The sequence below is a fragment of the Rhipicephalus microplus genome, chromosome X (genome assembly GCF_043290135.1).
Source record: "Rhipicephalus microplus isolate Deutch F79 chromosome X, USDA_Rmic, whole genome shotgun sequence".
NCBI classification, from domain to species: Eukaryota; Metazoa; Arthropoda; class Arachnida; order Ixodida; family Ixodidae; genus Rhipicephalus; species Rhipicephalus microplus.
In genome coordinates, this window is record NC_134710.1 from 108,642,729 (window position 1) to 108,714,817 (window position 72,089).

Genomic DNA, 72,089 nt, shown 5'->3' on the forward strand with positions numbered 1-72,089 from the left:
ACCATTGATAATGGCGAGAGAAACAGTGTCGTCAATGCGGGCCTTTTCGAAGTGAATGGTAGACGCTGCTTGATGCGTCAGTTTTGGTTTCATATGCAAAATTAGCCAAATTTTACCGCCCTGCGGTGATTACCAGTGGTCGCCATTCAGAGAGAAAAAGAGAGAGACGGTGTGAAAGAAAAACTCCCAAGCATTTCCCCGAGGGTGAACATGGTTAAGTGCGGATACACAGTGTGATGCTATGAGGGGTATTTATTAATTCGCACTATTATATTTATTAATCACACTACGGTGCCTTTATGGTGTAATGGTTCCTGGGAATCGCAATTTGATCACACGGGGGAGTTTACGTTAACTCACTGGCGAATGCCAACGGATTTTAACTTTACTCCCCCTCACGACCCGCTCTCGACGGGAGACTGAGAGAGAAGGCGGGCGCGCGAGAGAGAGGGGTGCGCGCGCAGCTGCAGCGAGCGAGGAGAGCGGAGGAGCGAGCGAAGAGGGAGGGGGACGCGCGCAGCGGCGTTAAAGATATAAGGCGTGTTACTGACACCGATATCAGCGTCGCGTCCGTGGCTTATTCGGTAGAGCGTCGCGCAGCGGCCCGCCAAGTCCTCTTTCTTTTAAAGATAGAAAGAAGAGTGCGGACACCGCCGACGGCAGTGGATGGTTTGGGGTCGCTTATAAAGTGTATTCACACTTAAAAAAGCAGGGCAGTTAATCTGCACTGGGGAAGGGGTAAGGAGACGCAGAAGAATCTCACGACTTTTAAACTGGCTAGAGACTGTTCGTCGCAAGGATTTGAATTCACCCATGGGGCTCGACCACGTATTTCCACTGATAAAAATAGTTGTGTTAATGTGTTTAATTACTGCCGTAATTATTGTGTTTACAGATCTGAAGATGCATTCTGCCACTGTAATAGGAACATCACAGGTAGAACAGAGATAACTTCTTTTTGTAGTTTTTCAATACCAGTGGGCACATTTCTTGAACCACCCTGTATAACAGCTGCAGGTTACCTATCCAATAGAAATCTGGAGGCTTACAAAGAGGGTTCTACTTATTTGACGACAACACTGCGAGCAATGGAAAGGAAAAGGATACGTGTAACCTCGAGATAGAAGAAGAAAGCAGAGGGGGCCAGGGAACAATGCAGTGTTGAGGACATCTTAGTCGTAATCAAAAAGCGGTCACGAGCAGGGCTTGTAGCGTGTAGGCAAAATAGTCATGAAGAGTAACTGACTGAATTATGATAGAAGGCTAACACGCGAGGAGAAGACAGAAAATTAGGTGTGCAGATGAGATTAAGATGTTTGCGGGTATAACGTGGCTGTAGTAAGCACGCGGCCGAATTGATCGGCGTAACATAGGAGACCTTTGCGCTGCAGTGGGCAAGATAAGGCTGATGATGATTATGATGATGACAACGATGATGATGACGAAGTTTAGTCTGCCGAGCAAGCGAAGCCTTGGTCAACGTGGGTGGCTGTCTCATTTCACAAGCCCAGCATACTTTATGTTATTTCATGCGTGTGTTTGTGCGTGTGCGTTTACGCATAGGCACATTGAAATTAATTTCAGGGAGGGCGTTAAATACCCATACCAGCCTGGCTACACAAATGGAAGACAGCAACATTAACAAGAAAAAATTCGGCAGATCTCACGTACCTTGGGAATCGACGTTATGCGAAGCTTGGGGAGGGAAGGTAACCGTGTTGTAATTTTTTTATTGATTGACACGTCATAAAAATGACGCTAAATATATGTGCAAATGTAGCACGCATAGTTACAGGTTGAACAGTTGCAAATGATTACATAACCAGTTGTTTACACTTGCGCAACAATGCCAACAGGAACATGAGTATTAGCAACACCAGAAGTGATAAGTGATATGTAGCGCTTGTGCTCGTGAAGGTGGCAGCCCTGAACACTGCTATACATAAATAAACTTAAGCGAATGTCACACAACTACAAGGAACGTTAGCCCGATGCGGTGGCTGTATGATAGTAGTATGTATGTAATATTTATAAAATTCAATAGCGAACACTAGAACCACAATTGACGTTTCACAAATAAAAAAACATTACGGTCTATTTGACAAGTTCTGAGACCAGGCGTAGCTACGGGGTAGAATATTTCGATGCCAAGCAAAATACTTGGTTCGATTCCTGCTGAGACCATAATACTTATTGTATGCGTTCATTGGGTCAACACTGTCGATATTAGCTTTTTCTTAAAACACTTATTCGTTAAAATTACCCTTGTATGTTCTCGCCATTCATGAGTAGTTCAACCACATGTGGCACACACCCGCCCGCGGGTATGTGCCGCTGTTTAATGGAAAGTGTTTAACGACATACATGACGGCAATGTGAAATTATTAATGTCATGACCAGCACTTCATATTCGTCAAATCATCTCACCTTCCCATGCCAATTTTAGTTGGCATCAAGTCAGGGGGTGATCACTAGAGCACCCAGTCGAAAGTGGCCTGATAGATAGATAGACAGTTACGCCGATAGGCGCCAAAAGAGCTTGCAGTACGCAAAGAAATGCTTCGCATTTAAAAAGCAGAAGTAGCACCAAACACAACGGAGCTATAAGCAAGTGGGCCGCTGATGACGCATATATACTTACTAACGACCGAACAGATTTTTTTTAAAACATAAATCATTCTGATAATTTGGGAGGGGGGGGGGCTTATTTCAGTCATCTGAAATAAGCCCCCTGTTTCAGCCATCTAACTTGATTGATCAGAGCTTGCTAGTCAGCCAGGTCAGACGTCGACAGCAATGGTTCCTCCTGACCCAGTGTTCAGGGGCGTAACCAGGTGGTGGCACACCAAACACGTGCTCCCCTTTCCGCCCCCTTCCCGAATTTTTTTTTGCCATGGCATAGACAGTGAAAGATCGCCATTTTAAGGGGGTGCCCCCCCCCCCCCCACATCTCGCATAAAAATTCCAAGTACGCACCTGCCAGTGTGTGTGTTGGTGCCATCTCTGTATTTCCCAGTTCCGGGGCTGCTTCGAACAGCGCCACGTAATAACTCCAGAATGGTTTCTGCAGAGCGCCTTGAATGAGACTGTTCAAAAGGTTATTGTAGTGCACTTTGTTTTACCTCAGACGGAGAGTAATGTTAGCAGCAACTGGATCTCCTCCGGGCTCTAAGAACACACGTTCTTATTTACTCCAGCGAGCGGACGTAGGGAAACAACCATAACGGCAATCGAGTGGTGGGTTGAAGACTTAGTGCATCCCCCCTTTTTTTTCTTGCGGCCCCCTTCTATATTTTGCCACACTTCCGGAATATCAGACAAAACAAAAATATTGGCATCTCTTTGTCCCGCCGGACATTCTTGTACTATTGCACAATTAGCAAACTACTGAAACCGCTTCAGTAGAATTGGTGGTTATAGATCTACAGAAGTATCAAGGAAGCCTAGTCACACTACCAACAGGCTCACGAAATTCTTAAAAACGTGTTGTATATCATTTCCGTCAAATTTAGCTTACGTAGTCATCAATGAAATTTCAACGCCTATTTTATAACAGACATATACACGACTAAAACAAAAGTATAAGAAATGAAATATATGGAACAACTGCCAACACATCAACTGTGACGTTATGGGACGGTAAAAATGAAGACAAGCATGCGAATGCCATCTTATTATTTGTAGTTCTCCCTTTTCAAAACGCTAACGCATGTAAACAATGGACACCATATTTTATGGTTACTTCCACTAAAGAAGACAAAGCCCTGAAAATGCATTTTACGGACAACTACAGCGCACTGCTGCTCATGAAGTCCTGCATTCATTATTAAATAAACTGTTTATTGCATGCTAAATTGAGCCATGACATAAAAAATAGGTATGAGTACCTGTTTAATAGGCTTTCAAGTAGGAAATGTAAATGTTGGAAGTGTACTATTACGCATATCTGTCACTCGATATCTTCGCAGCTTTTACCGTCTCTTGAGCGACTTTATTTAACGCGTGCAAAATACGTCATGCACACAGGCGCGTGGTCGACCTTGTAGTCAGGCTCAAGAAACTCTACGTGTGGATGTAATTTAATGAAATCTGATCTCCAACGACAAGCGAGGTTACTAGAAAAGAACGAACCACTTCGCACCTCTTGTGATTCGGGTCGATTTTCTCTTCGGCTGAGTAGCAGACCTCGAATGTTCGCCCCCGCAGCAAGAGGGTCAACCTGAACCAGCATCGCCATGGGAGTAGAGTGTTTAGCAGAGAGAAGAAAAAGAGAGAGGCAGCGAGAGTGAGCGATCGGCACTCGAAAATGTACTCGAACTTGCATGGACGAGCAGAGCGGCCCGTAACGAGGCCGAAGTTGGTGGCGATCGTTTTAGCTCCATCGGAAAAAATGGATTGCGCCGCTTCAGCTTTATCGCAATAAGCAAGAAGAGAAATTTAATGCGCTTATGCTTCGCCGCCTTTTTCAATATGCAGACTTAACGACCTGCTCCAGCCCCACCCCCCCGCCGTGCCACGACTGCAAGGCTGCAGGTGCCAAAATTTCACAAAACGTGGGCAGCCCTGATGTCAGCCGCAGCCTCTCGTCACTACTTCTCTTGTACAAGACGAAGCGAGGGCTGGTAGGAGAACGCTGTTTGAGGGAGTTATTATGTTGCGACACGTCTTCCTTACCTTATTTTTGTATTCTTTTCTTTCCTTCCCTTTTTTATATTCTTCTTTGTATATTCTTTTTTTTTAATTTGGATTGCTAGGTGCAGTGATGCTTTTCTCGTACTCGTTGTCTACGTTGCCGGACGAAAGTCTTTCGCTTTTCGTTTACCTCGAATAAAATTGTCGTCAGACATTGCATATTACAGCGGCGTCATCAGCAAAGTTTCTTGAGGAGAAACCCTGTCTGTGAACAGGGTGCAAGCTTAAAGCGTTTCGTTGCTCGCGATAAAATTGCAGGAGCCGCGTGCACTTCAGTGCGACCCGAAATATTTGTTGTGAAACAGAAATGCTTGTTTCGGACGATTCGTTTCGGTCTACAACGTATACGTACGAATATTCTACTCTGCAATAACACTGCGTTAAATATTAATGACTTATTTTAGCTGAGTAGAACGTAGGCTACTCCTTGAAATAGTGGGAAGTAGCAAAAATTCACGTCAATCCCAACCCTATAAATTAACATGACAAAAAACAAGTAAAATAAAAAATGAACCCCCCCCCCAAATGTTCATAAAGTTGGATTATCATGAATAAATTAAGAAAAATTATTTGTGAGTTAAGTATTTAGTATTTATACTGAACTCGAAAACAAAAGTAATGCTTGTAATTAAAAATCATTTATCACTTCAATAGTTATATTGAACTGCAAAATAAGGGCAACCAATATATTATTATATGTGGGGTTTAACGTCCCAAAACCACCATATGATTATGAGAGACGCCATAGTGGAGGGCTCCGGAAATTTTGACCACCTGGGGTTCTTTAACGTGCACCCAAATCTGAGCACACGGGCCTACAACATTTCCGCCTCCATCGGAAATGCAGCCGCCACAGCCGGGATTCGAACCCGCGACCTGCGGGTCAGCAGCCGAGTACCTTAGCCACTAGACCACCGTGGCGGGGCAATAAAGGCAACCATATGAACACTTGACGCTTTGCAGTAACAAATTCGAACAGTTTGCGGGAGATATCGATTTTGACGGGGATGACACGACACTGGACACGACATTCGAGAGACAACAATAAATGTGAACTTCACAGAATTTTTCTACAATAATTCAGAGAACATTAATTCATTCAGCCGACAAATCATCGGCTACCTGCCTTTCTTCAATAATAGCTAATTGAAGCTAGTCCTAGAATAATAATAACTGAAACATTTTCAAATGAACTTGATTGTGAAGTAAAGTAATATAAACTTGTTTTTATCGGTCTTTGTGCTTAGCGAATGATTCCTCTTTGCTCACTTCAATGCAATTTGTCTTTAGCTTAGATACTTTGTGCAAAATATTTTGAGGGCGTGCCCAGTGGAGCAGTGCTTGTGAAGGTCTTCCGCCTGACAATTTTATACCGGACTCAGTCAGTTTTGGCTTGGCGTTATTGTGTCAATCATTCATTCTTGTAGCTACTCTGCCCACTTGGAGAGTTCTTTACTTCAGTTCAATACAATCGATCACATCATATAGCTGGAGGCAATGTAACGTGAGTTGCCGCAAAGTTGCGAATCTTTACCTCATGCACACCTACCAATGTGTAATGACTTCGGAAGTGGCATCGCTCTATACTTTGTCAGCTTCATAAATTTTAGTTCTTTGATTGGGCTCTTCGCTCCTCTTGTGCTGTCTTTGTCTTCATAATGTTGTCGCCAAAAAACTTTGTCAACTATTGAGAAAAAATTAACTTCGCACTGAGCTTACAGTTTGTAGAAAATACGCATTATATATATATATATATATATATATATATATATATATATATATATATATATATATATATATATATATATATATTGACACGTGTTTATATGAAAAAGAATGATGATAGGAATGTTTTGTAGATTCCAGCTAGTGGGTCAGGTGGTTTTTCGGGACGACAACGAAGCAGGCATCTTGCTGTAGAGCTGCTCCTGAATACGCTCTTTTCGCTGCCGTAAGCTGCTGTCATCTTTTGTTCGCGTTGCACTTCGGCACTGGTGGAGGTGCTGGGCCGTGACGCTGCCCGATGCTTCACAGTCCTAGTGGGAGCCGTTCATCCAGCCCGGACGTGCCTACTGCAATCCCTGTCCATCGATTCAGTCGTTGGCTACGAGGTATTCCTCCAGACTGCAACCCCTCGCAGAAAACCTCTACCAGACATCTAGAAATGGCTAACACCAGCCCCCAGCCTGTACTTCTCGGCACCAGTGCTCCCGCTCCATCCCAGGTAACGTTTTTTCAATCGCTGGAGCCTAAACGCTTTGGTGGGGGCGCACACGAAGATGTAGAAGACTGGTTAGACCACTATGACCGTGTTGCAAAGATCAACCACTGGTCTGCTCAGGAAAAGCTCGGCCGGGCCTACTTCTATCTCGATGACAGCGCTCGTACTTGGTACGAGAACAGAGAAGGCAACCTGTCCACATGGACCGACTTTCACCAGAAGATGGTTGAAACTTTTGCCAATGTCGACAGACGTGACCGCGCCCACCAACTACTAGAGCTAAGGGTCCAAAAACCCAACGAAACGGTCGCCATGTTCGCCGAAGACATGGCACGTTTATTTCGGAGGGCTGACCCGCAGATGACTGAAGATAGGAAGTTGCGCTACCTCATGCGCGGCGTGAAAGAGCAGCTGTTCGCCGGACTTCTGCGCAACCCGCCAAGCACTGTCGAGAACTTCATCAAAGAAACGTCGGCTATCGAGCGGGCCCTTCACCAACGCTGCCGACAATATGACCGCTTGTGCAGCAGCCCCCAAACTCAGGCCGCCGCTGTGACGTTTGACAGTCATGGCTCCTTACGTGACATAATTAGAGAGATTGTTCGTGAAGAATTGCAAAGGCTGCGGACTCCGGTAGTGGATACACCCATGGCATCCGTCGCTCAAGTCATCCGTGACGAAATCCGCCAAGCATTCTCGACAGCTGATCCTGCCCCCGAACAACGTCCCATGACGTACGCCGCCGCCCTTCGAAGCTCCCCACCCGCTCCGCCTTCATACTACCCGCCACCTGCAACTGTTCCTTGGTCACCACCACAAGGGGAGACATCGTGGCCCCCACCCATCCAGCCCCCATACGACCAGTCGTCTTCTGGCTTGCCATGGCCTTCGTCGCGTGAGGAGTCATCACGGCAACCACAGCTTCGCCGAACAGACACCTGGCGCACTGCCGACAGGCGTCCACTCTGTTTCAACTGCGGAGGTGTAGGCCACATAGACCGCTATTTCTGGCACCGCGCCAATCCGTCTCGCCCTCTCAGGCCACGGTTTGACATTCGACATGCCAACGAGTACGTATCCCGCCGTGGAGATGTCGGTTCTTAAGGACCTCCGGTACCTCGACACCCATTCGACGGCCACCGTAACAATGATGACGAGGCTACAACTGATTACGAGCCGGTCTTCCGACATCGACCACGCTCTCCTTCTCCTGCCCAGTCACCTTCGTTGCAGCGCCGCACTTTTGCCGACACCAGAGGAGCGAGGTCACCCAGCCCACACCGGGGAAACTGAAGGCGGCGACCTCAGGGGGTAAGGTTGCAGGCTGTCAAGACGAAGAAAAAAGCCCCCATTACTCCCACCTCAGGACGCTGTAAAGCCGACAAGACGTAATACCGACGAAACCATGACCCCGGGCCTTACCGTTCTTGTGGATGGACAGCAAGTCAAAGCTTTAGTCGACACCGGGGCTGATTTCTCTATTATCAGTGATGACCTTGCCGTACGCCTCAAGAAATTAAAGACAGCGTGGACGGGACCTCACTTAAGGACGGCAGGCGGCCAATTACTGATGCCTGTCGGAATGTGCACAGCAAGACTCGACATCGGTGGCTCTACTTTCGTGGCGACGTTCGTCGTTCTCGCTTCATGCTGTAAAGACCTGATTATCGGAATGGATTTCTTGAGAGAACATGGCGCCGTGATCAACATCCCTGACAGTGACATTACATTTCGCAACAACAGCCCTACTTTAGTCGATTGTTCAGAGCTGAGACATACGTCTTGTTCAGGGCCTTTGCGTCTGACGGATGACTATGTGGTCGTACCGCCACGATTGTGTACGCTTGTTTCGGTGGCAGGGGATGAGCCGTTTGACGGCGACGGCATTGCTGACCAAATAAGCTCACTGATATTTAGCCACGGTATTTCAGTTGCTCGAGGTCTTGTCACTGTCACTGCTGGACGCACAAACTTGCTGCTCACTAACTTCAGCACTGAGCGCTGACATCTCCCGAAGGGTACAGCCGTCGCTTACTTTGACACTACTGCAGAAATCTAAGGCAGTTTATCGGCCCTAGACGAAGCACCTCAAGAAGAATCACTACCTAATCTTGACGTTGGTACTACGTTGTCAAGGGACGAACGAACTAGACTTCTTGAGCTGCTAGCTGAATTCCAGGACTGCTTTTCATCGACATCACGGGTCGGTCGAACGCCGCTAACAAAGCATCGAATAATTACCCACGACGCAGCAAGGCCTATACACCAGAATCCTTATCGTGTGGCTCCAAAGGAACGGGAAGTGATACAGCAACAAGTCGCTAAAATGCTTGAAGATGATATGATTCAACCATCACAGAGCCCGTGGGCATCGCCTGTAGTATTAGTTAAGAAAAAGGACGGTACCCTGCGTTTTTGCGTGGATTACAGGAAGCTGAATCAAGTGACTAAGAAAGATGTGTATCCGCTTCCACGTATTGATGACTCCCTCGATAGGCTTCGGAACGCTCGCTACTTTTCTTCAATGGACCTCAGAAGTGGATATTGGCAGATCGAGGTAGACCCAAGAGATCGGGAAAAAAACCGCTTTTGTGACGCCGGATGGTTTATATGAATTTAAAGTTCTACCCTTCGGTCTGTGCTCAGCGCCCGCTACTTTTCAAAGGCTCATGGACACTGTACTTTCAGGGTTAAAATGGAAGACCTGTTTAGTTTATCTAGACGATGTCATAGCGTTTTCCCCAACTCTTGAAGGGCATCTCAAGAGGCTAGAAGTTGTTTTACGAGCCATACGCTCCGCAGACCTCACATTGAAACCAGAGAAATGCCACTTTTGTTTTGAAGAACTGCTGTTTCTTGGTCATGTCGTCAGCTGTACCGGCGTTCGGCCTGATCCCGAAAAACTTGCGGCTGTGGCACAGTTCCCAGTACCGTCCGATAAGAAAGCTGTCAGGCGCTTTCTGGGCCTATGCGCCTACTATCACCGGTTCATCGCCGACTTTGCACGGATTGCGTCGCCGTTAACTCGCCTCACTAGAGACGACGCCACCTTTGAGTGGAATCACGAACAGCAAGCAGCGTTTAATGACCTCCGCCAACGTCTTCAAACACCCCCAGTGCTTGCTCACTTCGACGAACAAGCGCCAACAATGCTTCACACTGACGCAAGCAATGTAGGCTTCGGAGCTGTGCTTGTGCAGTGGCAAGAAGACACGGAACGAGTGATCGCCTACGCAAGCAGGACGCTAACACGCGCTGAGGGCAATTATTCAACAACTGAGAAAGAATGCCTCGCCGTGGTCTGAGCAGTTATGAAATTTCGCCCGTACTTGTATGGCCGCCCTTTCAAAGTTATAAGTGACCATCATTCCCTCTGTTGGTTGACTAATTTAAGAGATCCAACCGGCCGATTAGCACGCTGGAGTCTGAAGTTACAAGAGTTTGATATGACGGTCATACACAAGTCTGGGAAGTGCCATACGGACGCCGACTGCCTGTCTCGATCACCAGTACAGTCAGCTTCTCTTTCTGACGACGACGATATGGCCTTCCTTGGTGTTCTCGACTCTTCCACGATTGCCCAACAACAACGAAGTGACCCTGAATTGCTTTATTTGATTATTTACGTGGACGGACGTTCTTCGAGGGCACCTAGAGTCTTTGCAAGGACATTATCGTCGTTTTGCTTACGCAATGGCGTCCTCTACAAGAGAAACTTTTCGTCCATCGGAGCTCCCTATTTGCTTGTTATTCCTGCACCTCTTCGAACTGAAGTGCTCCAAGCATGTCACAATGAGCCGACGTCTGGCCATTTAGGCTACACTCGCACATTGGCAAGAGTACAGCAGGGATACTACTGGCCACGACTCACAACAGCCGTCAAGCACCACGTTCACACTTGCATCGATTGCCAGCGCCGCAAGTCACCTCCAAAGAGACCCGCCGGTCAGCTGCAACCAGTACAGGTTCCACGTACACCGTTTGAACAGATAGGAATGGATATTTTGGGACCCCTTCCTACTTCTACTGCAGGTAATTGCTGGGTTATAGTCGCAACAGACTACCTAACCAGGTATGCCGAAACAAAAGCTATTCAAAAGAGCACCGCAGTGGAAGTGGCGAGATTTTTCATAGAAAATATTGTGCTACGCCACGGTGCTCCGACTATCGTGATCACGGACCGCGGAACAGCATTTACGGCAGCTATTTTAGACCACGTCCTGATGCTTAGTGGAACGACTCACCGTAAGACCACTGCGTACCACGCGCAAACAAATGGACTAACGGAGCGCCTCAATAAGACGATTGAAGACATGCTGTCGATGTACGTGGACGTCCAACATAAGAATTGGGACGAGATTTTACCCTATATCACGTTCGCATACAATACGGCTAAACAAGAGACGACTCGCATGACTCCGTTCATCTTGGTTCACGGACGGGAGGTACGGACTATGCTGGATGCGATGTTGCCACATTAATGGGACGCTACCGACACAGGCGCTGACGTGTTCGCTGAACGCACGGAAGAAGCTAGACAGCTCGCCCGCTTACGGATCCACCAGCGACAAGACTACGATGCAGGCCGCTACAATGCTCGCCATAGAACTGTAACGTACAAAATCGGTGACCGAGTGTGGGTCTGGACACCCGTACGAAAACGTGGACTGTCTGAGAAGCTGCTAAGGCGATATTTCAGGCCATACCGAGTATCGCGCCAGTTAAGTGACGTCACCTACGAGGTTGTCTCCAACAGTCCTCAATGCCCGAGGCGTCGCCAGCACCAGCCTGAACTTGTTCATGTAGCGCGTATGAAGCCGTACGTGAGTGACTGACTGCACGTTAAAAAAAATACTGTGCGTCTGCATCAGCATCGGGGCGATGCTCTTATTAAGAGGGGCAAGTGACACGTGTTTATATGAAAAAGAACGATGATAGGAATGTTTTGTAGATTCCAGCTAGTGGGTAAGGTGGTTTTTCGGGACGACAATGAAGCAGGCATCTTGCTGTAGAGCTGATCCTGAATACGCTCTTTTCGCTGCCGTAAGTTGCTGTCATCTTTTGTTCGCGTTGCACTGGGACAATGTGTATATATATATATATATATATATATATATATATATATATATATATATATATATATATATATATATATATATATATATATATATATATATATATATATATATATATATATATATATATATATATATATATATATATTGATTCCGGCTGTGGCGGCTGCATTTCCGATGAAGGCGGAAATGTTGTAGGCCTGTGTGCTCAGATTTGGGTGCACGTTAAAGAACCCCAGGTGGTCAAAATTTCCGGAGCCCTCCACTATGGCGTCTCTCATAATCATATGGTGGTTTTGGGACGTTAAACCCCACATATAATAATAATATATATTGAATGAACTTACAGATAGGGCACGGCCTTCGTCAGAGTAAGTAGGTATGATACAATATATATATATATATATATATATATAATCTCATAATCATATGGTGGTTTTGGGACGTTAAACCCCACATATAATAATAATATAAATTGAATGAACTTACAAATAGGGCACGGCCTTCGTAAGAGTAAGTAGGTATGATACAATATATATATATATATATATATATATATATATATATATATATATTGTGTAATAAAAATTAGGGGACCCTAAAGCTTCGCGTTTAGGAGTTGAACGCGATTGCAAGATCCTGTTTCCAGTGCATGAAACATTTTACCCACTACGTGACTTTAAAGGAATAGGTGCAGTAGTGTGTGTGCCTTTTGTTATGGTGTACCAGCTTTCAACCACGGAGCCATTATGATAATCACATATTCTGATATTCTGACACCCCTTGGCAATGGACGCCTGTACCAAGTATTATTACTGCAATATTTCATGTTGCATTGTGAAGCATGTATACAGGATGCGCGTGCTTATGTTGCATGAAAGCTATTTTTACTGCATTTCCAAGCATAGGAAGTTATTTTCACTGTTTCCACCAGCAGAGGGGTGGCCGTGTGGTAGAACATCCGCTTGCCACGCAGGCTACCCGGGTTCGATCTCCGCTTGGACCCAAATAACCGTGGTCTATCCCCATTCTGCTCCAGGATTTTGTACCAATATATTTTTTATTTGCATCGTTCTCGATGTTTTGGTCAGGCATAAGATGATAATTTTTGCTTACAACCAATGACGCCGACGCCGACACCGGAATTTCAGTGAACCAATCTCTTTAACGCTATCGGGTTAATACATAGCGGGGTTGGGGCATGTGTGTGCGCTCGGTTAGCATGTGGAAGAGAAAGACGAAGGTACATAACGAACAGCCGACCCACAGCTCAGATAATATCACGCCAAGATCACTTCCATCTAATCTAGCTGAGATAATATCAGGCCGATAGCACTTACATCTAATCTAGTAAAACTCGTCAAAAATTTTATATATTCATGTAGATCGCTGGACGTCGGAAAAAATGACACTGAGCCCATGTCAATAGGAATTCAGACGTGGTTTCTCCATTTGGTGTGCGCACGTTGATCTAGAAAGTAGAATTCAGCTTGCTCGATATCAGAAACCATATTCCGCTTTGGTAACTTTAGATATCACGAGAGCTTATGATAGAGTGGAACATGTGAGACTGCTTGATTCGCTGCAGAAATTAGGACTGCTTCATTACTTTGTGGCCTGAATCCATGCTTTCTTAAGCGATAAAGAATTTTACTGCTCGCAGTATGGTGTCAATTATTCTAAATATAGGCAAACGAAGAGTATACCGCAAGGGTCAGCATTATCACCCTTATTATTTTATTGTACTATTATGTACCATTCCTATACAGCAAGATGTACAGGTCTACGTGTATATCGATGACATCGCATACTTTGCTGCGTCAGCGGACAATAACACACTTTACCTAATTCAGCAGATATGAAATGTCTTGAAATATGGCTAGGGAATATTAACTTATCACTCAATATTAACAAATCACAATCGTAGATTTCACACAAAATGCCCCAGTACAAATTTCACTAATGTACCGACAAGATCTCATACCTCAGGTCGAGTCAGCTAGGTATTTAGAGGTAAGCTACACCGAAACTCTTAACTGGCAGCTAACATTGCTGCTAACATGGTTGCTAACTGGCTGCTAAAACACTTAACATGCCGTAGGGATGTTAAGTGTTAAGCACGTGCCGTAGGGATGCTGCGTACGCTGAGTAATTATTATGCTGGTTTGCGTAGAGACGTGTTCGTCGTGATTTATTGCATGTTGTTACGTTTGGCCCGGCAATTCATCTGGGCAGACACCATTGTGCGTAAGCCGGCCTGCTAGGATGCTTTCAACCACATCGGCGCCCAGTCTGCAAGACGCTGTCCTGTAGGTGTTCTAGGAAGCAGTCGGGTCTCAACGAAAGCTTCGCGAGACAAGCCTTTTGTTGAACGGGCTCGAACAGCGTTGGACGGCGCCACTGTGGCTGGTCTCATTAAGTCAACCTCTCGACTCTGCTTTTATCATCTACGCGAGGCCATCACAACACACCGACAGCCCGGAAGCGTGGGAACACGTCGAAGAAGCCGTTCTCAGGGATCGCGCGTTTGGGCTGCCATGTTTGAGAGGGTTCCGAAAGCCAGTAGCTGAAAGCAGCCATGAACCGCTGCTGACATTCGGGTGCGTCATTATGTGGTGCGCTTGTGCTACCATTGGACCTTCTCGCCCAGCCGAGTGGTGCAATATCTGCACCCTTTCTGGTGGGTGGACCACATAAACTTCGTCACCTGATTAGTGGCAAGACTGGTGACTGCCTCCTTCGGGCCTCCGTGTAAGGAGATGGCGGGCTATAAATGCTGGAGACATTTCGTAAATAAGAGCGGAATCATGAGCGGAATCATGAGCTGAATCATGAACTGAATCTCTGTTGTACATAATGCGGGATCTTCTGGATCCCTGTACAGTTCCTATCTTTCATATTTAATGTAAATAAATCTTCGTTTTACATCTCTTAACGTGTTCCCTCAATGGCGAAGATCGGCTATGCAAACGATGGCGGGGAGCCAGCTACCATAAAAAAACCCCGCCGTACCTGCGATGGACCTCGAGCCCTTAACAACTGGTGGCAGTGGTGGGATGCCATCATCGAAACTTCATACCCTTTACAATTTACATTCGACCAATGTAAAAATTCGGCTGTGTATTGCTTTCTGGCGCTCCTGATTATAAAGTTCAGTGACTGATTCTGTTTAAACCCTAACCGTTACGCTTAGGGCTGGGGCTACCGAAATATGTTGAGACAATATTCTATATGAAGAATCCCACCTGACTTCACTTATCAAAAGATTTAGTATTCTAACAGTACGAAGATTCCTAAAAATTGATGTATCACCTCAAAGGAGGTTGCAGTATGTGTTCATTAACCAGCAGGCCTGATTTTTCAACCCCAAATGGCCTAGATTGTGGTGCCCTCAAGTTATCTTTACAGAAACTTTTGGACCCCTTAAGAGTTGTTAACCTTCGGAAAGTGCTTGTACTCAAAAATGTAGATGCACTTAGGATTGAATTTGATGATATATATCCCAAGAAGGCAAAACATTACCATATCAGCATCTAAATGGCAGTTTGGAAGATCCCTTAGCTAGTCTGAAACATCCATTGTGATAGTGACTGATGCTTCCGTTTGTGAAGAAAAGGCAGGAGTAGGAATCGTATTATCTTCTCTAGATTTGGCTTTGTCAATTCGATTACCCGACTTTATTTCTATTTACAAATTCACTCTAAAAACCGAGAGGGTGCGGGTACTTTCTTGTCCCACATTTCGCTCTATTTTACAGAGTAAATCACCTCTTATTGAGGCAGAGTACAGTGATTACGCCGAACGGGTCAAAGCACTCCCATCAACAGAGTAGCATAACACTGCCCGAAGATGAGTAGCATGGCCCCACCAAAGAGAGTAACAGTACACCTCACGAAAAAAACAACAGAACTTGGGCCGAAATATGGCTTCTTAATGGATCTTCGCATGTGCAGACTGTAAGGATATCTAAATACGAACACTACGACGAAAAATGTGAAAGAAAATAAAACACAACTAAGTGTTATTTGAGCCTTTAACCTCTAGATGTACTTTAAATTGCTAACCCGCCACGCTAACAACTTGAGCCTCCAACCTCTGGACGTACTTTAAATTGCTAACACGGCACGCTAACCACTACATCACACTGACAGACGGCAACTGGGCGTTTATTTTTTCATTTCAAAAATGGTTTTTGTGACGTGTCTTAAATTTTTTATATAGGCGCGTAGATTTGAGTGTCCCTGCGCTTCTCAAAACCAGCCGGATGCAACTAACGTGTTTACTGGGTTTGTTTTGTGCTTCGTAAGATTACAACGCATATTGTACAGATTTTTTACAGTAAAAATAGCTCTGCTTTTTTTTTCTGCCCTGTTTTTTTCTTTTTTTGCGCCACGCCAGTGTAAACCCGAATAGCGCCAGAATCAGCAAATGTGCACGTTGCAATGAAATCTGCATAAAGATTTGTCAAGAGTCAGGGGCATGGGTGTCACGTATAGCTTTACTCAGCGTGGCAATACGGACTCTTAGCGACAGCGTTGAAAGTAATACAGTCGGGAGCGCGGCGAATTTGCAAGTGAATTGTCGACGAGGAAGTTGATTTGGCGAGTTTCGGCTATAGTAACACACTGAGCTAGAAATTCATGTGACTTGCTCATGCAATTTCTCTCTCGAGCTGTCATCACTATTTTTATTTCAGAGTCATATTTACTTCTTTTTTTCTTTTCGTATACTTTTTGAGAGCTGCTATATTGTAGAATTAAGTGGTTCCGTAATACACCCAGTGTCATCATGCATGCCACACGCATGCTTGAGCGCCACCTTCGCTTTGGCTGGATGAGACCCTACCCTTTGAGACTGCGTCAAACTTGGCTGTATACTTTTTATTATACGTATTTTCTAGACCTTGAATTCACATACGCAACTGAAAGCTTGACTTACAACACTTCACGCAAGGCATTTCCTACGGGCTTTTTTCTTCACTTATACTCGTGACGATGGTCGCGAGCACCATGGTCACCAGTACAGCACTGCCTTCCCATCTTCCCTACTCCACTGCAGTGGCGTAGCGAAGGAGGGTGGATCATTTGGGGCCTTGAGAGGGCTCTAACAACCTTAATATGGACGTTTTGTACGTGTGTAAGCACAAACGCATGAAACATGTGCAAACATAATTAACCCTCACCTCGAAAAATAAACGCCTAGTTCCAATGTTGTTTTTGTCAACATGACGCTATTCTGCGGAAGGCATCATGGTAAAAACTGCGCAAAAGGCGGCAACGGCAACACAAGAAGAAAGATGACACCGAACAAGACTCTCCTACATCCTTCTATTTCTCGTGTTGCCATCTTTTTGCATTGCTTTTACCACGAAGATGAACCTGCTTGCACAGTTGTTCACGCTACTGCGGTGGACATTACAACTTGGCGTTTCTTCCATCTTGGCACCCTGACAATGCGAAGGCCATTGGCTTCGTCCTGGCCTCACTGGTTCATCACAGCTGGCATTACAGTGGATGTGTAAAGCAAAGAATACAGAAAAAAGTACACCTACAGAACCAAAGCAGCTACAGGGGTTGGCTGGTGTTGGAAGGAAGGACCAGAACAGGAAGAGAGAAGGCAGGGAGGTTAACCAGGCACATGTACAGTTCGCTACTCTACGCTGGGGGAATGGGAACGGGGAGTAAAAAGATCACAGAGAGAGAGAGAGAAAGAGAAAGAGAGAGAGGGAGCAAAAAAAAACAAAAAGAGACAAGAAAATTCTCGGTGAATGGACTGACGCGTATGCAGTGGGGGCACTACACAAAGGTTAAAAGCATCATGAGTAAGCTATACTGAACAAACACACTTCGTTCTGTGTTATGGTTTGTTTAGCTCATCTGTGTTAAAAAGCCCGATAACCCAAGATTCACCTACAGAGTGTGACGTTATTCGATGTCACCTTATTAAGGCGTCCCTCGTCTGCCACCGTGGTTTGTGGTTACGGTGCTCTGCTGCTCATCCGAGGTTCATCAATTCGATACTGATAATGGGTCAAATCCCAGATTTCAACGGAGGCGACGTAGCAGAGGCTTGTGTACTGTGTGATTTCAGTCCACATTAGATGACACTACATGCATGGTCAAAATTTTCTGAAGCCATCCACTATGCCGTACAACATAATCATATCGTAGTTGTGACAGTATAAAACCCCAGATATTATTATTATTATTATTAGCATACCGCAGCACAAGAATCCCCTGGAAGCCTTGGCAGACAGAACGCCTACCTAAACGGCCCGCAGTGCATGGCACTCTGCAGTCGGCGGCGATTCAGCGACCAGACACTGACAATTCATACTTTACAGGCACTGTGTTTACCTTGTAAGCCTAACAAACGTTTGTTAGCCGCTGACTGCATAGTGTATATTGTTTAGTGTCGTTATGGAAATTTGTATTGCGTGCAACAAGTCACTTCTAGACGACGGTCGCTTTTTGAAGTGTGTGGAATCTGAGAACCCTTATCATTTGGGACAGCATTGATCAGGTGTGGCGCAAAATACTTTCGCGGCAAAGAGTCAAAGTAAACGTGATTCATGGATATGGAAAACTTGTCGTACGGCTAAACAACACGGGGGTGGGGCGTTCTCGCAGGTAGTGGGTACGACTACAACAGAAGATTCTTCAGAACCTGAAATGGCATCAGAGTTGGCTGGTATTAAAGATAACCTTGCTTCTTTGTTGACCCTACACGGCAAAGTTGACTCACTCCTTCTCCTAAAAGCTAAATTTACCAAAGTAACTATGTGAGTGATGGTTCTGGAAGAAACAGTTTCTTTCATGTCAAAGCAGTGCGATTTGGTCTTGCAGCAGCTATCAGCCAGCAAAGAAAGGGAAGCTGCACATGAGACCGAAATCGCAGATCTGGAAACTGAACTGAAAACGCAAGCAGAAGCGATTCAGCAACTTCAACAGGATCTAAATGGAAGCTAGCAATATAGCAGAAAGGCCAACATGGAAATAGAAGGGCTACCAGTCGTACACAACGAAAACCTGAAAGCAGTCTTGTCAGATATAGCCAGCAAACTCAAGCTTTCAGACTTTGTTAGCTCTGATATCGAGGCTGTTCATCGCTTGCCAAGCAAACACAAGTCAAACCCGACGGTGTCTGTGCGCTTTTCTTCTGTGACCACAAGAGAACGCTGGTTTGATGCTAGAGGGAGACTAAAACGTTTGCACCAAAACGACCAGTGTCCGAAGCTGTTTTTCAATGATAACCTGACAAGGCTCAACCGTAATCTGTTTTGGCGAGCGAGAACGGCAGCACGAGAAAAAAGCTAAAAATTTTCATTGGCGAAGGGAGGCAAGATTTTCATGAAGAAGGACGCAGATGCGCCTCTGATCCGAGGGAACAACTTGTTGGACATTGCTTAAATCTCATAAACTTCATGGCAATGAACTTTCATACCACATCAAATTTCCCTGAGTTTAAAGATATTTTTGGCGTCGACCGGGAGCATGACTTTACAGTGATTAGCGTAAATATTAGAATCCTTCGAAAATACTGGGATGAATGTAGAACGTTAGCTGAATCACTCAAAAATTGTGTGGACTTTTTTGCTTTAGTCGAATCAAATGTTCCAGTGGTTGGCACAAATACGTTTGTCTTGAATGGTTACAAAGCGTATTTTATGTCGAGGGCAAACCAACGAGGTGGTGGCATAGCGCTATTCGTTAGAACGAAATATTGTACCACATCAGTGAACATTACCTTTAGCCATACTGAATTCCTTCCAGTGAAAATCGCGCTAGCAAACACGGAACTACTTCTGCTAGCCATTTATCGCCCTCCTAAAATAATTTCTCACGATTCTTGAGTGAGCTAGATGAAGTCTTAGACGGCCAAACAGCGGCGGATCAACTTTGCGTTGTAGGAGATCTGAATATCAATATACTGAACTTTACCACAATCAATGTATCTTATTACCTTTCAGTTTTATCAAAATATGGCTTACAGTTGACCATAAAATTCCCAACACGCGAAGAATGCATACAGACCAGGCTTGTGTCTTCCTGTATAGACCACACTGTAATGCGAGCACCAAACTATTCATTAAGGTCTTGCGTGATTAGGCAAAAATTAGCTCACCATTATTTTGTGGCTTGTCGCCTATGTAGAGAATTGCCTGTGCCGAGCGATGAGAATACAAAAGGAAAAAAATAATAGTAATGAACGAAAAATAGAGATATTTAACAGCAAAGTACTTGATCAGTTTATAGCACAATCTGACTGGATGCTGTTAACAGTGGGATCGATTTATTCCACAGTATACGAAAAATTTCGTGAGCAGCTTCTATAATTTGAACGTTCAAGTACATATGTAAAAACTAAAAAAAGATAAAAAAATTATTCGTGGTTCACTGCAGATATTATGAGCGCTATTTCTCATAGACTGGCTATAGAAACGTAGCAGACGGGCACCGAAAACTCAGGATTTAAAAATTGAATACAAGATAGCAAGGAATAGGGTTGTCGCTCTTTCAAGGTAATCGAAAAAGCGGTATTTTTTGGAACGATTCAACCACAAAATCTGGCAAAGGCATGGGCTTTGATAGATAATCTGTGAGGCAAAAAGAACACGCCCACTGATTTACTCAAATCGGTTTCCGAGAAACCGGAGATAGTGGTTGATAAGTCCAACCACTTCACGCGTTTTTTGAAGAATACGCATGCGCATAGACGCACGTGCACGCCTAAACGGTCTGTTCCTGCATCTACTTATTTGCTCACGCTCTCGAAGGAAGATCTTAGGAGAATAATTTTCTGTTTTCGTCCAAATGAGCAACCAGGAATTGATGGGGTAGCTGTGGCCACGCTTTGACGGAACTTTGAAGAATTAGCACATATACTTCTTTTCATGTTGAAATGGATTTTGAACCAGTGCATCAATTCCCGAAAAATTTAAAACGGCAATAGTTAAGCTATTGTTTAAAGCAGAGAAAAAATATCATGTAGAAAATTACAGACCAATTTCTATCTTGCCTATACTCTACAAGATACTAGAAAAATTTTTTGCTTCAATGTATGACATCCTTCTTACAGAAGTTCTGGCATCTAACACCCCGGCAATTTGGTTTCATTGCTAATCGCAGTACTATAACATTATTGGAAGAGTTCAGTGATGTAATACATTCGGCTTTAGGCAAGAACCTGTTCTGTAGTGTTCTATTTTTAGACTTGGCAAAAGCGTTTGAAATGGTGAACCATACCATTTTGTTAGAAAAGCTATTTCGTTAGTGCTTTAGGGGGCCTTTTTATGACGTAGTCTATAATTACTTACAAGACAGGTAACAGGTCGTTATGGGTTGTAGGGAAGTAATTAGCAATAAAATTATATTACTGCTGGTGTGCCACAAAGATCGGTGCTGTCACCATTGCTAATTAATTTATTTATGAATGACTTCCCTCAAGAGCTTTTAAAGCCAATATGTAGCAGTATGCATGTGATACATACGTTATTAAGGGGCGATTATTGCTCTTCAGAGTGAAATTCCTAATGCAATGATATGGTTTAAAGGAAACCCCGTAATTGTAAACGAAAAGAAAACAAAACTTATCTGCTTTCGAGGCCCTCTAAAACACAAAAAATGGATATACCAATTTTTTTTCATACCGAGCATTGCAACCCATGCAAATGTTCTGGAGTGGAAAATGTCGAAACATTCAGATACCTAGGCTTATTTTTTCATGGTGGTATGTCTTGGCAACATCACGTGCCATTTATTCGTTCAAAAAAGAAGTGTGGCATGCCGGCTTTCTCATATAAAACGCTTGGTGCCTCTACCAGCGTATAAAATGATAGTTGATTCGCTAGCATATAGTGTGATTAGATATAGGATTACAGTTTTCGCATTTTCCTCGAAATTCTAGAAAACACGCAGTGATAGTTAACGTCGAAATAGTTTTAAAAGTGTAGCTTAGGGTAGTAAGATAGATACCAGTACTATTTTTTGGGATTTGGGCTTTTGTGTATTCCAGGATTTGTTTATTAAAACAGTTGTGGCGACATACAATTGGCGTGATCACATTAAAGTGCCATACGTAACGCGTCGACCCCTGAGAGAAAAAAAAACGTTATATAGTACCCCGGTTTTCTATCAGATATGAGAAAGCATGTAGAAGTGTATACATTCCAAAAGTTTCAATGCACTATACCTGAAGAATTTTTTTCAGCAAGTTCAAAAAAGCAATTAAAGAAATTACTCATTGAGCTGTAAAATCACATGGTCTACTTGTATGTCACGTATGCTCTGGATCCCTCCTTTGTTCTTCTTTTGCCTCGCCGTGGTGGTCTGATGTCTAAGGTACTCGGCTGCTGACCCGCAGGTTGCGGGATCGAATCCCAGCTGCGGTGGCTGCATTTCCGATGGAGACGGAAATGTTGTAGGCCCGTGTGCTCATATTTGGGCGCATGTTAAAGAACCCCAGTCGGTCCGAATTTCTGGAGCCCTCCACTATGGCGTCTCTCATAATCATATCGTTGCTTTGGGACGTTAAACCCCACAAATCAATCAATTGTTCTTTTTTTATTTACTGCCCGTAAAGAAGCAATGGTGTCAATTCTTAGTCTGTTCATTGGCAAAGAAGCAACAATAGTTTTTGTTACCTTGTATCCACATCCCTGTAACCGGCTCTGCCGGGCCTAGTCGCACAAGTGATTGGGACTTAGACAGGCCAGTTTCATTGTATTTTTTATGAATGTGTACAATAATAATAATAATAATAATAATAATAATAATAATAATAATAATAATAATAATAATAATATTATTATTATTATTATTATTATTATTATTATTATTATTATTATTATTATTATTATTATTATTATTATTATTATTATTATTATTAAAACTAACCTGGTCCTTAAAATTCCTCCCTCTGACTTTTTCCCCCGACCTTCACCAGATTACCGTTGAATGTTCACTAAAATAAGCCTTGAGCACTGGGAAAAACTGCTGATTGGATTACCACCCAGTATTTCTCCAGGCTTGTTTCATGAAGTCATATCTTCCATTGAACACGTGATATAGTCTCATATTGGCCCCAAAATAATTGTTCTTGGTGACTTAAATGTGCCTGGAATTGACTAGAGCACGCTTACCTTCTCTCATCATAATCACTTCACTAAAAAAGTGCCGCCTGCTCTCGGATTTTCTGGCGTTAATTTGCCTACTGCAACATAACGCAATCGTCAATTGCAGAGGCAATGTCTTAGACCTCTCTCTGTTGAATGGTCTATCCGTTGAAGTATCTCGCTCCGACATCTGTCTTGTTTGTTTTGAAAAATTCTACCCATCACTTAATGTAAAATTATCTGTATGTGCCGAAACAACGTGCTACAGCGGTCATTTTAACCAATCTCCAAGATTTGCTTTTAGGGGAGGTGACTCAACAGGCTTACATCATTACTTGTCTGCCATTTATTGGTCACAGGTTACTGACAAACCAAATGTTCATGACCAGGTTGAGCAACTTACAGAGCTTGAATTCAGCAACATGCGTCAGTTTATGCCGCAATATACACGTAAACATAGAAAACAGCCCCGCTTGTTCTCCTTAGAACTTACAGTCTATTGAAGTATAAAAATCGTGCGCACAAGAAGGCTAAATATTCTGTATTCAGCATGTGGATGGAATTGTTCAGATCTTTCTGAACTCTCTCTAAACGCCAAAAAAAACGGTGCCACCTTTCATATATTGCATTATTAAAAAACAACCTTTCTGGCAGGCAGCTGACTTTTTGAAGTATGCGCGCAAATGGTCTAGCAAAAGTTGGTAGTCCTTCAGGCTAAGGGATTCGGACGGTGTCGAAGTACATACCGTTGCTGACTGTGTTGCCCCGCATTTTTCATCCGTTAATAAGATCACAGACTTTAAGACTCAGACAACAGCACAAGGTAGTTAGCACATCTAGTGGTCTGTCGCTGGTTGAAAAGCTCCTCTGCTCATAGATTAGGTGCCTAAAACCATTCTTATTGTGTGGCCCAGATGGCATCCCTTCCGCTATACAAAATACGTATGGTAGTATATTTGCCACAGTACTGACTACAATACTTAACTGTCTAAATGCTTCCACAGTTCTCAGCAAGAAGAAATCCGCGTGTGTTTTTCCAGTATTTGTCTGGCTCCAAAACTCTTTCTAATTGTCACCCAATTTCTCTACTGTGTGTTTCATTGAAGGTCTTTGACCTGGCTTTTCACAACATAATAAATGTTAGCGTAGAAAATAATTGCTTCCTAGTCAACATAGATTTCTCGCTGGCCGCTCAACTACCACAAGTATTGCTTGTTTCATGACGCAAATCTCCACACCTATTCCTCGGAGAGGACAGATTAACGCAGCTCACTGGGACCTGAGCAAGGCTTTTTATGTAGTCAGCCACTTACTCTTTTTCGGTTAAACGTGCAAACTTTCAAGTTGACTCGTCTGTTGTGAATCTCGTGTACAACCATCTGCTTACTAGATCATGTTATGCTGCCGTAAATGGCGAAACGTCTTCCTAGTACAAATCGACTAGTGGAGTTTCTCAAGGGTTGGCATTAGGCCCATTCATATTTTAATTAACGTTCACGACGTTTATTTTGCAATTTGTTATTCTTCTTTTCTCTTGTATACCGATGACATCAAGATGCCTAAGAAAATTTATTCAGTTAACGACTGTCGCTTGCTGCAGTCAGATTTATGTTCTTTCTCCGAATGGTGGGACAACAATGAACTTTTCTTGAATACCTCAAAGACCAAGTTCATAGGTATATCTCACAAAATATCCATGGTGTAATTTTCATATTCTGTCAACACTGTGTTGCTATAAAAGGTTTATGAGTTCAGTGATGGGACTTGGGACCGTTGCTCGACATTTCTGCTATGTTACTCGGGGGGACACGTACAAAACAGCTCTGGACAAATCCTCTGGTGAGCTGTTTGTAGATATGTTAGGAAGCAAGTGAGCGGCTACATTGCTGACGAAATAGCCCAATCATTTCCCTGCTCCTGACTTAAAGTTAATGAACCTTTGTGCAGCTCCCAGAAGAGAGGAGTTCAAGATGATGAAGAAAAAAGAAAACGCATCGGTGAAAACAGAATATAACTGGATAAGCGCTGTCATTCATTGCCATAAAAAATTACGCACAATTCAATCGGCTGCTTTCTGTGAACGTTTATCACTTTTTACACCCTTGACAAGAATATGGAAAGTCATAAATAGTCTTCCTAGAAAGATTCGCTCTCACACACCCTTTGAAGCACTCGCTTTGAAGGAAGGAAAATATTTGCAAACCCCTACAGAGGATTTCGCAGACGAATACACATCTGGCAGATCAGCAGAAGTGGCAATACCTCTGCCACCCTAATTATTCTATACGATGGATACGCCGTTCACTATTAGAGAGGTGGATATGCGCTTAGCAAATAAGAATATGCTGTTCTGTGGGTTCCGAGCAACCAGATACTGACAACTCTTCCATATAATCGATGACATGCCCTTTTAGGCTTATTTAATCATGTCTAAAGCACAAGAAAGATCCCACCTGTATGGAACACAGTATGGGTGGTGCCAGTGCTGAAGCCCGGGAAAGATCCTGCCAGCCTTGCCTCATATTGACTGGTATCGCTAACATCATGCATATCTAGGTTGATGCAAAGACTCATATACACGAGACTAACTTGGTACCTTGAGCAAGAAGGAAGATGGCCGGCGTGTATGACGAGATTTCACCCACGGCTGAGCGCCCAGGACAGTGTTTTAGACCTACTGAGCCACATTGAGCATCACCGTGTTAGCGTCTTCTTGACACTTGCCGTCTTCATGGATGTTGCCAAAGCATATGACTGTGCACTTCAAACAGGCATCGTCAACGGACTCCAAGCCATGGGTGTTTCGGGAAATGCTTTTCGTTTCGTATGAGTTTATTGGAGAATTTCATATATGAATTTAAGCTTGTAAATGTAACAAGCGAAGAGCGAAGCGTTTCCCTCGGCGTTCCACAGGAAAGTGTTTTATCTCTTTTGCTTGCCCCGTCGCGTTGGTCTATTGGCTAAGGTACTAGGCTGCTGACCCGCAAGTCACGGGATTGAATCCCGGCTACGGCAGCTGCATTTTTGATGGAGGCGAAATTGCTGTAGGTCCATGTGCTCAGATTTGGGTGCACGTAAAAAAACTCCTTGTGGTTGAAATTTCCGGAGTCCTCCACTACGGCATCTCATGATCATATGGGGGTTTCGGGATGCTAAACCCCATATGTCAATCAATTATCTCCCTTGCTTTTTAACGCTGCCATGACCAGATTTCGTGGTGTTCTGAAAAAAGCTCAGCAAGCAGTTAGGCAAGTAAAGTATCCATCTATGCTGATTATATCTGTATGTGAATCTCAGCGTACCAACACAAACGTCTGGCCCGGATAGCACAGGGTGCCATTTCAATCATTGAACGCCATTTGTCCACACTTAGCCGGTCTCTATCAGCGGAGAAATATACCTTCAAGCTCTTCTAGGGGGAGAAGCGGAAGTCAACGCGCCTGTCGCTGAATATCAGAGCCCATTCCATTCATCACGCAAGGAGTGTTCGTTTCCTGGGCGTTACCATCGAAGATGAGTTACTATAGCGAAGGGCGGTTGATAGTATTGCGACCACATTCGTGCAAACACTCAACGCTCTTCGTTGCATGGCAGGTGTACGCTGGAGCAACAATCCTATGTCAATGTTTAAGCTGAACGCTGCGCTTATAACAAGCCGCATTCTTTACCAGCCGCTGCTGATATCGTCATCACCAAGCCAGCTTGAACACTCAGATGTAGTGCACAGAAAGGGTCTTCGCTTGGCGATGGGAGTCCTGAAGGCGGTGTCAAACAAGAAGGTCAGCGACAAAGCCGAATCTCTACCACTCAACCTCCGGGCGTCTCACACTTTGTTCACGCAGCTATCAAGACTAGGTGAGTCCTCCGCAGGTATGGTCCTTCTCCGGCAGCTAAAAGCAAGAACTTATTCACAGTTCCACGTGGTGCTGAACACATTTTGACATTTAGGCTTGAAATCGCCTACTGACCCGCCATGGCCATTTGTGGACTTTGCCTGTAACTTCAGGGTTTCTAAGCAGCCAAGGAAACACACTGTTTCAGCTGAAAAAGCAAAGCTCCTGGTGTGGGACCATTTCAGCGCCAAGTATCGTGGTCACCTATAAGTTTACACTGACAGATCGGTGCGCACAGACGGATAGCTTCGCAGTGGCTTTCTTCATACCCTGCTTGGTTTGGTCATGGTCGGGCCACCTGGATCATGTGGTGTCGTCCACAACAGCAGAAGGAGCAGCAATCACCACGGCTTTGTGAAAATTGCGACCACTTTCTGCACGAGATGTGGTAGTGCTGAAAGATTCACAGTCGGCGTTACAGTGACTGCATTGAGGGCTACCTCATGAAAAATTCAGAAGAAAATCCCTGGTGCTCAGTTAACAACTCATCTACAAGAGCCTCAATGTAAATTAGAAGTGTGGCAGCTCGGGCTAGTTGGTATGACATGGCGATAGCTATAGCGCGAGAACAGAACGACGACAGAGAGACAAGAAGGGCAAGCTTCCTTCGTGTCCTTCTTGTCTCTGTGTTGTCGTTCTGTTCTTGCGCTATAACTATCTTCAATGTAAAGTTGCAGTGGATCTCGTCCCAAGTTGGAATTGAAGGCAAAAAAAAAGCTGACGCTCTTAAACGTGAAACGCGAACTTGCGTTCTAAAATCAAGAGCTCATAAACATATCAGAACAACACGGATATAATACGCAATCACTTTAGGGCGACCGACAAGTTTCCGCATAAGTCATGCGTAATCTATGGACTTTTTAGAGAGCAAGCGGCGCTTATTACCGGATAAGAACTGACTCCGCATACACGCTGGCTTGGTCGTTCAAGAAAGACTGGGCAAAACGCTTCCCCGTTTTGTGCTGTTTGTGGTGACATCTGTGCATCGGTGACATCGAACTATTTATTTCGCTGTGCCCGAAGCTTGACAGTGAAAGAACAGAGAAGGTACACAGCTTGCATAAAGGTTTTCCCAAGCACGGGATATTTGAAGATGTCATTTTTCCAGAAGGGGCCACGGCGATGAGGGAGAGCTTGCAACGGATACTGATGGCTTTACTGCGAGACACTGTGCTGGGTGACATTTGGTGGTGGACCCCTATAATTCAAGAGATGCTCAGGCGGAACCATTCCCGCTCATTTAAGTCAGGCTAACCCAACCTGCTGCAACAATACAACCACCACCACCGTATCAGTGATCTTGGTGTTCTTTTTGATAGCATGCGAATTTTTTCTGCTCACACTAAACTTGCTGCCATGCATGGCCTTCATTCTCTCGGCTGTTTTTGCAGAACCTCTCGAGAATTCAGTTCTCTTAACCTTCCACAAATAGTACACCGAAATATACGTTCCTCAACTTGAGTATTCATCTGTGATCTACTATGGCATTGCTAAATCTGGCAGTGACGCCATTGAGCGAGTCCAGAAAGAATTCATCAGTATTTACAAGCATCGTTTCGTTTGCATTACTTCACTTCCAACGAAATTGCCGCGACCTGTTATTTCTTTACAAACTAGTTCACGGAATCTCCTGCCCTTTACTTATTGTATAAACTTTCAGATTTCGCGTAAGTTAACCCGGGAGAATCGACCATTTCATGTACCTGCAAATTCTTTTTAACACTCAACAGCTTGCAGAATACAAATTCTCTAAAGTGTTAATTTTTATGATCTCCATGTTTTTCACAGTCCACTGTCATTGTTTTTATTTCAGCATTCCACTGTACTGACATTGTTTTTCACAATCCCTTTTTTCGTCTTTCAGGAGGCCTTTCACGTAGGCGTCTATATTCTCCTTTATTGCTCACTCCCAATTCATTATTCTTGTTTTGTCTTTTCTTCCCATTTGGCACTGTTTTATTTTTGTCCGTGTGCTTTCGCTCTTTTTATTTGATTTTTTTCGTAACGGCTGCCTGTATTGCATTTTTTATTTTCATTGCTTTATTTTTTCCGCGTGCACCTGCACAAAGACAATGATGGCTGTTCCTTGCCACGTTAAATAAATTGTTGATTGATATATAATTATTATTGACATTTATTATTATCAATTTTATAATAATAATAATATTATTATTATTAGTAGTAGTAGTAGTAGTAGCAGCAGCAGTAGTAGTAGTAGTAGTTGTAGTAGTAGTAGTAGTAGTATTGCATGATTTAAGTTCACTCGATTGAAGTACACGGTGCCGTGTTTCAATTAAAGTTAAGACTAACATTGCTAATGAAGAAAGCAAGCCCACGTGCTGCGCACACGACGAACTGCTGAACTAAGCCAGTTACCGCGCTCAATCATTAGAGGGCTGTTTGTGTCGCCGATCTAAATAAACATATGCGCGCATCGACTCTTTAGTGTAGGTCAGGAGCATGGGTCGGCGAGCAAACCCCTGAGTTGACTCGCGCCGACTCACTAAAACTCAAGCTTGGCAGTGTGTCAGGGTCTGGCGAAATCTTTTCAGTCAAATATTTGAGTCTGGGTCCCAGTGAACCCTAAGCCCAAATGATGTTTATTGAGTGAGTCTGAATCACCTTATCTTTTTTACATGCCCAAGCAGGCGCATCATCATCTGACTTGAGCCCAAACATGCCGTAATTGAATGTTGGTGAATCCACGCCAACTGTCCCAGCCTTGGCGCTCGACTATCTGCAATTTGCTTGGAAAAAATGGAGGATTATCTATCTCAAGCTGGAAGACCTTCATTCGAATATTTTCCGAGAAAGAAATTTTTCAGCCCCTCAAGCTGCGCGGCAGTTTTTCCGGAAAATCAAAATGCGTAAAACGCGTTGACAAAAAAATCCATTCTTCTTAAGCTATGTTAGGACAAAATTCTTAGTGTGACTATGGTACGATTTCACTACTACTACTACTGCTACAACTATACTACTACTACTTGAATTAGGTATTACGGCCCCGCCGTGGTGGCGTAATGGCCAAGGTCACGGGATCTAGTTGTGGTCTAGTGGCTAAAGTAGCGGCCGCAGCTCACGGGATCGAATGCCAGCTGTGGCGGCTGGAATTTTTATGGCTGCGAAAATGCTGTAGGCCCAGGTGCTCAGATTTGGGGGCATGTCAAAGAACATCAGGTGTTCAAAATTTCCGGAGCGCTTCACTACGGTGTCTCTCATAATCATATGGTGATTTTGGGACGTTAAACTCCACGTATCAATCAAAGCAAAATAAACAGTACGAGATTTAACGCTTCCATGTTTTTTGTGTGTGTTCTGCCTCATAAGTGGGCAATTTTGTCAATTTTGAGGATTTTTATATAAAGATGGCATTTAGTGAATTGTGAGAATTTGTAATAGCTCATTGCCATGAAGTTTCACTGTAGGCGAAAATGAATCTGAAAAGTGTATTGTTCGAAATAATGTCTACAGACGGCGACAAATTCCTTTGGCGACACACTGCGCATCAATTGGTGCAGCTTGCTCCTTGACATCAGCAAGCGTGGCGTGACACGGTTAGACGCCACAATACCTCACCGATAAGACGTAGCACCAAAACAATGTCAATTGCGGCGTGATCACTGACCCTGCCGACAAAAACAGGTTGCCTAGCGTGGAAGAAGAATATTTCTCCACTGCCTCAGACTAGCGTAACGTCAGAATGTCCACTTGATACTGCTGGTAGTTATTACGTTTTTATGTAGACTTTTTTTTCCTTCCACGGACACCGCATCCCAAACTTCCATAAAAGTTAATTTTGTGCGTGTTTGCCCGTGAATATATTGCAGGTGGTCCTAGCAAACATATTGTTACGGGTGAGAGGTGTTAATTGTACAGGCGGGACGATCGATGGTTGTAAAATTCAGGCCTCGCACAGAAAACATTCACTTCTTTTTCTTCTACCCCACTTCAACGAAAGTCCCGTATCATTTCCCCCGTTGCAAACGATGCCCACTGGGTGAGTTAGTCAGTGTCGCGCGTGGTATGGCTTCAACCAGGCGACATGTACGACGTCAGTTTTCCTGAAGCGATGGCCAAAAGATGTGAGGCGTGATATCACGTACGTAACGTCGCTAAGGCGCGACAAAACAACGAAGGGACCTGTGTAGCGGGCCAGAAGCTTTTGATACAAACCACTCTTTCGATATGGAGCCCACAGCACACCATATCACCTTCAGTGTATGACAAAGGTCGATGTCGCTTATCGTAGCGAGCCTTTGAACGGTCTTGGGCGGCGAAAATCTGGAGACGCGCGATGCGCCGTGCCTCCTCTGCGCGACAGAGTGTCTCTGCAAGGGATGGGTTTTCTTGCTCTGAAAACGGGAGAATTGTGTCGAGGGTAGTACGTGGGTCAGGGATGTAGAGAAGGTAAAACGGGCTAAAGCCGGTGGTCTCTTGTAGCGCAGTGTTGTAGGCGTAGGTCATAAACGGTAAAACTTCGTCTCAGTTTTTATGCTTGAAATCAACGTACATAGCGAGCACGTTAATGGGCGTCCTGTTGACACGCTCAGTCAAACCGTTGGTCCGTGGATGGTATGAAGTGGCACGACAAAACTGGGAAGCAGACCAAGGAATCTACTCTTCCACGACGTCAGCTACAAACTGCCGGCCATGGTCGCTGATGATGGCACGAGGGGGCCCATGCCGGAGGATGATGTAGCGTAGCAGGAAGTCCCAAACGTGATCGGCTGTTGGGGCAGAGATCGCTTCGGTTTCAGCATATCGAGTGAGGTGGTCTACACAGACTATAATCCAGTGGTTCCCAGTTATAGATCGTGCAAAGGGGCCCACCAAGTCAATACCGACGACCTCAAAGGCAAAACAAGGAGGCGGTATGGGACGGAGAAATCCTGGCGGCGCACTTGGTGGACTCTTGAACCGTTGACAATGCTCACAGCTGGTCACGTATTTAGCTGTAGCCTGACGCATGCGGGGAGAGTAGAAACGTTTCAGTGGGCGGTGTTAGGTCTTGGCGAACCCCATATGCCCAGATGTTGCATCGTCGTGCATAGCTTGCAGCACGTTGGGTCGCAATGATTTGGGGACAACCAAAAGTAGGCGGGCCCCCTTTGCAGCAAAATTTTGCTTCTAAAGAATGTAAACCTGCATGAAGAATGGGCTGTGATCCTGCTTATCGACGGCAGATGAGAAAAAAGGAGCCAGACTACGGTCTTGACGTTGTTCTGCATGGAACGCTTCTGAATCTGAAAAAACGTGAGTCAAGAGTGGCCAGACAGTCGTCTAAATTGTCGGTGTCGCATTCAGTCGTGGGAAGGGGAAGTCGCGATGGGCAGTCAGCGTCCGCGTGACGGCTGCCACTTTTGAAGCAAACATCAAAGTCATATTCTTGCAAACGGAGCGTTCATCGTGCAAGACGACCGGTTGGATCTCGTAGACCAGTGAGCCAACAAAGTGAGTGTTGGTCCATGACGATGGAGAATCGGCGGCCATAGATGTACGGGTGAAACTTGTGCACGGCAAAGACAGCTGCCAGACATTCTTGCTCTTTAACAGTGTATTTGCGCTCAGCTTTACTCAAAGAACGGCTCGCGTAGGCAATGACTTGTGCGGCGGCGCCATGACGCTGAACTAATACTGCGCCGATACCGATTCCGCTTGCGTCACTGTGAACCTCAGTTGGGGCTGATGCATAGAAATGACAAAGAATAGGCCCAGAAGAGAGTAGAAGCTTCAGCTGCGAAAACGACGACTCGCACTCTTTCGTCCATTTGAAGGGTACGTCTTTGTTTAGCAGATGAGTAAGAGGCTCAGCAACATCGGCGAAACTTGGAACAAAGCGCCGGAAATACGAACACAGGCCCAGGAAGCTTCAAAGTTCTCGTAGCGAGCGTGGTTGAGGAAAAGTGCTGACCGCGGCGATTTCGTGGGGATCAGGCCGAACGCCATGGTTGTCTACGAGATGGCCAAGAACTAGAGTTTCCTGGTCACCAAAATGGCACTTTTTGGAATTCAAGGTAAGTGCTGCTTTCTCAAGGCACGTGAGAGCGACATCAAGTCAACGATTGTGTTCTTGAAACGTGCGGCCAAACATTACAACGTTATCAAGATAGAAAAGACATACTTCCCATTTTAAACCATGAAGAACTGTGTCCATAAAGTGCTCAAACGTGGCTGAAGCGTAACATAGACCGAATCGCATGACGTTAAATTCAAATAAACCATCTGGAGTTATAAAAGCCATTTTTTATTTATCGGCAGAGTGCATAGGGATTTGTGAATATCCTAACCTTAAGTCTAGGGAAGAAGAGTACGAAGCCGAGTGCAAACAGTCGATAACGTCATCAATGCGGGGAAGCGGATATACGTCTTTTTTGTAACTGAGTTGAGCCACCGGAAATCTACACAGAATCTCCAAGACCCATCCTTTTTTTTACAAGTATAACTGGTGCGTCTGAGGGGCTTGACGACTTTTGTATAACTTTCTTAGATAGCATTTCTTCCACCTGCTCAGCAATAACTTTACGCTCCGACGGAGATACTCTGTATGGTCTCTGACGAATGGGATGGGCGGAACCAGTATCAATCCCATGACGAGTGCGTGAAGGTGGTGCAGAAATCCTGTGGTTTGAGTGCGAAATCAAAAACAAATGCATGGTTGGAGAGGATTCGAACTAACTCTTGTCTCTTCTCTGGCGATAACAACTTATTCGCCGTATTCATTAGTGTCATCACTAGGACAAGCCGCATCAGACGCATTTTCCTTTTTGCTGTCGTTGCTAATGACTACAATGTTAACGTTGCTCCTGACGTTGAATTCAAACAAAGCTAGCCTCATTCCATCAGCAGTACAATCGGCTTGAAAGAGGAGTTGACCCCCCATACCAAGGCTTTGCCACTACTTGCAGAAATCACGCAATGCGGCACAACGACATTGTTTTTGGCACAGCTCTGCTGGATTGGGTGAACTATAACGTCAACGTTATCTGCTGTGATACCACAAACTTACAGGCACTTGAACTATGGACTGCTCCGGTAAAACTATGTCATCAACGACGGCGATAGTCTGTTGGCATCGCGTGGGCTCTTCACAAAAACCAGACAGTAAAACTTTGCCAGCTGCGCAATCCACAGTGGCTCCACATTCTTTCAGAAAGTCTGTCCCCAGGATAACGTCATGAGTAGAATTACGAAGAACTGCAAAATCTCCCTTAAACAGTTTAGCACCGAATGTAACAGTTGCAGTGCCAACTCCCACTGGGCGCAACGGTTCTCCACTCACTGCACGAAACGTTGTCGGGCTTTCCCAAGAGAACATTCTTCCCAAGACAAGTCTTAAAAATTCTGCTCATGACGGAAACAGTTGCTCCTGTGTCGACTAACGCGAACGTGGGGACACCATCTATTAGAACACTGACCCTGTTTTGTAGCATGGAAACTGGCGGAGGCATATCTGTACGCAGTGAAAAAATGTCCGGCGACCTCACCTCCATCGGCCGCTGCGTCTAGTTTGCCGGCGGAGGAGGAGAAGTGAGACGCCGACGACCTGGTGTTAGTGACCGATGCTGGCGGGAGGAGGCTGGTGGCGCCACACTCTGCACAAAATCCGGCGACTCGCTGCAAAAGGTCTGTTGGAAGTTGGTTCGGTTGTAGCCGTTGGGTGGCCAGCGATAGTCTCTCCAAGTACTTGCACGCCGTGAGGATGCCGGGGGTCGTTGATACTGCGGCAGAGGTGACCGATGCCGCTATGAGCAGAAGCGGGCTATATGTCCACGAACGCCACAGTAAAAGCACGCAGATGCTTCACGCCCCACTCGCTCGCTGCTGAAGATGGTCAGCGGGATAATCTTGCCAAGCTGCCCTATCAGGAGGTGACCTTTGCATGGAGTCGTTTCGAGGATCAGGCATATGGACATGACGACGCAACTGTACCGGCGTCCTTGAGTCGATGAAGCCGGCAGCGTTGATGGACGCAGGCGGGGGCCCGCATGGCGTATAAGAACAGTGGCCATGTGCCATCGACGGCACAGCAGCTTCCCAACGATCAAGTTCTTCGCGCACTATTTCTCGTGTTGTTGAAGCCAGATAACTGGGTGAAGGGACTACGTCGATGCTTGCGACCGTTTTGACATTGGGGAGTCAACCAAACTTTGCCAAAATGCGCCGAGCTTTAAGGGCCTCAAATGTTCGGCAATGTTGGATGATGTGATTGGCCGACTGCAAGTCGTCCTCTCCTATAAGGTAGTGATAGATATCCTCCGCAGTGCCCTTAAGGAGATGCCTGACCTTATCCTCATCAGTCAATAATGGGTCCACACTCTTGCAAAGCTTGAGAACTTCTTCAATATACATAGTACATGTCTCCCCAGGGACTTAAGCACGTTGGCTCAGAGTCTGCTCAGCATGCTTCTTTACCATGGTCGGATCTCCAAAACACTTGTTGATTTCGTCCACGAAATTCGCCCACGTAGTCAAATTCTCATCATGATTCTCGTACCACATCAACGCGGTTCCCTCAAGAAAATGGTACGTAGTTGCGCTGGCCGGTAGTGTCCCAGTGGTTATACAGACTCACCCGCCAATAGTGCTTGAGCCATTCATCGACGTCCTCTCCAGGTTTCCCAGAGAACGGGCGTGGTTCCCTGTAATGGTGTCCATAGGTGTTAAACGCAGCTGGTTGAATTTCGCCGCCAGGGTTCATGATGATTGGCAGCGGCCGAAGTCCTGCGAGTCTGCGGCTCCGGCGAAGCTCCGGGGGTGTCTTCCGCCGTACTTGTCCGGTGCTCCAAGGCGTTACCCAGCACTCTCCACCAATTATGTTACGGGTGAGAGATGTTTATTGTACAAGTGGGATGATCGATGGTTGCAGAAGTCAGGCCTGGTACAGAACACATTGACTTCTTTTTCCTCTACCCCACTTCAACGAAAGTCTCGTATCAATATGTTAAAAAGCACATTTAGTAGTAACCTTTATTTGCAACAACATATTTTTGTTTATATATTTTCGAAGTTGTGTTCTTCCGGTCTATTTGCTTTCGCGTGTTTGTGCCTCATAGCGTACGCTTAGTCTTAAGTACAAGCCGTGCGCACACACACAAACACACACACACACACACACACACAAACATTTGGATAATAAGAGCAGCTTCGCCTAATCTTGTGTAAATGATTTACTAGTCATGCTTTAGTCTGAATCAAGAAGAAATCCGAACTCTACTAGAGTACATTTAATCACATGCGGTGGTCCTGCGGTGGCTCGCATACTGTGCATACGCAACACCGGGAAGTGATATAGATGTGTCCGACACCCCGTTACTTTTACGATATTATTGAAAAATAGGAAAGATTTATGGAAACAAAAAGCTGGAACGGCGGGAGTGCTTTCTGTGAGCGCTCTTAAGTGTCACGATGCAATATTCTTCACTTCCACGATCTCACACTGTCACACCATCGATCGAGGTCACCGTGAAAGGAAGATGCTGTGAAACATATAAGGCGCGTTTGTGAAGCCACATGCGTGAGCATTGGTAGCGCAGTGGGTAGATCACCCGGCTCCTATCACGGCGGGCTTAGAGGCCACAGATTCGATTCACAGGTCATCCACAATAACAAATCTATCTATCTATCTATCTATCTATCTATCTATCTATCTATCTATCTATCTATCTATCTATCTATCTATCTATCTATCTATCTATCTATCTATCTATCTATCTATCTATCTATCTATCTATCTATCTATCTATCCTGGATGAATATTTTAGAAGTGACATATTACCATTAGCTATAGTTATGTTACAAATGATTCGATTTTATTTAGATTTGCGTAAAAAATAACGACTGGAAATCTAATAGCCTGTCCAGTGTTTTTTGATTGTCCATCCCAGGTTCATCACCAAAAAAAATAGAACTGGGGAGGGGTAAAGCTTTTGATTCGTTGGGTGTTCCCAGGGGCAAAATTGCTGCGAATAGGCAGTGATAGACAGAAGAAAAAAGGCTTGGCGAAGATAATTTGCCACATTGTTTTGAGACAGATTTCTTTAATGAGGCACCAGTGATGCGAAGCCTGAAACCGGGCATGAAGGGAAAGAGTTTTGAACTCCAATAATGCCGTCTAAAACTGCATCGGAATGCAGATAACCGTAAGACTCTTCTTATTTCTCACATTATTCATTAGCAGCGATCTTGCCGTGTCTTCTTATCAAGCACCGCAACAACCTACGAAGTATGCTTTACAGGAGAAAACTTTGCATATGAGATCAATTTTAAAAGTGTATTTAACTAATTTACACGCCGATATATACTCCATTTACCACAGGCTTACGGTCAATGCACATATAGCCACATGTTGGCTATTTTAAATTCTTTGTTCTCGTGCCGATCTGTTTGTACGTCATCCATTTTCAAAATAAAAAAAATTCTTCATGTTAACCGCGTACACATGGCCAATTTCCCGTGGTGGGTGGCAGCCATATATCAAGGCACAAGCAACCAAGCAAGCTTCTCCCACCATTCAGGTGGTTCTGGCATCGACGCCCGCACTACTATGTCTTGGACAATTTGAGGTGGACGTTTTGGTGAAGGGCATTGGAACTGTACTTTTCATTGCCATCACTGGTACCGTTGACGTTGACCAACGGCAAGGAACGAAACGCCGGGCAAACGCCTGCGAAAACGCTGTATGTAGTTCAGCCTTTGTGATGCCACTGGAAGTCGTACGAACACCTGTGCAACAACCCTAATGGAATGCTAGTCACGCGGAAGCAAGGCGGACTCGTATACGTGCCTAGACACAAAACGAACATGCTGCTGTACGTGAGAGAAACGTTGCAGCTCAACGCACATTCGACTAGTCTTCACTACACTTCGTATGGTTCCTGAATATCATAGCCTTATTTCGTATAAAAGTCTGAAATGTTGCTATCTCATTCATTGTTTTGGCCTTGTGCCGGAACTGTTACTTTTATAGTGTGTCAGTGACAAGTCGTGGCACTTACCCAATTTTTTCGTTACATAGCCGTTTAAGACAAACCGAGACGACGATACGACAAGCCGCCAAGCGAATACCTTGAGGAGCTTCGCCCCAAAACAAGGATATAATGTATGACGGAAAAGTTGCAGTCATGAACCAACGAAGTTGTATTGAAGTGACCATGTTTCACCAACGATCATGTGTCAAAACAATGTAACGCACAGGGAGCGAGAAATATACACTGTAAAAAAATTACTCAGAGGTTGGAGTAAAACTCTTTTCCTCTAGCGTCTGCCCTATTCGAAGCAATTTTTGCTGCGGCTCACCGGAGAAATTGCGTGGCGCACCCGGTGTACTTTTAAAAAATATGTGACTCCGGCCGTACGGGCAATCGCGTGGTGCTGCCGGAGTACTTTTTACTGGCATTTTTCTTCGGCTGGCCAAACTGATTACGTGGCACCTCTGGAGCATTTTTCGCGGGTTTTTTACTCCGGCTGCCCGGAGCTTTTGTGTGGTACCTCCGGAGTATTTTACAAATGTACTTTCTTCGTCCGGACAGAATTTCAGTAAGGTGAACCAATACTTTTGGAAGTGTTTGATCCGCTCTTGATTTAGTGAATGCTGATCTTTTCACGCAATGGTTAGATGAAGGAAGTCCCTATTCTCATGCAAGCACTGCCGAGGTACTGTGTATTCTTTTTCACAGAGCTGTAGCAGATGAAATTAGAGGAAACACTTGTGTTTTTATTCTTTGATTTATTCTAAATGAAATTTCAATTCCGGGATATTATTCTGCATTTACGAAAAGGAGACATGAATAAACAAACATCCGAAAAGCCACCAAAAACAAAACACAATAAGACAGATCAGATGAAATCAACAGCACTCAAGTTTGTTCAGCCGAACTGGGAGTGCAGGAGTAACACAGACACGAAGCGAAGAGAAGGCACAAAGCACGAGTGCCTCCTGTTTGCTTCGTGTCTGCGTTACTTCTGCGCTCCCAGTTCACTCAACAATCAAGAATTACCATCTAGCCCACCTTTCTTTTCTATTGCACTCAAGTTTGAAGCGCAGCGCTTCAAAATGAAACCCATAATGCTGCATAACGATGCACGAGAAAAGAAGAAAGCGTGACCACCGAGAAACACTCTTCACCCAAAATAGTTACACACGAGAACTGCAAATCATGCGAGAGGCACGAAAACTGAACCACAGATACTGTACAGTCTCTGAGTACACGAGAAGAAGCAACTTCTAAACATGACCACACATGCGCACCCACGCATGCACGCACAGGATGAGCATTCAATATCAAGAAGCACATTCGATGTAATGCGGTGTGAGACAGCCGCCACACGATAAAAACACACCTCCCTGACGCAAACAAAGTTCAAAAGTGGGCAAATATTTCTATATATTTCAAAATCGATAGCTGTACCTTTTCTGAAATGTTCATGAGCAATTTTTGACGGCATCAGCAATGCCCATCCCGATAATTTCCTAATTTTATCAAATAATAATTCTGATTATTACAGTCGCATTTTAGTGCGTGCTCATCGTCATACTTCTAGCAAAGTGGGCCCTTACAATATGCATGGTTGCTACCTGTCTTGAAGGAAAGCCAAGCTTTATCTCCTTTGTAAAATAATTTTCGAGATAAGTTGGCATTGCTTTATTTTTTAATTTACACTGCCCACTCTGTTTAAGTATTGTCATTGTGAACATTTCTCAAAGTAGTTATTGTGTGAGCATGTATTTCTTCAAGACGATCAGCTTAAAGCACATAATAAGGAAAAGTTCATTACAACGTAAAAAATAAAAAAAATCAATAGAAGGCACAAACATTACGCCACTTAAGCCAACTGAATTTTCACTGAAATAAGGGAAGGCAGACCAGATTACTCTACTGAAAGCTCAGTGGATACGTTCGAAGACCACAGAAGGTGATGCACGTGCAAGCGTCATGACGAGCGTCCCCGGCTTGAAGAAATGTTCTTTTCCCTTCTGTTCACAAACCAGTGTCATTGTATTTCCCAGATCAAAACTACGTCTCCGCACTGTTCGCACTCCCGTCTTCCGCCGAAAGAAAAACAAAAAAAAACCGCAGCCACAATCACGGCAGCACGACTGAAAAGAGAAAAAAAAATGCAGCAAGGATAGTAATCTATCCCATTATCAACACCAAAAATACGGCTTGTTTTTCGAAAGGGCGCCTTTTCCTTTCTCTCTTTCTTTCACTGCAACGTCCCCTACATCTTAGAATATTGAGCCTGGCTGTCATAAGGGTTAACATTACTACCCCCCCCCCCCTCCTTTTCACAGAAACGTCGAGCGCTGCACGGCTGTAGATTACTACTTGTAGATTAATAATACTTGTAGATAAGAATACTTGTAATAATACTTGTAGATAATACTTGTAGATTAATATCTCAAATACCATTTATTCTAACAAAATAAGTTTTTCTCAAGTATGAGTGCGTGTATGCATTCTAAAAGTGTCTGCCATTTACAATGCCCTACCTCAATTCCCTACATTAATAAAGAATTAACACTGATTTAGTTATTCAAGTTTTATTAGTTCAGCTTACACATTCTATCAAAGTATGTTTTTTACGCAGTGGTAGACCTCGACCTGGCATTGATTGATATTGAAAGCGGATAAATGTTACCGTATATGTGTACCGACAAGACCTAAAATATCTTTTAGTCAGTTAGGTTTACCTATACCAATTATTAACGTTCTATAAAATCAACCTAGAACTATGACATTTTCTATTGTTGCATATCTAATCAGCGCTCGAAATATTACAGTGACTTGATTCAATTTACCGAAGGCATTATGGCGTTAACGCTGTGCTGAATGGGGCGAGTACAAAAAAGTGAACAACCATAAGGGCTAGTGGTGCTCATTTTTTTTCGCTACATTTACGACATAAAGAATCAGTACTAGCTCGCTCACCTATCTGTTTTGCTTCGCCAAAGTTTTATTAAGAAAAAAATTAACACGTAGTCCAAACAACGCATTATCGGAATTCCGCTGATTTTTCACCAACGTCTTGCGAAATTAGCCAAATATTGATCACATATTTGGTTTATCAACCCAACATTATCCAGCCTTAGCACTACCTAACAAGAATAACACAGGTAATTCAAGAATAGCTCACTAACAATTTTTTTCGCCACACCAGCAACCGCCGGGTCCATCAACACTCGCGAGATCCCAATGTGTCGTTCACTTCCGGAAACCATCTCACGATTACCGTTCGCACAACTCGCTTCTGTCGTTGATAACCTTTGTTGCTGCTTCTCGCTTGTGATACCCAGCAGTGCTCAGAACGATTTCATTTTCGCCAACGCGGCCGAACGCTTAGCACAATTCTCACTGCACCGGCTTGGTATGCCCCAAGTTGGTTTGTGGGGAACGGTATCTCGGCGGCGAGGCTGCCTACGTCACTCCTCGAACAGCCATTGAACGCCAGTGAGCAATGACCCGGAGCAATTGGAGAGCATCCAGCAAGGTAAAAGCGATGTGCGGGAGCGTTTCCGGAGGCAGCACGGGAGCATAATCAGAGGATTGGCCCCGTTTTCCTCCAGTTTCCTTCATCTGGCAATCACCGGAGGAAAGCGGTGGAAAATGAATGTATTTGCTCCGGTACAATCCGGTTTGAGTGAGGTCACCGGAGCAGAGCGGGTGCATCCTTCCCCGAATCCTCCCAGCTGGGTATATTTTTGTTTACAGTGTACGGAGAATGCAACTGAAAATCCGAAAATCGCCGACGACATTCGTTCGTGATCAAGCGAGCTTTGTACCACTGACTGTAAGATACGAAGCGAACTGAATTAATCGTGTATGTACCTAATCACTTTGACTTTATGTGTGTACCCATATTTGACTCATTTAAAAGCTACAGAATGGAAGCTGCAAATCCTGCCTCGAACTCGAAGTCACGCGATGCTTGCTTGTACTTGCGAGTTGCAACGCATCGAAACAACTGAAACTTCTTTTGCACTGTACCCATAGTTCGCTTTGATGAGCTATACTTTTATAAGGCGCCGACCGATGAAATTAGCTGTCCATGTCCTTAACTTTAAAGAAATCGCGCCTCGGCACAAACGCAAGAGTGGGCTTTATTGTAACCAAAGCACATTCCTTTGCGCATGGCTTTTTTGCTCTAACCTATTAGCGCCAGGGCTGCGATGAGGGTACTGGTGGCGTTGCTTTTTCGTAACGCCGGCTGGATAACGTCTGAAGTCTATGTACGGTGGCAGCAGCGCTTAGTTCAACATCTCGAATTGTGGTAAGTGGGGTTAGACTTAGGTTTCAAAGAAAAAAAATGCAGCGGATGAGATTTCCCGTACGTCGTTCACGTATTTTATGGTAGCACGTGCTGAGGGTAGAAGACATGAGAGAAACCACTCGCTTGCCTTCTTGGTGATTGGTTCTTCAAGGACACCTTAATGACCCGGGTGTTCAAAGGCAGAGAATGGCAGGAGGAACATACGCGCCTTGGTTTGTACATGCGTGCTTCGATGTGTTCGGAAACCTCTAACCTAAGGTCTCCGCCACGAACACTGGTCAGCAACGGCTTGGGCGAAAAGAATAGGGCAGACAGAACGGCTGCAGCAACCGCAGACAAGTAAAGCTGGCCATGCCTGCGCAGGCTGGCGAGGCACGCGAACGTGTTCCAAGGTCGCAGCACTGGAGTTAGAGAAAGTGGACGCTTACCTACCACTTGCTCACCTCTCGTGCTCCACGCTCGCCATTCACTTCTCATTGATTTCTAGCGTGTAGTCACCAGCTCCCCGGCTTATTCTGTGGGTAGCGTTCACCCAGTGGGAAGCCGTCATAGCGTGACGTCTTCAAACACGACGACGAAGTTCGCTTCGCCTCAGGAAACAGCATTGGGCTGAGAAAAGACGACCGTTTTGGGGATGCTTCGTTTGGTCGAAGGAAAATGAACATATGAATATATGTTCATTTGAATATATGAACATATGAACATATGAATATATATATATATATATATATATATATATATATATATATATATATATATATATATATATTGTTACGACCTCAGTAGGCGTCTGGGGGTTTATTGATACACGGTTCGAGGGACGAGCCGTATCGGCGCAGGCAGATGATGATGATCTTCTTCTTCCACCCCTTGCTTCTTTTTCCTTCTTCGTCCGGCACATACGTGGCGTAACATTTCCCCCCTCGCAGACAAAGCGCGCCGCGCGTTTCATGCAGTGTCGCGTTGACTGAAAGGCTTCAGGCGAGCGACATGCGTGACCTCTGTCTTTCTGGAACGTCTCCCGCTAGCTGTAAGACGTGCGATGCGGTAGTCGACTGCGCTCAGGCGGTCAAGGATAACAAAAGGTCCGATGTAGTGCGCGAGCAGTTTTTGGCACAAGCCACGTTTGCGTAAAGGCTTCCACACCAACACGAGATCTCCCGGAATATATGTGGCCTGCCGGTGCTTGCTGTCATAACGAACTTTCGATCTGTCTTGCGAGGCTATTGTACGTAAACGAGCAAGACGACGAGCTTCTTCGGCGAGACAAAGAGTTTCTGCTAGGGAGATTTCTGATTGGTCCCGATCAGAGAAGGAAAATATTGTATCCAGAGTATAACGGGGGGGTCGAACATAGAGGAGGAAGAACGGGCTGTAGCCGGTGGTCTCATGTTGGGAAGTATTAAACGCGTATGTGACGAACGGCAAGACATCGTCCCAGTTCTTGTGGTTCGAAGCAACGTACATAGAAAGCATATTCACCAGTGTTCGAATTGTTCGCTCGACGAGACCATTCGTCTGCGGGTGATAAGGCGTCGAGTGTCTGAGCTCTGAGCCACACATACGGAGAAGTTGTTCGACAACGTCTGCCGTGAATTGACGTCCACGGTCACTTATGATGACGCGAGGGGGCCCATGACGCAGTATGATAGAATGGAGAAGGAAGGACGACACTTGACCAGCAGTCGCGGATGGCAGGGCAGCAGTCTCGCAGTACCGAGTAAGATGGTCAGCACATACCACAATCCATCTGTTGCCTTTCGATGAACGCGGAAAAGGGCCCACCAGGTCAATGCCAATTTGTTCGAACGGAAAACTGGGAGGCGTCACAGGTTGTAGATGTCCGGCCGGAGCTGCTGAGAGAGATTTGTGCGCCTGGCATTGCGCACAACTGGCCACGTACAACTCAACTGACTGGCGCATACGTGGCCAGTAGAAGCGTTCCTGGGTACGATGAAGAGTGCGCGTCGTTCCGAGGTGACCTGAAGTGGCGTCATCATGCATGGCGTACAAAACAGATGACCGTAGTGCCTCTGGAACCACCAGCAGGAAGCGGGAACCGGTGCCGGAGATGGATTTCTTGTACAGTAGACCATCACGGACGCAAAAGCGGCTTTCCGGAGTGGATGCTTGTGCGATCACGAATAACGGATTCAAACTCACGTCCTTCCGCTGCTCAGTTTCAAAGGTGGCCTTATCCGGGAACGCTGGTGCTACGGACGCAATCAGATGATCGAAATCGTCAGCGTCGCAAACTGTAGCATCAACTGGCATCCTTGAAAGGCAGTCTGCGTCCGCGTGTTTCCTGCCGCTCTTGTACGATACCGTGAAGTTGTACTCTTGCAGCCGGAGGGCCCAGCGTGCTAGACGGCCTGACGGATCCCGAAGGTTGATAAGCCAGCACAAAGAATGATGATCCGTAACTACTTGGAAAGGACGACCGTATAGGTATGAGCGGAATCGCTGCACAGCGAAGACGAGTGCAAGGCATTCTTGTTCGGTCACAGTGTAATTGCGTTCCGGCTTACTTAAAGTACGGCTGGCATATGCGATTACGTGTTCCACTTGATTACATCGCTGTATCAGGACTGCACCTATGCCAATGCCGCTTGCGTCGGTGTGAACTTCAGTCGCCGCAGAAGGATCGAAGTGCCGCAGGATAGGCTGCGACGTGAGCAAGAACTTCAGTTGGTTGAAAGAAGTTTCACAATCAGGAGTCCATTCAAAACTAGCACCTTGGCGGAGAAGACAGGTCAGTGGAAAGGCAACTTCTGCAAAGGCGGGAATAAATCGGCGAAAGTAAGAGCAGAGGCCCAAGAAGCTCCGAAGCTCCTTCACTGAGCCAGGTGGTTTAAAAGCTCTAACAGCCGCCGTCTTATTCGGGTCGGGCCTGATGCCATCCTTGTTGACGAGATGTCCCAGCACCAGTGTTTGTCGAGCTCCGAAATGACACTTCTTTGCATTAAGAACCAAGCCAGCATTTCGAATACATTTCAAAACCAGCTCTACCCTTTCGTTATGTTCACTGAATGTACGCCCGAAGATAACAACGTCGTCAAGATAACACATACAGATGTTCCACTTCAGGCCGCGCAGAATGGTGTCCATGAATCTTTCAAATGTAGCGGGCGCGTTACATAGACCAAAAGGCATCACGTTAAATTCATATAGTCCATCCGGAGTAACGAAAGCCGTCTTTTCTTTGTCCATTGAATGCACAGGTATTTGCCAATAGCCTGAGCGTAAGTCTATGGACGAAAAGTAGGATGCTGAATGGAGGCAGTCTAGAGCGTCATCAATGCGTGGGAGAGGGTAGACATCTCTCTTTGTGACGGAGTTTAGACGGCGATAGTCCACACAGAATCTCCAGGTACCATCCTTCTTTTTGACTAGAATCACGGGAGCCGCCCAAGGACTCGATGATTCTCGAATGACACCCTTCTGCAGCATATCACGCACTTGTTCATCAATTATCTTGCGCTCAGACGGCGACACTCGGTAGGGTTTCTGGCGGATGGGCTGTGCTGTTCCCGTGTTTATCCTGTGGAGAATCCGAGACGCGGGAATCGAGGGCGCATGGTCATGGGAAAAATCGAAAATCGCCACGTATTTCGACAAAACGTCCAGAAGCATGCGGCGTTTGTCAGTAGTAAGTGACTTGTCGATCATAGGTAAAAGTTTTGAATCGGCCGTAGAAGTATTGGCTGAGGCCCCACCTGGAGCATCACTGAGGGCAGCCACTGCCATCGGTGAGTATGTTTTGAACTTGGCAAGCTTCAGTCCTCCTGGTAGAACCACCGACTCAGCTGAACAGTTTACCGCCCATAGTCCTGTGCGTCCTTGAACGAGTGACACTATGCAATGCGGCACCAATGTGTTCTTCTTAATGCAACTGAGATGAAAGGGCTCCACTAATGCGTCGAACGCACTGTCACTGTTTTCAATGCGTGAAGAGTATACAGGAACACAGACTGCAGAGAATGCCGGCACAATGCTATCTTCACTGACCCGGAGCGCACCGTGCTCCCTGTCTGAATTCTCTAATAGTTCTCCAGGGGCAGCATCACATATGTACACCTCTCCATTTCTACAATCAACAGTGGCGCCACACATTCGAAGGAAGTCAATCCCCAGGATTATGTCGTGTGTGCTCCTTGGAAGAATCGTAAACTCTGTGACAAACACTTGATCACCCAAGCACACTTCTGCGGTACAGACACCAATGGGACACAGCGAGTTACCACCAACGCCACAGAATGTTGTTGCCTTCTCCCACAAAAACATCACCTTTTGTCCTAAACGGTGTTTAAAAGCAGCACTCATAATCGAAACTGTAGCACCAGTATCCACCAAAGCCATCGTACACACACCATCAACAAAAACTTCTACCTTGTTCTTGAACATCAACACAGACGGGGGTATTTCGTTTTGCAGCAAGTCACCAGCGACCTCACCCCCATCGGCCGCACTGTTTAGTTTTCCTGATGTGGTGACGATGGGCGGCGCCGTGGCGATGGAGACCGGTGGGATCGAGGCGCAGGAGGTGGCGTCACACTTCGATCAGAGGCAGGGGAGTTGTTGCGCCAGTGTCCGTGCCAGAAGCTGCTGCCGGGTCTTGAGTCGGTGGGCCAGTGTCCTTGAAAAGGTGGGACAGCAGGTTTATCGGTCAAGCTTGTCCACTGATCATAGCGTGGTATGCGCGAACGATCGCAATACCTCGATATGTGACCAGTCAGACCACAGTTGTAGCACACAGGCGCAGGACGAGGTCGTCGCCGTTCTTCGAAGTGTTCACGTCTGCGAGCGTTCGCGTAAGCCCGAGATTCAATGAAATCAGTTGTCGGTGGGTGGTATGGGCGTACGGAACGGAAACGTTGAGGGTACTGTGATCGCTCGTAAAAAACCGGACTTGACTGCTGAATACGCCGAGGCCCTGCAACCTCCGTTGCGTTGACGGATGGATGTTCATAAACTGTAAGCTGTGGGGCAGTGGTGTCCTGCGGGAAATAGGATGGAGACGTGGCAGCTGCCCGTTCACGTGTCATTTCGCCATGTCTGAGTAACTCTTCCCGAACAATTTGGCGGATGGTTGCCGAAAGGTCACCAGTTGAGGCCGCTTCTATGCTGGCTACTGAGGTGACATTTGCCAGACGACCAAACTTAGGCGCTATTCTGCGCTGCTTCAGGGTTTCAAACGTGCGGCAGTGCCGTACAACGTCAGACACTGAAGTCAGGCTTTCCCTGCTAATAAGGAAGTTGTAAACATCTTCTGCAATTCCCTTCAGCAAATGCCCCACCTTGTCCTCTTCCGACATGCTGGAATCGACTTCCCTACACAGCCTCAAAATCTCTTCAGTATACACGGTGCAGGTCTCACCGGATAGCTGGGCCCTCTGTGCAAGACTCTGCTCGGCAAGCTTCTTTTTTGCAGCTGAGTTGCCGAAACACTTCTTGATTTCTTCAACAAAGCGTTCCCATGTTGTCAGAATATCTTCATGGTTCTCATACCAAACGAGGGCAACATCAGTGAGGTAGAAAACAACGCGTGACAGTTGGGAGGCAGCATCCCATTTGTTGCAGTTGCTTACTCGCTTGAAATGTTTGAGCCATGAGTCCACGTCGTCATTGGCCCTCCCGGAGAAGGTTCGTGGCTCTCTGTGATACGGCCAAGAACTGCTGGGGACTGGTTCCCGAGCTTCTGTTTCGTCAGGCATGATGGCCAAAGAAGGAGGCAGGCCGGCGAGGCGACGACTCCGGCGAAATCCGAGGGGTAGCGGTCCCGTCGTTGGTTCCTATACCCAGCACCTCCACCACTCTGTTACGACCTCAGTAGGCGTCTGGGGGTTTATTGATACACGGTTCGAGGGACGAGCCGTATCGGCGCAAGCAGATGATGATGATCTTCTTCTTCCACCCCTTGCTTCTTTTTCCTTCTTCGTCCGGCACATACGTGGCGTAACAATATATATATATATCCATTCTCCTTCGAACAAACGGTGAGGACGTGAATGAATGGCCTAAACTCTACGAGCTCATCAGCGACAATCACAGGTGGGACCCAACCTTAATGTTGGCAAACATCATATTTTATTTACAAGAAACGGCTAAGGTGGGGTTTAACAACAATGTGGACACGATCACGAGCTGGGACGTATGCAAGATTAAGATACGCGAGTTGTTTGGTCAATCTGCCGGCTCCAAGCGGGCCATCAGGAATGAACTTGGCACATGTGTTCCGACATCCATGGAGTCCTACCTGCCGTATATACAAAATATTCTGACCCTTTGCTGTAAAGTTGACAAAACCATGGTTGAAGCCGACAAGGTAGCGCACGTGCTCAAGGGCATCGCATACAATGCACTTAACCTCCTTATGTGCAAAGGCTGTTTCGCCGTTCATGATGTTATCTTGGGGTGCCAACGCTTTCGAGAGGCTAAAAGCCGTCACATTGCCCACCACTTTATGGGCCTTCCCAACACTGCTGCGACGTCAACTTGTGAGGATTTCCGTATAGCGACCCAGCCCAATCCACACTCCGGTGACATCACGAGAATCATCCGCTGTGGAATCAAAGCCATATCACCCACACCCTTCAGATCTTTGGCACCAAGTGATCTTCAGCCGACCATATCGCTAACACAGACCGTTGTTCGTCAAGAACTAGCCAACGCGGATATTCACATGGTCTGTTCTGTGCACCGTCCTGACGCTGTCAGCTGGTCTACCTCGAACCACTGACATCATTATCGCCACCCTGCTCCACGTAACCATGATGCAAATGCGTGGAGGATGCCTGACAACAAGCCTATTTACTTTCGATGCGAACGAGTGGGATACATTTCCTGTCATTACCGAAGCACGTGGACCTCACTGTATCAGACAAACCCAAGCTTCCCCAACCTCCACTCCCAGCCCATCTCTCTGGCCAGGCACCACCACGGCGTGATGGCTCAGCTAATTAGGACCCGACCACTACGACCACTGCCCAGTATACAGTCGCTCACCTCCACCTCGACGTAGATTTTCTCGGTCTCTACCACCGCCTCGTTCCCCATCCACTGCCCGGGCGTTTCCTTCGGGAAACTAACGGCTGCAGCTTCTGGAGGTGACGCTGCTGATACGACTTGCTCTCCAATTTCTCTGTTGACGCTCCCGACTAATCCCGAACCTTATAAATGTTGAAGTGATTGGTTTATCTGTCACAGCCTTGGTATACACTGGCGCTTATAATACTGTGATGATCTTGCATATTCATGACCACTTAAAGAAAGTAATTACTCCAGCCCCTTCACGCCGTGTTCGTGTTGCTGATGACAGTACGGCTACTATGACGCGTTAGTACTGCATGCGTTACTATTGCTTCGCGAGAGTTCTTGTTTGCGTTGATTCACTGCTTGATGCACATGGCGTAGTGCTGGAGGTGTGCGGTGTGCCACTGGTACGCCCTACGCATGTCTTTGGCGTCAGTCGCTATCTCCTTGTAATATTTGGCGGCGCCGTAAAAGGTCATGGGGTCAATGTACTCGGTTCAGTGTGGCTCGTAGTGGCGCTGATGCTCACCGTACCAATCGTTGACCTGCCTGGGCTTGAAGGAAGATAAACTCAAGACCCTACCACCAGGATCGGGCTTCAGTTGCATGTAGGACTCCAGATGTATGGCTCCACGTGTTGTTCTCCATGAGGCAAGTCCGGGGGGTACAGGGTGCCGCACGACAAATCGTACATGCGTTCCTGATCTGGGTCACGAAAGTAAGACAGACTTGCCAAGCAGCGGCTCAGGTTGTGGGAAGCCAGATCTCAGGAATGGATGCACATGGTGCACCTGGGATTTTCCTTAGCCATCGAACTCTCCATGGTGCACCTTGTGGACAAGCCCTTGCTCCGAAGCGCCGTGGATTGCGTGGAAAGCGGCAGGTCTTTCGGCGTGTGTTTCAAATTCGTTTGAGTTGTGGTTGGCATCTAAGTCTGGAGGCATTTGGAAGGCAAAGTTGTCGCTTGCTTCGACGTCAATGTGGGATCATTTCTGATGATGATGATATATGGCGTTTTTTGGCGCAAGGGCCATTTGATGGCCAAAGAGCGCCAGTTCATAGGACAAAAAATGTGGACGATGAGTGTGATTAGCGGCTGTATAAGGGCCATAAAATTCCTCGCGGTAAGGCGGGTAAAAACGTACAAGTAGTAAAATCATGACCATGCCGTGAAAGGTGTGTGGTGCGAATAGGTGATGAAAGTTGGTGATAATAAAAGACGATGATGGATATGTATGGCATTAGCATAAGTGCCTCACTCGTTCATACCCTTGCGTCCAAGGGCCGTGAGGCAAGTGCTTTCTTGTGTAGCCACCGCAGCGAAAACCTCCCAGGAGAGGTCGTGCTACGGAATGCCGGGGAATATGATATGAAAACTATGAATTTCTCTTAAAAACGCGAATAATGACTTATGACTAAAAAGCGGTTCCCTACCGACGAACATTGCAGGGTGTAAAGGTATATGTTGTCGGTAGGGTAATGGAAAGTGTTGTTTTCTTAGAGCGTCCAATTGTTTGCACTGAATTAAAATGTGAAGGACTGTTAATCATTCACCACATCTGTCACACAATGGTGGATCCCCACCCGACAGAAGATGTGTGTGTGTCGTGTATGTGTGTCCTATCCTGAGTCTTGTAAGTATTACCTCTGTATGACGCGATTTCGATACGGGCAGCCAATGACCAAGGTGTGGCTTAACAATGTGTAGTTTGTTTTGTGTGTGTGTATCCCACTTGCTCTGCCAGTAGTCCCTGAGATTTCGTTTGAGAGACGGCTTTAGATCAAGGGCCGGGATCGATAAAGGTGTAATGGCGGTGCTTTCGTGGGCGGATGCAGCAAGCTGATCCGCCATCATGTTGCCTTGAATCTCACGGTGCCCTGGCACCCAGCACACAACAACATGTCGGTTGAGCGTGTAGAGTGTGCATAAAATGGAGTAAAGTGAAACGAGGACAGGGTTTTTTTGTTTTTTAAGACTTTGCAGAGTCGTTACCACACTGAGGGAGTCTGTATAAATTACTGCTTTTTGTATTTGTGATTGTTTTATGTGTTTAGCTGCCACGAGTATCGCGTAAGCTTCCGCTGTGAAGATACTTGTGCCTGGATGTAGCGGGCCAGCATCCGAAAAGGAAGGGCCAACAGCAGCGTAGGACACAGAGGAGTTATACTTAGAGGCATCTGTAAAAAACTCAGGACGTGGGGGGATCATTTCTGAGACTGGTCGAAAGCGAAGTCATGGCCTGCGGTGATGTCAAGCCGAGATGAGTTGTGGGGCCGGTCTCAAGTGAAGTCGAGGCTTGCTGCGATGTTGAGACTAGAGGGGTCGTGAGGACGGTTGATGGTGAAGTCTCGGCCTGCTGCGACGTCAAAGAGAGAGGAGTAGATAGGCCGGACGAAGACAAGGTTGCTGCACATTGTGACATCGAGGCGAGAGGGGTGGAAAGACTGATCGAAGACGAAGTTCCTGCCTGCTTCGACGTCGAGGCGAGAGAGGTCGAAAGGCCGATTGAAGATGACGCTACGGTGACCTGTGACGTGTATGGGAAAGGTTTACCGAGTGGGTGGGTTATGACTGCGACAAATGCGGGTTGGGTTTGTGGCCGCGGCTTGGTTGCGCGGCGGAGTCTTCCTTGAGCGCAGATGACTTTGTCTTGGACACGCTGGCGGGGGTCAGGTCTGCTAACAACTCTTCATAATGAAGAGCAGCATGGATATCTTTGTTCAACAATGAGTTCGGCGTTCTTCGCTACAATGAGGTCGAGTACATCTTCGAGCTTCTCAAGAGGGGTTGACGAGTCTGTCAGCAGAGCATAGAGCGACAAGATGTGTTGCGTGATGACTTTTCAGACAAAGCGGCTCTTGGTTATGAGTTTGTCCATGGGCGAGAGTCGAGGACCAGACGATCGGGTGAATTTCGCACCAGAACGAAGTGTAAGAAACGAAAAATGGGACCCGGACCAGGTCGTCTGGCTGCACCAAAAGACAAAGGAACAACTGAACGAGCCAGCGTCCCCTGGCTCGTGCCCGCTACCCCTTTTTCCTCTTTTATTGGCAACACTCTTCACTGTTCTCTCTCACTGCACCATTGATGTGATTCTCGGTCTTGACTTTTTGTCCGCCCATTCCGCTCTCATCGACTGTTCAGCTGGTACTGTGCAACTTGACCCGTGTTCGAACGATCCGCCTAGTCCACTCCAAGCTTGTATGTGCTCTGCTGAACATGCCCGTTTGTCACCGCAAACTTTGACCAGCATTACCTTTACGCCCTCGCCACCTGTATCCGATAGTGACTATGTGCTCGTGCCTATCACACGCATTCTCTTGACCCACAGTGTTTCATTACAACACAGCGTTATTCAGTTACGTAAAACCACGCCTGCATTCCTGTGCTCCACTTTGCTCTGTATTCACAAGTGCTCCCACGTAGAATCGCCATCGACATGCTGACTCCCTCTGACGAATGCGTCATCTCAGCTCTGTCTTCCAACAATACTGGACACTCAAGCTACACACATGCTCGATCTTCGCAAGCAAGCCCGTCTTCTGACGTTAAAAAAATGACCACGTCAGACCTTTGCCGCTATAAGCGGACGCAATAATTTGCGACCTTGAGGCATACTAAGACGTATTTGACTTTTTTGATCATCCGCTAGGTCAAACCAGTGCTGTAAAGCACCGCATTATCACCGGCGATGCCTCCCCTATCCATCGACGGCCATACCGCATATCTACAACCGAGCGTCACGTAATTCAAACAAAAGTGGACAAAATGCTCGCCAAAGACATAACTGAACCATCGTGTAGTCCATGGGCTTCCCCTGTGGTTCTTGTCAAAAAGAAGGACAACACTTCCCGATTCTGTGTTGACAACCGACATCTGAACACAATCACTAAAAAAGACGTTTACCCGTTACCGCGCATAGATGACGCCCAGGATTGTCTTCACGGCGCTAAGTATTTTACATTGATTAAATATCAGGATACTGGAAAATTGCTGTCAACTACATGGACCGCGAAAAGACCGCTTTTGTCACCCCCGATGGTCTTCACCAGTTTGAGGTAATGCCCTTTGATTTATGCAACGCTCCAGCCACTTCGAGCGAATTATGGACTCTCTCTTGTGTGGGTTCAAATGGTCAATTTGTCTGTTACTATGACGACGTTATCGTTTTTTCACAGAACTTTGAGACCCACTTCGATCACCTTTGCTCAATGCTGTCAATCCTGTCTCAATCCTGTCTGCATTGCCGGTCTCCAACTCAGCTCATCAAAGTGTCACTTTAGACGCCAGCATTTAACCATGTTGAGCCACCTTGTAGACTTGTCTAGTGTATGCCCTGATACCGACAAAGTGCGAGCCGTGCGGAACTTCTCCGTTCCGACCTGCACTAAGAAATTACGCAGCTTTCTCGGTCTGTGCTCATACTTTCGACGTTTTGTGAGCAACTTTGCGGAAGTCGCCCGTCCTTTCAAGACTTACTAAGAAAATATGCCTCATTCACACGGGGCGCTACACAGGCTACGGCGTTTTCTACTCTTATCACATTGCAACAAAACCCCCTGTTCTTGCCCATTTCGACGCTCCTGTCTCTACAGAAGTCCACACTGATGCCAGCGACCACGGAATTAGTGCTCTTTTGGTTTGGCATCAAAGCGGCTGCGCCTGCGTTATTGCCTATGCCAGCCGTTTCCCTTCCACAGCGGAAAGGAACTACTCAATCACCGAAAGGAAATGCCTTCATCTCGTTTGGGCGGTAGGAAAACTTCGGCCCTATTTACATGGTCCTATTTACAAGGAAAACTTCGGCCCTATTTACAGTAAGATTATTTAGGGCACTGCTTTTTTTTGCGGGTGTGGTGCAGTCGTGTGTTATTTTTTATACATAACAGGCTTTCTTTATTCACCAAAATGGAGCCCGTAATTATTACTTTGTTGGAAGTATACCCCATACAGATAACATTTCAGAATGTGCACATTTGCCTCATTGACATTTTGATGACTGATTGATATGTGGTGTTTAACGTCTCGAAACCAGACATTTTGATATTTACGCAAGTTTTTTTTCATTTACAATATAATGAGAGTAACTAATTAGCTAATGGTGATTAACGAACAAAATAGTAGTGGCTGATTCCGTGTACTGAGACCACTATGCACTGGTTTTCCTAACACCATTCCACTTTTCTTGGATCATGTTCCAATATATATATATATATATGTATATATATATATATATATATATATATATATATATATATATATATATATATATATATATATATATATATATATATATATATATATATATATATATATATATATGCACTACTTTTTCAATTATAATCTGCTTTTAATTTAGATAGCGTATTGATTTTTTATTGACGGTTAATAAGCCATCGGGGCCCTATCAGCACGCTCGTCATCTATGACACCACGATGATTTTCAAACTGCGCTGCAGTTTGAAAAAACTCTCCGATTTCGAAGATTATGTTCGCATGGTTCGTGCTTCAGTGCTGACAGAGAATGTTTCAATGCCATTTTCGAGTCGATGGATATCGCCCTTATACACTGTATGTAGACTGTCTCTAACCGCAAGGTACGCCAAATGCGCAACTCTTTGCCTTGCACTTCGCTACGTGCGAAAGCAAACTAGTTAGTTTCATAATTAGTCGCATGGCTCGGTACTCATGAAAGAAAAAAAATACAAAGGAAAGCCATGGGACGTTAGCTAGGCTGTACCCGGTTTGTGATTTTACACAATAGAGGAAAAAAGGGGGAAGAATTGTGAAAGGAAGAAGGAAAGACAGAACAAGTAATACGGGCACATGCATATCAGCGCTTCCCGGGCACACCCAGACAGTCACAACGAAGAAGCATTTGAGAGCGTTTCCTCTGCTGCTGTCTATATGTAGGGCGAAATCCGAGATGTTAATAAAGACTTGCAAGGACTCACTCCAAAGATTTCAGAACTTGCAGTGCGCATTCAGCTGATGGAGTTAATATTTATTATCATGTAAAGGAGACAGAGATAGAAACGAAGGAGATAGACAGGGGTCTTAACCAAGCTAGGCTTTGTTGTCTAACCCACACGTGAGGAAGGGAAAAGGGTCGCGAAATAGAAAAAAAATAACTAGAAAAACAAACGAACATTTAGCGAGAACACAGACAACACAAATTCGCGCTGGTTGTTCACAGATGCTAGTGAAGGCCGGTTGCCTTCAGGTTGCCTTCCCAACCACATGTGACACAAGAAAGTTTCATCTCGACGGGAGAGTCCGGATGGCAAGTGAAATCTTAGTTAGGGTCAATAGAATATACACGCGAGTGAGAGAAACCCTGCCTTTCCGTTGTAGAACTGTGACACGACGAGCGAGAGATTACAGTTGTCGCGCCGCGTTTCATTCTAGAGAATGGTAGGGACATTGGCAGGTGTTTTTGTTAAGACATTTGTGCAGCTTCATCGGTGCGGTTATTACGCCAATTTCACAATGGCTTGCAGCCACGGAAATGTTATATCATGTTCGTTCTCGAGTGCTTGGGGATAATCTTGCCTTATTTCATGCAATAGCTGTTCATTTATTCCATGCCGTAATGCAAACTGTAGTGTTAGTAAGGCTGACCTCGAGTCGTAAAAGGTGGCCCATTGATTAGCTGTCTGCCGAAATATGCACTTTACTGCACCTCATAGCGTTCCAAGTTCCACTGTTACTGACATTGTGATATGGGGAACCTGATTTGTTCTATGGAACAACCACATTTCTTGTAGAGCTGTTGGAATTAGCGGACCCATTCGTGTAAACGTGTATATGGTCAAAGTATATTTAGTCTAGGAGATGTACAGACAACTGCATCAGCGTAAGTGGAGACAAGCATGCCTTCTTAACAATTACTGGAACTGAGAGGCACACATGAAATTGATGGAAGCACCACACCGCGAATGCCGGCCGCTTCGAGGTAAATAGAGACTACAATACGACGAAGACTTGTAGGGTTTTGTCGTGGAAATCACCTGTAGAAGAGCATGCACATTCCGTTACATTGCGCACCGGCTCTTCGTAAGTGCGCAGTTGTGGCAGTGAGGGCCACTGGACTTCCGCCGCTGCTTTGAAAGCATCTGCGTCTTTACGGCTCAGCGACTGTGATGCAAAAGCTAATGACTGCAGGGGTGCTAGCTGTGGCTTGACAGAAGTCTGTCGGTGAAAGTGATCGCGATGTCCGTTCAGACTGGGCAGCAGTAATTTTAAACCTTAGTCGCCCACGCGAGCGTTCTTGTCTATTTCTCACAATACCAGCAGCCGCTTTGAGCGTTGAGATATCCCGTACCGTCTTATTCGAGACAACTCATTTTTTTTTCTCTTTCTCTATAACTGACAGTCTCTTAACCAAGCATCGTGTGGCCCATGACAGTTGGTACAATTCAAGGCAGTTAGTTACTCGCCAAGGCTCCACCTTATCTGACTGCACGCAGCGGCAACATATATCCTTGTTCCAGCAAGGTGCGTTCGCATGACTTTTTTTTCTTTTTACAGTTGTGGCACTAGAGTGGTCTTGACGTGAATGCACAAACAACGTGACCGAAGTGTCCCTCATTCACGTGGGACGGCCATATGTCAGCTTCGAAGACAAGCTTTACGCAACGCGAGTTGGCCAGACGTGATACTTGCATAATGTTGCTGTGGCCACTAGCAGCCTTCATCAGCATTAGAAGGTTGCCAAAAGAAATGAAGATGTCGGCATCGTATGTTACGCAACACCTACCACCATGTGGAATGGAATGGTGGAATGGTGGAATGGGGTGTATAATGTTGATTATTTGATATTTTCTTATGCTACAGATACTTTGGGTTACTTAATTTGTGATGTTTTTTTTTAGAATTGTACCTTATATGTCTTTCCGTTCATACTAAATGTACACCTGTTTTCGTACTTTTCAATCGAGGGTCCCGTTTGCAGTCATTTGCTTTGGGACTTTCGTCTGCGTAGTTTTGGTACCAATCATTCTAAGCTGAATAGTAATAAACTGAAACTGAACCTCGATACCGTAGAAGTCTGTGGCCTTGGTCAGAGCAAGCAGAGATCCTTTGTATAACGTCAATGGCAAACGAATTCTTGCTGGGGTGGACTCCAACTTTTGGTGCCAGACACTCGAGTTTTCTCGAGATAGTGTGCCGATTCATGTGTATCGGATTTTATGGTAGCGCAGTTGGCGCAAATCAGACGGTGCAGTTTCTTGAAGGCACCTTCGACTTGACAGTAAATGTCATTGACGGTGGTTAAAAGCCCCCAGGGATGTTCCTTTTGGTTTACGTCGGTAAACAGATGTGAAGCCATTGTTATAAAGAATCATCACTGCTCGCCGGAAACTCCTGAAGCATATCAGTGGGATAGAAGCCCTAAGCACTCAGGTCATCGGTGCCATTTTTCACGGAATTTCAAGGCCAACGCACGAAGAACTGCAATAATATAAAGACGCTCCATACATATTTAGCAGAAGCCGAAACAAAGATGTGAATGTAGCATATTTTCTCTTGTAACGCGTGGCGAAGACACAGAATGCTACGCTCCCAATGAGGATAATAAAATCAAACATTTGGATGTGTTATACCGGGTGTTCAAAATTAAGCTTTATGATTTTTTTAAAATTAGGCGCTCGAAGGCACGTGAGAACCACTTGTGCAAATAAGTTAAGCGGCCAGGGGGACAGAAAGTTAGATGATAATTATCGCTGTCAGCAGCCCAATTAACTAAAATTTAATAATTAACTTTTTACTGGCTGCGGTAAGTTGGCATGTTTATATTGAAAAAATGTAGGCAGTGGTGTTTGTACACAGTTTCAGTTGGAAGATTTTTTCTAGCACGCCTGTGTTCCGAGATATCCGGCTCCAAAGTTTAATTGTCTTTCGCACGATTACGCATGCAAGAGGGTGAGGGTCCGCGCAAAGCTCCTCCCTAAAGTGACGCATCTGTTGCGTGTGGTGTTTAGTGTGTGAAGAGGGTGGAAGCGTAGGCATAGGTGATAGCAATTACCCTTGCCCTCTTCGGCCGTCGAAATCAAAAATCGAAGAACGCTTGCAACCAGTGTCGTAACACGCAACTGCAGAGCCTCTAACGATAGTGGCAGATACCATGCCGAGATAATGGTGCGAGCGGAGAATCTGGATGCCAGTGCGCGTGCGTAATAATCACTAGAGAAGCATGCGTGGTCGTTGCCTGGGCTACGCGAATAGCGTGACTGCTGATGTCCGAGTACTGTAACTTTTATTGAAACAAGAGCAACAACTCCACCAATAATAACTGAAACAGTTTTATCCTTGCTAACGCATATTTCCTGCTGCTACATAAGCATATTTCGGTCATGCACAAATCTCATCGAAACTCTTCACCTCTCAAGACGTCAATGCCCCAAAAAGTGTTCAAAATGCCTGCCTTCGGCAGCAACGCAAAGCATGAACCGCTGTCGCGTCGACTCGATGACTCGGCGCAGTACTTCTGCAGGAATACTCGCACAGGCAGATGTTATCCTGTCCTTCATGTCATTAACATCGCTGGGCTCTGTTACGTAAACTCGATCTTTAACGTAGCCCCAAAGGAAAAAGTCGAGCGGAGAAAGGTCAGGTGATCTTGGTGGCCAAAACATCGCTCCTGCGCGCCCAATCCACTGTTGTGGAAAACGTCTGTCCAACCAGTTCTTCGCCCTGGTAGAAAAATGTGGTGGTGCTCCATCGTGCTGAAACCATACTTGGCGCAGGTCATTCAGGGAAAGACTGCAGACAAGATCATCAATGACAACACCTAATATTTCTTCTGTGTACATCTTTCCGTTCAAGTTGTCCTCAAAAAAGTGAGGTCCGATGATCCTGTCCCCGAGTATGCCGCACCACACATTCACACTCCAGCGAACTTGATGCTTGTGCTGCCTCAGCCAGTGTGGGTTTTCTTGTGCCCAATAATGGGCGTTGTGAAGATTAACACTTCCATTTCGGCAAAACCGAGCTTCATCAGTCCAAATTATTCTGTGCAAAAAGTCATTTTCTTGATCAGTTTTGATGAGGCCCCAATTGCAGAAGTCAACTCGCCTTTCAAAGTCCGCCTCATTTAGGTCCTGATGAAGGTAAACGTGATATGGATGGAACTTGTGCTTTCTTAAAACATTTGTGACTGTTCCGATGCTGCGACCGCACTGATCGGCAATCTGTCGGATGCTGAGCTCTGGCATCGAGGTTACGCACGCGACAACGTCGATTTCAAAGTCTTCATCGACGATTGCCTTCCTGGTCCGTCTCGGAAGGTGGACAGAGCCTGTTGTGCAGAAGCGTCGAAACAGGTTTGTGAAAGTGGGCCTTGTTGGAAGGGGACGGTGTGGGTGGCGAGACGCGTAAAGCTCCATTGCTAACGAAGCGTTGCCATTCATTTCAGCCATTGCAAGCACCACGTCTACTTTTACTTTGGTAGAATACCTCACGCCAGAAGCAGCCATATTAGCTCGAAAGGACTCCACGTGGATTTCCTTGGTAGACCTTCAATGCAGAGACGCTGTGCTCTAACCGGAGGCACCCTAGTGCAGGACGGTCCTGCTAACGCGTTCACAAGAAGATGTCTCAGTGTGATCTAAAGTCACGAAAAAACGTCGCGAAAAATGGTCTCCTGTTATCGCGTTCATCAGGATCATGCGTAAGGCTCATGGCGCACCGCGCTGTCACATTTTGATTTCGCCGGCCGAAGAGGGCAAGGGTAATTGCTATCACCTATGCCTACGCTTCCACCCTCTTCACACACTAAACACCACACGCAACAGATGCGTCACTTTAGGGAGGAGCTTTGCGCGGACCCTCACCCTCTTGCATGCGTAATCGTGCGAAAGACAATTAAACTTTGGAGCCGGATATCTCGGAACACAGGCGTGCTAGAAAAAATCTTCCAACTGAAACTGTGTACAAACACCACTGCCTACATTTTTTCAATATAAACATGCCAACTTACCGCAGCCAGTAAAAAGTTAATTATTAAATTTTAGTTAATTGGGCTGCTGACAGCGATAATTATCATCTAACTTTCTGTCCCCCTGGCCGCTTAACTTATTTGCACAAGTGGTTCTCACGTGCCTTCGAGCGCCTAATTTTAAAAAAATCATAAAGCTTAATTTTGAACACCCGGTATAGCACGGTTGCATGATAGAAATCCAAACAGCACAAAATAAAACCCAAATAGCAGGAAGAAAATGTGTGTTTTGTCCTCTCTTGGTCCCCTTGTCTGTGTTTGATTTTGAGCTGTTCCATTCTCCAGTACATTGGCGATGCCCGGAAATTGAAGTCCAAAGAAAAAAACCGGGATTGTTTATCACTCCGACAGTACCAAGTCACTTTCACGTTGGGTTTTGTTTCGTTTTTCTTCTTTAAAATTTTGAACTAGGTTTTTGAGCGTGGTAATTCCTGTTGGCGCAAATCAAAAATAAGTAAAGTACACGGGCATTCTTCCTTCGTTATGAACGAAAGGATATTTTATTGCAGTCATCAGACCATGTGAATTGCTTCGATGAAATCCACCAATGCAAATACGTTTTCTTGGGTTGTAAATAAACAAGGGGTCAATGCATCTTTCAGAAATTCGTGGTATCATCTTTCTCGCAGCCGAGGAAAGGTCAAAGCACGAACCTTCTGTGTGTGCGTGTGTGTTTGTGTGTATTTTATGTTTGTGTGTATTTTTGTGTTAACCCTTTTTCAAGTGATTTTTCAGGCTCATAATTGTACTTCCTCAAATAAACTTGGAGATATAATAGACAATTATTTTTACGTATTTTAAATAAAACACCGCTGGAAAGTAAGACCCGGAGAAAAGAAAAAAAGACGCGGCAGTGTTGCCCCCGGGGTAAAACGTTTCCCATACAATGTAGAAAAACATAGCTCTTCTCTGGCGGCAACTAATTAATTTAACAAAAAAAGCCACACAACCAACGTAGCTTATTTTTATAATCTACAACAAGACTGAAAGGATTTCTGCTATTCTGTCTAAACAGCTTTTAGGAAGAATGCAACGGCCCTGTCGGGGACACTGTGTTCTATTATTCATAAAGAGATCATGTTTTAAGCTGCGAAGTGGGCATTGGGGCAAAGATATCATTTTTATACGGGACCATGTTTTACGTACAGGAAATTTTGAGCGTTGTGTAATCAGGAGGTCACGAGAGCCGCGCCATTATTTTACAGTAACGAAGCCAATTTGCATTACGTAACACTGTACAAAGTAAGGTTGTTATCGTAAATTTAGATCACTCACCCAAATTTTGTGCTGAAGTGAGACGTTCAACACTGAGCCGGTGAAATACACAATGCCACCATGTCTCACGTTATATCTCTATCAGTATGTCCCCTCAAATACGGCTGTCATTGTATCCTAACAACTTAAAAAAATTACAGTATGAACTACGGATACGTCAACTTCCAAGAGCCGTTGCGCACAACCGTTACATGTTCTTAATGAATTGTTCAATGTACAGCAGCTGCAATGAAGTTTTCATTTACACGTAAAAAAGTGTTCTCTTGTATCTTCGCGGACTCAGCGCCCATTTTCTTTTTTATGACCAACACTACAATACCTAGAGTTCAGAAAGTGACCTCTACAATATCCAGTTACAAAATGTGATGTTGGTGAGCAGCCCCCGCTGCTATGTCTCTTTTTTCAACCATTTTTGTTGTGTATGGCAGCCAACCCATTAGATGTCGGTCTGGTTGGCCTTTCTTCATTTCGCTTGCTTATTTCTTTTTTATAGGTGCATGAATTTTTTTCGCCATTAAAAACGCATGGTTGAAGTGTGTCGCATAGCTGACGGTGTGCAGTAGGCAAATTTTTTTATTAACTGATAAAAAGGTGGCCTGCCATTGTTGTTAAATAGTTAAAAAATTTTCCAAGTGTCCTGTACTGCAGGGCAAATTGTGTTCTTGCTTGTTGCGACATTTACTGCCGCGTTTACATTAACGCATTCTCGCATTGCCCAGCATCATCAGACTATTTTCTTCGTGTCATTGTAATCGGGGCATCCTCACTTCGTTGCCGTCGTAATCAGTATATTGTTACCGCTTTGAAAACTCTTAATGAGGACAAAAGCTCCATCCTTGTCTTGATTGCTGACTTTTATGCACAGTTTACTCATCCAAAAAGCACGTCGCAGTCTGCTGGGTGCCATGGCACCGCGAAGTACAACAAAACGTTTTGGCTGACATCCACCAACAAATCCTTGTGATTGATTTGAAACCTTTTCTTAAACAGAAGCTTGAGGCTTATCGGAAGAGAACGTGGGATAGATGCAGATATAATAAGCTGCACGTTATCAAGCTGCTACTTGGTCATTGGCCACCAGTATCAAAATCACGTCACGCAGAAGTAACACTTACAAGACTAAGAACAGGAGTTACACACACCACACATTCATACCTTTTGTCTGGTGGTGAATCACCATTGTGTAAGAGATGTTGGGAAGCACTAACAGTGCTTCAAATTTTAATTTAGTGTAAAGAATCAGACATGCCACAAACACAACACTTTCATTACTCTAGTGACAACAGATAACACTTCAGCCTGCAATGTTCGTCGGTAGGGAACCACTTTGCACACATAAGTAATTGCTGGCTTTTTAAGAAACGTCCGTACTTTTATGTCATATTACCGGGCATTCCGTAGCACTAATTCTCTAGAGAGGTCTATGCTGCGGTGGCTACGTTGGACTAAGCACCTGCTTCGTGCCCTACGGACGCAAGGGCGCTGACGAAACACTTGTGGCAATGCCAAGTATCTCCACCATGGTTTTATTAGGTATTTGTAAAAAACCCTCAAAAGAGCATTACCAGTATGATTAAATAAATAAATAAATAATCAAATAAATAATCGAGACAATTTATCATTCACTTTTCCAGCGTACATTTCGTGCCACTCTTATGATTTTATTGGTAGTGTGTTTTAATAGTTGATGTAGCAGAGGAGTTTTAGAGATCTGCACAGCAGCCAAGAAAATCACAATTATAATGTAAGAACTGGCAGTAACCCAGATGACATTCCACCAGTAATGATACAAGAAGTCAGGAAAGCTTTGCAGAGAATGCCAAGAGTCAGAGCTGCTGGTAAAGATTAGGTAACATCAGATCTGCTGAAAGACGGAGGACCGATTGTGTTATGAAAATTCACCACCCTGTTTACAATGTGTCTCCTGACGGGGAGGATACTAGAATCTTGGAAAAGTGCTAACGTCATCTCAACCCATGGGAAAGGGGACGACAAGTACTTGAAGAATCACAGGCCGATCAGCTTGCTCTCCGTCGTATACAAGCTATTTACAAAAGTAATTGCTAATAAAATAAGACATTATAATTCAATCAACCAAAGAAACAGGCAGGATTTCGGACAGGCAACTCAACAATCGACCACATTCATATTATCAATCAAGTGATAGCGATATGCTCGAAATACACCCTAACACTATACAGGAGCCTTCATAGATTACGAGAAGGCATTTGATTCAGTAGAAATATCAGCAGTCATGCAGACACTACGGAATCAGGGCGTCGACGAAGCATATATAAACGTCCTGGAAAAAACCTGCAGCGGATCAACTGCCGTCGTAGTGCTCCATATAGAAAGTGACAGAATACCACTAAAGAAAGGTGTAAGCAAAGAAGACACGATCTACGCAGTGCTAATTACCAGGTGCTTACAGGAGGCTTTCAGAGGCTTAGAATGAGATGAGCTACGGTACGAGTTAATGAGAGTACCTTAGTAACGCGCTCTACGCCGATGCCATTGCATTGCTGAGTAACTCAGGGGACGAATTGCAATTCATCATTACTGAAATAGGCAAGAAGAGCAGAAAGATAGATCCTAAAATTATTCTGCAGAAAATGAAAGTAATCTACAACAACGTTGGAAGAGAACAGCGCTTCGAAATAGGTAATAGTGTACTTGAAGTAGTAAAAGAGTACGTCTACTTAGTGCAGGTAGTAACCACAGAATTAAATCATGAGATTAAAGTAACTAGAAGAAGAAGAATGGGGTGGAGCACTATGAGCAAGCATTCTCATATCACGAATGGGAGATCGCAACTATCCCTCAAGAGGAAAGTATATAACAGCTGCATCTTACCGCTACTTACCTATGGAGCAGAAATCTGGAGGATTGCAAAGAGGGTTCCACTTAAGTTGAGGACGGCGCAGCGAGCAATGGAAAGGAGAATGATAGGTGTAACCCAAAGAGACAAGAAGAGATCAGAGTGGGTGAGGGAACAAACGAGTGTTAAGGACATCATAGTCGAAATCAAGAAGGAATGGTCATGGACAAGGCACGTAGCGCGAAAGCAAGTTAACCACCGCTCATTAAGTATTACAGACTGGTTTCAAAGAGAAGGCAAGTGGGTGAGGGGGAGCCAGAAAGTTCCGCGGGTAGATGAGATAAGGAAGCTTTTGGGTATAAAATGACAGCAGCAAGCACAGAACCGAGTTGTATTTAAATCGTTGGAGAGGCTTTCGCCCTGCAGTGGGTATAGTCAGGATGCTGCTGCTGCTATAGATGATGATGATGATGTTTTCACCCTCTTTAGCGCGCAGAACTTCAAGATACTTATACAGCCTCTTATCATATTCACTGTTCACATCTCTTGTTTTATACCCACACTCTTTGGCCATCGAAAGGCCCGTGCGCCAAAACACCACACATCATCAGTGCAGTCGTGCCGTCGTCAACGCGTAATGGCACCCCACGCAACTGCCTATCTCAAGTTTTTTCGCACGAAGTTCTTTTCCTCGCCACTGACAATCATCCCCCGATGCTCTCGCTTATGTGTTTGACTGAGACTTTGCTGAAGAGTCGTCATCACGCTGACTCAGTGGTTACGGTGCTCGGCTTTTAAATCGAAAGACACGGCGGCGGTGGCCGTCGCACATCGTTGAAGACAAAATGCTTGCATAGTGTGCGATTATAGTGCACGTTAAAGAATTCTGGGTGGTGGACATTGTCCGAAGTCCACCACTAAGGCGTATCGCATAGACCGAGTAGTTTAGGGACGTGTGAAATCCTACAATCTGAGCAACCACTTTCACCCTCTCTATCTTACTGATGCAGTTATTATACGCTAGGTAGCAAGGTATCTAGACAACATCGTCGCTTCTTTTGAACGGAAAGAATTCATGTAACGTCACTCTCGAAAGATTAAACTCGAGATCAAGCCCAAGATGAAATTTTCCCGCTAGCATTTGTGCAATGTGACCAGACAGCACGCAGTGGGGTACAAGTGACGACTAATCTTGAACATGGCTCACCTAAGCGTTTGTTTGGCTGGGTGACCAGGGGATCGCTAGGTTTAATGCGATGGCACAATCGCGGTGGAACTTTTTTAGCCTACTGATTGACTCTGGGGTGCTGAATTGATTGATTTATTGATTTGTGGTGCTTAACGTCCCAAAACCACCATATGATGATGAGAGACGCCGTAGTGGAGGCCTCCGGAAATTTCGACCACCTGGGATTCTTTAACGTGCACCCAAATCTGAGCACACGGGCCTAGAGCATTTCCGCCTCCATTGGAAATGTAGCCGCCGCAGCCGGGATTCGATCCTGCGACTTGCGGGTCAGCAGCCGAGTACCTTAGCCACTAGACCACCACGGAGGTGCCTGGGGTGCTGAATTAATGCTTTTACTTTTTTTATGGTGGTATGTAACATGTATGTTTATTTGGGAAATACCTAATTAACTTTAGCGGCATGAGCAAAAGCTCAAATTGTGCGCGAAATATGTGAGAATATGATTGACAACAACTTTTAGAACAAGCTAGCACTCGCACGATGTTTTTCAAGTTACCAATGAAAAAGTTCACGAAACGTAAAATGATGGAATGAGAAAAGAAAAATAAAAACTCAATGTGCAAAGGGTTCTGCACGCGAAAGAATGTGCAGTGCATTGACATAACATCTTGAAATGCGATCCCATAACTTATCGCACTGAGAATCAGTGGCTGCACTCTTTTTCCCGATGCGTCAGCAGCTTTCAGCTCACAGATTTAGCCTTTATCACACGCAAACGTTCTGGCTTTTATTCAGTCAAAACCAAGAAAAATGTACTAGATTATAAGGCTCACGTTCGAGATCACTGCTATCGCTGCAATACGGACGCCATTCCACAAGCTTTATTGTTGAGGCACTTGTGTGTGTGTGGTTTGTTTTCTTTTTACTGTTACCAGGCAGACCGCACAAGTCGGTCGTTTAATCATTGTTATCAAAAGTTGCTTCATGTTTTCTACGCAACTTTTGACCTGACTCTGTCTATTAGGTAAACTAGCTAAAATATTTTTCGGCTTTTTTAAATTCTTTTCCACTAAGCGTTCCTTTCGGGAAATTAGATATGGAAAGTAGATACGAAAACCTACTTTTTAGTGCTATGCCAATTGAACGCAATACAATATACCAATACGTACAGCCTAATGAATTACGATTCAAAAGATTACATGACATTAAACATCTGCCACATCGTGTTTAAACATATCAAGAGCTAGTAGTTACAAAAAAAAATAAACAGATGCTCCTGAATTTTGTCATAGTGAGCATAGCTAAATATAATCTCGTTCATATTTCCTTCTACGTGTATTCTTATGGTATCTTGAATCCCTTATACGAAAGTGTTATACGCTACAATAAAGGGTAAACTTCATTCCGTACTTCCTAAATGAAGAAATAAGTCTCTTAAGTGGCCAGTGAGCACAGGTACCTTACTAATTTTGTCGGCATGAAGTATTTTTGTAGTAATAATGAAGCGAGGCATCTCGTAACTTTAGCTAAAAAATATTCTGCGAGACAAGCGATTTATTTCTTCTTGCATGTAGTGTGAGAAATCCCAAAGTTCTCGCATTTTGCAACAAAAAGACTTTATCGGGATCAAAGAGATTGACAATAAAACAAGGTGATTTCTTTCGCACAAACTTGTACAGTTATACTTACCCAAATTACTGCAGAATACAATGCAACGTCCGGGCTGATGACACCGCCTAAGCTGGACATGAGGCCTTGGCAGAAAGTGTCGGGATACTTTTCTCGAGGCAAGATGCTGCAACGCTAGTATTGGCACACGCTTGGTGCCTCCAGTGATCTCTCTGGAGGGAGTCTAGCCAACAGTATGGTCCTTTGTACAAGATAAATTCATCGTGTCACTTGAATATGCCGCGAAAGCTCAACACGCAAGATGAAACATGTTTACCCTGCATCCGATTGAACGTTGCATGTGGGAATTAGTTTAAGAACACAATTGATCTTTGAGACTTCTCATTTTGTGTACAATGTAAAGCCGTACAAGACACCAATCACGTCCTCTGTGAGTGCACAATATACGCATCAGAGAGGCAGTCTCTGAAGATGGCCTTAAAAATACAACAGGTCACAAACTTGGAGTTGATTTGATTTGTGGGGTTTAACGTCCCAAAACCACCATATGATTATGAGAGACGCCGTAGTGGAGGGCTCCGGAAATTTCGACCACCTGGGTTTCTCTAACGTGCACACAAATCTGAGTACACGGGCCTACAACATTTCCGCCTCCATCGGAAATGCAGCCGTCACAGCCGGGATTTGATCCCGCGACCTACGGGTCAGCAGCCGAGTACCTTAGCCACTAGACTACCGTGGCGGGGCAACTGGGAGTCGAAAAACATTCTAGGCTCAGAGCAGAACTGCTTCAGTGTGTTAGACTCCACAAAAACGCTACTGGTTTTCTTACGGACACAGGCCTGAACAAAACGTTATGAATGATGTAGTGCGTGTGAGCTACTGTATGTGTTATGTGACTGTTATATATGTTCGTGACTGTATGCGTTATGTGTTTATCACTGTGTATAATATAGTCATCAAACAGCACCTGGCGTAGCTTGTCAGGTGAAAAATCCGGCAAAGCTCTTCCGCTCTCAAATAAAATAAGTCTCTCTCTCTCTTACCCCAATCGGTATTTCCGACAAGGAAACCGTCGTTCGACAAGGTAATATAAAGTTATGCCAGTTACATTATGTTTAAACTTCCCTTTAAATTCATGTTTATCGGTAAAGAATTATGTCAGCCCTAGCCGACGCCATCGATCTGTGACGTTACGCCAATTCCAGGTAGTCGAAACATCCACAGCCCTCCACTACGGCGTCTCTGATAATCATATAGTGGTTTTGGAACGTTAAACTCCCCATATCATCGACGTTACAGCAACTTTGCGCAGGATTGTCAAGGCAGCGTTGCAACCCACAATCTGTGTTTCCCCGATTTCTAGCTTAACAAAAATCTTTTCGTGATATGGGCTGTATTTTTAGTTTCATAAAAGGGTAATTTACTGGGAAAAATATTTTTTCTCGTAGTGCAGAAAAAGACGCAATACATTTATAAGATAAGAGCTCAATCATTTTCACTTTTTTCCGAAGGTAATTTGTATTTAGTGAGAGCGGGAGGAAGATAGGCCACCAGTGTTCTTTAATTACACCCAAAGCATATTTTAAAAAGGGGATGTTAAAGTGTGAAATTACTGCGTTGATAAAAATCACGTTAAATGTTTCGAGCTAACTATTAAAAATATAGGCTATTTTCGAAATGAAAGTGCGATGCGTAGTGTATGCATGGCGGCGGTCAGATCTGCAACGCAGCAGAAGGTGCTAAGAATCTCGGGACTACAGGCCGCCTTTGGAACCTGAACTTGGCAACGTTTAACGCTAGAACGTTATCTTGTGAGGGAAGTCTAGCTGTACTATTCGAGGAGCTAGAGGGTGTTAAATGGGATATAATAGGGCTCAGTGAGGTTAGGAGGACAGATGAGGCCTATACTGCGCTACAGAATGGGCACGTCCTTTGCTATCGGGGCTTGGCAGATAGAAGAGAACTGGGAGTGGCGTTCCTAATTCACGAAAACATAGCTGGACACATAGAGAAATACTATAGCATTAATGAAAGGGTGGTAGGTATTGTAATTAAACTGAATAAAAGATACAAGATGAAGGTAGTACAGGTTTACGCGCCTACATCCAGCCATGATGAAGCTTCAGTTGAAAGCTTCTATGAAGACGTGGAATCGGCAATGAGTAAGGTAAAAACACAGTATACTATAGTGATTGGCGACTTTAATGCAAAGGTAGGGAAGAAGCAGGCTGGAGACCAGGCAGTAGGAGATTATGGCATCGGCACTAGAAACGCCAGAGAAGAGCTACTAGTAGAATTCGCAGAACGCAATAGTTTGCGGATTTTGAATACTTTCTACCGAAAACCAGAAAACCGCAAGTGGACATGGAGGAGCCCTAATGGCGAAAATAAGAACGAAATATACTTTACAATGACTGCACACCCAGGAATCGTGCAGGATGTGGAAGTGGTTGGCAAGGTACGATGCAGGGACCATAGAATGGTACGGTCTCGAATTCCCCTAGACTTGAAGAAGGAACGACAGAAACTGATACGCAAGAAGCCAATCAATGAGCTATCACTGAGAGGGAAAGTACAGGAATTCAGAGTGTCGCTGCAGAACAAATACTCGGCTCTTAGTGAGGAAAGCAACCTTAGCGTAGATACAATGAATGATAATCTAACGAGTATCATTACGGAGTGTGCAGTAGAAGTTGGAAGCAGGGTAGTTAGACAGGACACTGGCAAGCTTTCCCAGGAAACAAAGAACCTAATTAAGAAGCGTCAAAGCATGAAAGTGTCAAGTACAACAGACAAAATAGAACTGGCAGAGCTTTCAAAGTTGATTAATAGGCGTAAAGTATGCGATGTAAGAAGGTATAACATGGAGAGAATTGAACACACTCTGAAAAATGGAGGAAGCGTCAAAGCAGTGAAGAGGAAACTTGGGATAGGCAAAAGTCGGATGTATGCACTAAGGGACAAAGAAGGCAAAATAACTACCAATATGGATAGGATAGTTAAAATAGCGGAGGAGTTTTACAGAGATCTGTACAGTAGCCGAGACAACCACGACCTTAATACTATAAGAACTAGCAGAAACCCTGATGACAACTCACCAGTAATGATAGAAGAAGTCAGAAAAGCTTTGAAGAGCATGCAAAGCGGCAAAGCTGCTGGTGAAGATCAGGTAACATCAGATCTGCTGAAAGATGGAGGACAGATTGTGTTAGAAAAACTAGCCACCCTATTTACGAGGTGTCTCCTGACGGGAAGGGTACCAGAGTCTTGGAAGAACGCTAACATCATCTTAATACATAAGAAAGGAGATGACAAGAACTTGAACAATTACAGGCCAATCAGCTTGCTCTCTGTAGTATACAAGCTATTTACAAAGGTAATTGCTAACAGAGTAAAGAAAACATTAGAATTCAATCAACCAAAGGAACAAGCAGGATTTCGAACAGGCTACTCAACAATTGACCACATTCATACTATCAATCAGGTAATAGAGAAATGCTCAGAGTATAACCAACCACTATACATAGCCTTCATAGATTACGAGAAGGCGTTTGATTCAGTAGAAATATCAGCCGTCATGCAGACACTGTGGAATCAGGGCGTAGATGAAGTATATATAAAGATTCTGGAAGAAATCTACAGGGGATCAACTGCTACCATAGTGCTTCATAAAGAAAGCAACAGAATACCAATCAAGAAGCGTGTAAGGCAGGGGGACACAATCTCCCCAATGCTAATTACCGCGTGCTTACAGGAGGTTTTCAAAAGCCTAGAATGGGAACAGTTAGGGATAAGAGTTAATGGAGAATACCTTAGTAACCTGCGCTTCGCCGATGACATTGCATTGCTGAGTAACTCAGGGGACGAATTGCAACTCATGATTACGGAGTTACACAAGGAGAGCAGAAAGGTGGGTCTTAAAATTAATCTGCAGAAAACGAAAGTAATGTACAACAACCTCGGAAAGGAGCAGCGCTTCGAGATAGGTAATAGTGCACTTGAAGTTGTAAAAGACTATGTCTACTTAGGGCAGCTAATAACCGCAGAGCCTAACCACGAGATTGAAGTAACTAGAAGAACAAGAATGGGGTGGAGTACATTCGGCAAGCACTCTCAAATTATGACAGGTAGATTGCCACTATCTCTCAAGAGGAAGGTATATAACAGCTGTATCTTGCCGGTACTTAGCTACGGAGCAGAAACCTGAAAACTTACAAAGAGGGTTCAGCTTAAATTGAGGACGACGCAGCGAGCAACGGAAAGAAAAATGGTAGGTGTAACCTTAAGAGACAAGAAGAGAGCAGAGTGGTTTAGGGGACAAACGGGGGTTAAGGATATCATAGTTGAAATAAAGAAGAGGAAATTGACATGGGCTGGGCATGTAGCGCGTAGACAGGATAACCGCTGGTCATTAAGGGTAACTAACTGGATTCCCAGAGAAGGGAAGCGGGTTAGGGGGAGACAGAAGGTTAGGTGGGCAGACGAGATTAAGAAGTTTGCGGGTATAAATTGGCAGCAGCAAGCACAGGACCGGGTTAACTGGCGGAACAAGGGAGAGGCCTTTGTCCTGCAGTGGACGTAGTCAGGCTGATGATGATGATGATGATGATGATGATGATGATGATGATGCGTAGTGTATAAGGATTAAATACGCTGCAAAAGGTAACACAAATTTATGCAACTTGAAGCTTAGGGAAGTATAAAAAACAAAATTTAATGTGTAATATCTGACACTTGCGCGTGATGCCGACCAGAAATGATTGTCTTTCAAACAACACTTTGTCCTTCGAACAGAAACGAATTGTCGAGCGATTTCCAGTGTGATATCTCGAAACAAATCAAACGGCATCAAGTTCTGTATGCATGTACCCGTGAATTAACC